Consider the following 72089-nt stretch of genomic DNA (forward strand, 5'->3'; position numbering starts at 1 on the left):
AATTCTGGATAATGGCTGTTTTTGAAAATTTTAAATTTTTATGATTTTTGGGATGTTACAGACTAAGTTACCACCAAGAAAGATTGAGTAGCCATATGTAGAGTGTCTAGTTTAGAAAAATCTTGAGGATTTATGGCACCGACAAATGGGAATGATGCTTCATCAAAACGTGCATGTCGAGCAATATATACACGATATGATGATGGGTTCAGAGATTTAAAACCTTTATATTGAGAATTATTGCTGATAAAAATGCAAGCAATGCTCCTTGGGGCTAATTTGTGAGCTGAATAATAACGAAGGTAAGGGTAGACTTGACATCCAAATGTGCGAAAATTCCCATAATTTGGTATTTGTGAGTATAGTAGTTGAAACGGTGACTTATTATCAATAAGTTTGGAAGGTAATCAATTGATAATAAATACAGTCAAGCTAAAAGCATCCACCCAATAAGATACAAGAACATGAGCATGAAATAACATAGCTAAGCCAGTTTCAACAATGTGTCTATTCTTGCGTTCTATACCTCCATTTTTTTTAGGCGTGTAAGGGTAAGATAGGCGATGAAATCTACCATTGTCTTCAAAGATAGTACGAGCAATATTGTTGAAAAACTCAATGCCACCATCAATTTGAAACACTTTAATTTTCCTAAAGAACTGGGTTTGAACAAGTTTAATAAAAGTAGTTAAAACTGCATAAAAACCAAACTTGGTTTTTAAGGGATAAAACCATGTAAATCATGAATGATAACATAATATAGACAACCACCCGAAGAGACTGGTGCAGGACCCCATAAGTCACAATAAATTAAGTCTAAATGATAAAAAGACTGTTTAGAATTTAATTCAAAAGAAAATCATTGCCCTTTTGAAAGCTGACAAGGTTTGCAAAGAATAGGTTTTGGTAAAACTTAAGTAACATGTAAAACACCTAACTTGTTCAAAAATAGAAATAACATCATAAGAATTATGTCCTAATCGATTATGCTATAATTTAAAATAAGCTTTCCTAGAAACACCAGAGACCGCAACCAAGGCCATTGGACCGTCCCTAAGCACATATAGTTCATCTTCACATGGTCATTGTTATTGTTTTTTTTTGCTTTCCCTGTCCTGAATCGTAAAAAATGATTGAGAGAAAATAAGGTCAATCAGATGATCAATAGTAAGTTTACTAATAGACAAAAGATTTTTGGTAAGATTAGGAGTGACCAAAACATCACTCAATAAAATTTTGTTTGAGACTATGGAGCTACCCATGAGGGAAATAGGTAGTTTAGCACCATTACCAAAGGTTACATGCATATTAACCGAGTATGGAGACGATTGAGAGACGTTTTCTGGTGAGGAAGTCATGTGAGCAGTGGCTCCAGAATCAACATACCAATCTGGATTTCCTTAAGTGACATAACGCTGAGAATAAAGTGTTTGAGCCAAATTTACATCTGTAACAAGAGCAGTAGAGGCATAGGTATGCAAACTAGGACAAGAAGAGGCAAAGTGACTGTTTGTACGACATAGTTGACAATGTGGAAGATCGCAACCCCCACGACCTCTGCCACCATTTAAATTTCCACAAGTACCACCTGCACTAGAGTAGTTTTGTTACCGGCCCCAGGTATTGTTGGATCGAGACTGTTGGGACAGAAAAGCAGTATGTTGAGTGGGAGATCCATGTAGAGATTGAAGGAACATATCATGACTTTCAACTTGAGATAACAAGACATGAAAAATGGTGAGGGTTTGGATGTCCGAATTGTAGTGAAGAATGTTTAAAAAAATAATCCTAAACCGCAAAGAAACCAATAGAGTTTATCCATCTCATCAACTGGCTGTCATATAACAGTAAGCTTATCATATATATATTTGAATTGGCGACCATAAGCAAAAACTAAAGATGTACCTTTAGACAGATTCCTAAGAGAATCACGCAAAGAGTGAATTCTTTTAACAGAAGGGTTGTTGTAAACCGATTCCAGTGCAGCCCAAATATCTCAAGCTGTTGTGAGGCCTAGAATTTCAATAGTTGCTTCTTCTGTATGAGAAGAGTTGAGAAGGATGACAACCTTCTGATTAAGATCATTCCATGTAGAATAGGCAGGATTTGCAACGATTTTATATTTAACACTGATAGTAGTAGGTGGAGCAACAACAATGTCATTGATATAATCTGTGAGTTTCTGATAAGAGAAAAGAGGAAGCACTTAATTTTGCCATAACGAGTAATCGTTTAGCACACCTTGATAAGAATCATATGAAAAAGAGTGTTCATGGGAAAAGTTCCATCTTGTGATGTCGACATGGAGAGGAACCAGGAAGATGATCACCGCTGTTTAGGGTTAGAAAAGAGAAGACAAAACTGAGGGAGGTAAAAAGAAAGTTGTTAGGCTGATACCATATAGAATATTGAGAAAATTACCCCACACATATATCATTGTGTGATGTTATGTATTTATAAATATATGAAATACAATATTACAAAAATATACTCCTATAATAAAGGAGTTGATAAATACAAATATACAATAGATTAGTAAACACGTTATTATCTAATATGCTGAAACTCTTACTTGCGGGGGCATTAACATTAATTATTTCTCCAACTCTCTTTGTGATGTTGGATTAGAATATGTGGACCATATGCTAATTAACTTCTCTAGAACTAAGGTTTATAGAGAATGGGTGTTCAAATGGTGTGATATCTCAACCCATCAATTATCTGGTGTTTTTTGAATTCCTTGATTACGCAACAAATTGGGGTAACTGACCCCGAAAGCAAAAGTTTATCACTACCATTTTTGTGTTTATTATCGAATATCGTGAAGGCGAGGAACAACAAGGTGTTCAATAAGATGAATACTTCCCCCCATGAGAATTATTGATAATGTCATTTCCATGTCTTATGTTTGTTGTAATTACAAGAATAAATTAGGCTATCGTAGTTAGGTTGATTGGAGCTATTCACCATCCACTCATCTAATTAAATAATTTGTAATTTGTACCCCTTTTCTTTAGTTTGCAATTTAGTTTCTTGCAAATCATGAGGCTTATTTTAATATATTTTTTCGTTTTCCAAAAAAAGAGTGTTCACGTCCCACCTAAGATATAAGATGAAATTAGGAGTAGTTTTGGAATATATTAGATTTGTTATTAAAAAAATTCTAATCATTATATATATATATATATATATACATATATATATATATATATATATATATATATATATATATATATATATATATATATATATATATTAGATAGGAAATAAGTATGTTTATGTAGGGTTAGGATAAAAAAATAGATTACATGTAACGACCCAATTTTTCAAAAGAAATTTTCATTTTTAATTAACCAAAACACGTCCCATCAATCATGTAATCCCAAATACAATTGTTTTCAAATTCATACCGACAACAATTTTTATTTTAAAACATCAGAGTGTCCCATGATAACTACTGAGAGAGAGTGCATGCCGTGCCATCAAACCTTGCCCTTGCCCTTGAGCTCAGATGTACCTGAAACAAATCCACAAACTGTAAGCTAGCGCTTAGTGAGTTCCCCAGAGCATACCCCACACACAATCCACATATCACATATAATATTAGGTATAGAAGCTACATATATATCACATAAGCCATGCATACAACAAATAGGGATGCCATGCGCTCGTCCCCAGGGTCTTACTCCAGGATGCCATGGGCTCCCCACATGGTCTTACACCTAAGTGACATGGGTTCTCCCATGGTATTCAATAGGAAAGCCATGGGCTCTCCACATGGTCTTACATCCAAGTGTCATGGGCTCTCCCATGGTCTTCCATACAAACATACCATATATACCACTAGCATACTTGCTAGCTCATAACAACTAACATGCCACATAATACAACTTCAGCTATGATACCACATATCATAAAATGGGTCGTCCTTGGTGTCGTAGACCCATTGGTATGGTGAGAAAACTCACCTCTCGGATGCTGAACTGACCAACTAGAATCAGATATGTCCCACGTGCTGCTCCAACTCAACTACATATAACCATTATGTGATTAACTTGTCATAATCCCATAATTACCCTCAAAGTCAACCCTGGTCAACGTCATGGTCAACAGTCAAGGTGAACAGTCCATGCGGACCTCAACTCGCCGAGTGCATCCAACAACTCGTCGAGTTAGCTGTATGACTTGTCAACTAGCCGAGTTACCTTTGTAACTCGTTGAGTTCCTCCCGAGTCCATTCCACTGAATCCCGTATAAACTCCTCGAGTCACCCTAGTGACTCGTCGAGTTCATCAAATTTCCAAAAAACTAATGTCCGCTCAAACCAAAACCCTAATCCTTCACTGCACTCATCTAGAAACTCAGAAACGGGCAAACCCTACCCCGACTCATCGAGTCAGCTAAGGGACTCGATGCGTTCCTTCAGTCCTTTCCAAGTTTGGTCTTTTTTAGTGGGATCTAAGGTTCCACACTCCAGATCCAAACTCCCTTAGTGCAGATACCACATAAAGTTGCAAACTTTACGTATATGCAAGGCCCTTCAAGGCCATATCCTCAAAACTAGGCTTTTTACAAGGTTTTGTGCATGGAAAGGGGATAGGTTGCATAAAGTGAGCAACTTTATGTCATTGGGGACCTAGAAAGGTCCAGATCTGGAACCATATCCTTGTGATAAGTCCAGATCCGATTTTGACTCTATTTTGCACCAAAAATGGCCATTTAGTTCCAAGAAAAGGGATCTAATCAAATAGAGATCAAGGTGACGACTTTATACCTCAAGATGATGGCCAATACAGAGTAGATGTCGGATCTACTGCTCCTCTCCTTGCTTCTTCCTCTTCAAGCTCTATAATCCTTCACAAATACCCCCAAAATCACTCACAAAAGCTCTTACTCTTACTCAAGAAGGTGAAAGTTCGAACTAGGGTATTCTCTGGATAGAAGGGTGATAAGGGAGGCCACAAGAGGCGGATTATGTTCCTTAAATAGGGTGCAAACCCTAAAAATTAGGGTTTCTCTTTACAGCTCCTACTCGTCGAGTTGGGGCCTTCCGACTCGTCGAGTATGACCCAAGTCCTGCGTTCTCATTGATGGGTTATGAGAACTACATCATTCCTATGGTGTACATGCAAACCCTATAGCTTTAGATCTAGTTTGTCTAATGAACATGCAATAATCACCCAAAGCTTAAAAAACCTAGATCTAGCAAATTAATATCGAAATTAACATGTAAGAACAGATCTAGATGAATACCTCTTATAGAATGGCTTGAATCTCGTGTCCTTGAAGCTTAGAGTCACAAATGTCACTCCTCTAATGCTTTACAAACACCAAGAGCAAGAGGATGACTTATGAGAAGGATGAGGAGCACCAAAATCATCCTAGGGTTCTTCCAAAAGAGTTAGCCACGCTTTTGGGGCCATATGGGTCTTTATGTAGTGAGGCTATTAGGGTTATCAAACAAGGAAACCCTAATTTGACTGCTTAGGCTCCAAGTAGCCCATGAACTCCTTTAGAACACCCCTTGGACGAATTCCTTATGGGCTTCCCATAGAATTCGTCCAACCTATGTTCCAAGGTGATCCATAGCCCAATTGCAATTATCTTATAATTACAATTCCAGTCCCCTAAGTTTAATTAATGTCTTTTAGTCACAAAACTAATTCTTAATTAATTCTTGACTAATATTAATTAAACAATATGATTTCTCCTTTAATATATTAATCATATAATATATTAATAATTCATAATTAATCCTCTTTCTCCATAAATCATCCTATCAATTTGCTTTGGTGAAGGAAACCCAAAAGGACCATGCACAACCGGGTCAAATACTTACCAAATATAGTTACGGGCTTAGACGCTAATCCAACAGTCTCCCACTTGGATAAGTCTAGTAACTATAAATGCAAGTATTATCTGATTAGCAATCATAGCTCTCAAAGACACTGTCGAACTCTGATCTTATCAGTAACCTGTCCTTTAGATAAGGGATCAAATATTCCTCCATTCTAGATATCGTATGAACTGAGACATGGATTTTAATCATACTCTCTGTTTACGTGTTGTTTCCTGATTTCCGATTTATGACGACTGACAACAGACTACAATTGAACACATCAACTTAGTCTCGGCTTGGCCAAGCGCTTAGGGTGTCATCACTAAATCATCGAGGGGCCCACAGATATCGCTTTTATCCCACATTGGGTAAAAGGAACGGTTAAACTTCGACTCAATGCTCGCTTGTACCTACTCATCAAATCACACACAACAATATGTTTTATAACACCAAGTTACTGGTGCGTTTACATATTATCAATACGCAACCGACTTGTAAATTACAACTCACATGTCTCGGTTTTAAGAATATAAGATATTATCGTCTCACCAATCACTCGTGATAAAATCCATGAAGCGATCCAAGTTGGCGTGGGTTTAATCCAATGCTCAAATCTTAATTCATAAGCACTCATGAACGTTGTAGCAAACTTTTGCTATGTCTAATACACTTTAGACAATCTACAAGCCAAAGCATGACAATCTTCTTTCATACCTACTTGCAAAGTATGAGCGACTGTGGAGGGTTTGAATAATCTTATTATTCGGGAAGTTAAAACATGCAAAGTGAAACACAAGAATAATACTAATCCTATATGGCCCCAAACGTTTGAGTATAAATAAAACACCTTTTATTTAATCACCATATTGATTACTCATTATTTGTTGTTTCGGGTAATCAACTTCTTACTTGAATTATAACAAAAGTTGTCCCATGCACCAAGCATGCACACTATGTTTACCTATGGTATTTACTTTGTGAAATAGATCAAATGAACACATTTTTAATGATGCTCATTTCACAATTCCTAATCATTAGTGTAAGAATACAAAATTCTCGCCACTACTAGAATATGTTAGATTCTAACATTTTATGCAACGGTCCTTTCGTATTATCACAGCGCCAAAGTCACCAAGACTTTGCCAATGAAATTACAAAGTGCTATATTGGAGATTGTTACAAGACCATTCCATAGTCATGAAGTCTCACATTCAAAGTACATTCCTTTGAACATCCTTCTTACATAGAAGTTTCTAATCTAGACATAAATTCTTAACGTCCAACTCCCAATATGGAAACAGGTCCATATTTGCCATATAACAACTCATTGTGAATAGAGTCTTATCTATTCATAATAATGTCGATATGGTCCATTCATTACTATACTTCCAACTGCTCACAAGCGACCAATCCTTAGCGAACCTTAGATTGTCGTTGACAGTTGTTGAATTTATTTTAGTCAAACCGGTTCTAGTCCCTTTTCCCTCTTAATGCCCTAGGCATTTGGAAAATTCTAGAACGGTCAAATATTACAGCATATGCAATCGATCCTATACCCGAAGCGTATGGGATACGATTCATAATGAAAAACGTGATACTTTACCAGTTTCTTGCTATAATATTGCCATAATATTTCTATTTGCCGTGTTCTCAAAATTTGAACTATGAAAAGGGATGCCGTAATCATAATCGAACTTTGAGAATGCAATTAATAAATATATCCTTGACTAAATTCAATTAAAATTTCTCGATCTAAGCTTTTAGATTGGAAACGAAGTATAACATTCTCTCCCTTAATTATAGCAAAAACAACTTTTCAACCCCTGGAAGTTTGCAAAGTGAAACTTTTGTTTTTCTATAATTAATATTGCCAACTTGCAATACTTAAAACAATAATCATGCTCCCACTAACATGATGATTATATCCATTCCAGCATAACATTTATACTCCCACTAGCTTTGACACGTATTCAGAAAACAGTTGGACTTCTAGAAGACAATACTTATTGACCTCCAAAGTTCATATTTTCAATACGACGTGCTTCGATAAGCCTTTATCTAAGCTTCTCAAACTCACACACCTTTCCTTAGACAGCTCACATGTGTGTCTAAACTAATTCAGAACTTATATTACTAAGTCCCAAATGTTCAGACTAATTGCCAAATCTCACAATTCGAACGATGAAGAGGGATGTCGTAATCATAATCGAATTTGAGAATGCAATTTACATAATTGCTATCTCCTTAAAATCTCTCTTAGTGAAAGCATTTCCTCACAATCATTTTCATGAAGGAGAGAAACCTTATGACACTTAGATCTTATGGTGCATGTGTTCCTATCCATGCGAATTTGTCATAACCATAATCATAAGATAATGTTCATGACAAATCCAAACTCTTATGGACAAAACTTGTTCATACTTAATTTCTTGCCATCAAGGGTCCCACCATTGCTTCCAAGTTATTTAGCAGCTCACTTATGCCAGTCAATGTACTTTCATTGAACAAGGTGTGTGCCCTTATGCAGTCAATTGAGAACTCGTAGAACTCATATGCATAAGTAACTTTACTGGAATGGCATAGAAATAAAAATTTTGTCAACACGATAGGTTACAAACCTCAAGTCGTGTGCTAGTGTTAATAGATTTACTCTTGATTAGTTCTTGAAACTATTCAAGATCTTTAGATTCCCACTGACCTCTTGACATATTAGATTCTCTTATCAAGAAACATTTCTTGATAAAACAAATATCCAAGGATTAGTCTGTGTCTTTATCAAGTCAAACCACTACACACAATTGGTCTTAGTTGGTCTTTGTCTTATCCAAGATATCACAATTTACCAATTTCAAATGCGCAAGAGTAAGAAAACAATTTTCTACTTCACATTTGATGAGTGTGTTAGATCTTCTTAAGATGTGTCATTCAATTCACAATCTTGGAGTATGACTCTAAGACTTGATTTTGGAACGAAGTATGACTTATCCTTTTGATTTAACCATTTCAACAATTTCTGATTCCTCTTCTTAGCCATACTAGTGCACTAAGATGTCCTTAGAGGATCAATTGTGATATGGCTATTAATCATTAAGACGATCATAAAACACGATACAAAAGTACTCTCCTTTATTCTTAGATTGGAGAAACTTTTATCTTTCTGCCTTCATTGATTCTACTTATTCGTTCCGCAATTCATTGAAAATTTTCAATGATTCAGAATTACACTTAATCTTGTAAGTATAACCACATTTACTAGACTTTTAGTAAGTCATGAAGAATAATGTTATTATTATTTATAGTGGACTTGACTAGTGCAGAACATTGTGTACTAGTTCCTTTAGTCCTTCTCTTGACTCACATACTTATGTGAACAAAGAATTAGTCTTAATTACCTAAGTACCAAGATTTCCATACATCACACTATATAAGTCGTATGATTCCAAGTTTCTGTCCAATTGAAACTTGGGCGATGGGAATCTTTCCTTACTTTGAAAATTATGACATTACCATGAATAACATAACTAAGAATCACATCCATTTCAACATTGCTAATAATAGAAATACACAAACATCAATTTTTCATACATGTCATTGCAAGGATAAATAAATAAGACAAAATCAAAATTTATTTTATTGTGGAAAAAATTTGTCCTTACAACGCAAGTCAAATGAAAAACTATGCTATTACATTTCTTAGCAATTTATCTTAACTCTAAAGTCGCGGCTTAAAAATTCCGATCTTCGAATCCATGCGATCAAAATCCATTTCTTCGCTATTAGACTCAGCTCACTTTTTCCTTTAAGCTTCCTCTCTTTTCTTCAATTCTACAAAATATAAAAAATGTAATCTTATCACATAATGCATCAAGAATAAAAAATAAGAACTTATAGAGTTAGTTAATGGATTTTACCTGAAGTAGAGCCATACGTCTTGACTCTCCCATCTCTTAGATCTCTCAGGTAGACAGGACAGCTTCGTCTCCAATGCCCCTTCTCTTGGCAATAAAAGCAAATTGACTCTTTTGGAACAGCACACGGAACTACCTCAGACCTTGCCTTTCTCTTATGATCAAACTTTTCGACCATGGCATGCCTTTCGTTTCCATTGCCTATGTCCATGGAGGTTTGGAAGGCAGATCCACCAATCAACTTTGCTTCTCCAGTGCGCCAAATCATTGCTGATTCAGCAGCAACAAGCAAATAGGTGAGATCGATGAGGGTCACGTCGTGGTCTATCATATAGTACTCTCTTACGAACTCACTATTTGAGTCAGCAAGCGATTGAAGAACCCAGTCAACAGCTAGCTTCTCACAGACAACGACTCCCAATATTCTTAACCTATCAATGTGGGACTTCATCTCTAAGACGTGTGCACACACTCACTTTCCCTCTTCATGTTTACTTTCCAAAAGGGCTTGGGTGAGCTTGAACTTTTCAAGCCTTTGAACTTGTGGGTTAGGGAGAACAATAGGAGGAGGTGGAGGAAGTGAAGCATGATCTCTTGTTCCTCAATCGAATCGTGGAATATCATCTTCATGTGGAAAGCTTGTTCCAAGGGATTTAGGAAGACCATAGTTGTCATACTTTGACATCTACAAAACGGGAGAAAATTCAAGTTAGTTGATTGATTGAGTCCTTAATAAAACACCCAAATGAGATATTAAGGCTAGGACCCAACACAATATTCTACAACTTGGAAGAGGGATGCCGTAATCCAAATTGCAGAACAATTGAAGGTAGGTGAATGACGATTCACTAATTTTCCACCATGAAAAACGAAAAAGAGATCAAGTTTTAAATGTATTGAAAACTCCTAGATCCTTTGAGATTCATTAAACTTTTCAATGGCATGTTTAAATCTCGATATGCCCCTCGTTTTGTGACTGGGATGCTGAGGATCACAAAACAGGGTGTGAATAACCATGCAAATATACATGGTGCCCCCAATGTTACAGTCACCAAATCGACGTGCCGGTTAACCACACACGCTCCATCGATATATGACAAACATCGAGTCACCCTTTGCCACCTTTGCTTAGAGCCCATTTAGTGTGCCGATTAACCACACACACTCCACTAACGTCTTAGCAAGGGTACAAAGTGTAATTTCATGGAATTGCATCAAATTCACTTTTGCCTAAAGTAACTAAGATTAGGAATTTTGTAAAAACATTTAGTTACTTTATAATTCATTATACTTTTAATGGAAAGTTGTGTCCTATCCTACCCGTTCGACTAACGACCCTCCACTAGTCAAGAGTGCGGTGGGTAAGAGTGGATACCCAATGACAGTCATTTAACATGCCGCTTCCTTAAACACCCCTTATAGACCAGCTTCGTGAATGAGGCCTACTAATGGTAAGACTGACTTTTTACTCATACATATATAATATTAGACTTTTAATTTTATATAGTATAAGGGTGTATTTTACACTTTTAAAATACTAGGTGGTTTAATTTAATAAATTATACGTTTAATTTTGTTAAATGTAAACCATTACTTTATGGATTTATTAACTCTCTTTTAATTACACACTTAATTGATTAAATAAAACCATAAGGGTGTAATTTGAACTTTTCAAAATACTAGGGCTTTAGAATTTAATATTTCAAAATTAAACTTTTAATCAAAATTTTAAATTCCAAAACTTGAGGACAAATTTTGAAACTTTTCAAAATTTCAGGGATTACAATTTAAATATTCCAAAATTAAACTTTTAATCAAAAATTTAAATTCCAAAACTTGAGGATAAGTTTTGAAACTTTTCAAAACTTCCTAGATCAAATTACAAATAATTCAATTAACCAAATAATTAGTGATTATCTAAATTTGACTTAATTAAATTTCCTTACAATATAATACAAATCAAAACTACAAATAATTAATCTTTATCTTATAAAACAAGTAATTATCTTAATTTTGACAATTATCTACTATTTAGATTAGGATAATCAATACCATAATGGAAAAATCGGATTGTATCTGGAAAAAAATTTTATGGTAATTATCCAAATCAAAACATGGCAAAAATTTCGAGATTAGCTGTCAGAACTGAGCTCACGTCGTGAGCACTGTGCTCACGTCGTGAGCCTAGTTAGAACCAAAAAAAAAACGAATTTTTTTTCATCTTTGAATGATCAAATATAGCATCAAATACATTAGATAAACAACCTAGGCTCTGATACCACTGATGGGTTATGAGCACTACATCATTCCTATGGTGTACATGCAAACCCTAAAGCTTTGGATCTAGTTTGTCTAATGAACATGCAATAATCACCCAAAGCTTATAAAACCTACATCTAGCATATTAATATCGAAATTAACATGTAAGAATAGATCTAGATGAATACCTCTTATAGAATGGCTTGAATCTCGTGTCCTTGAAGTTTAGAGTCACAAATGTCACTCCTCTAATCTTTTACAAACACCAAGAGCAAGAGGATGACTTATGAGAAGGATGAGGAGCACCAAAATCGTCCTAGGGTTCTTCCAAAAGAGTTATCCACGCTTTTGGGGCCACATGGGGTCTTTATATAGTGAGGCTATTAGGGTTATCAAATAAGGAAACCCTAATTTGACTGCTTAGGCTCCAAGCAGCCCATGGACTCCTTGAGAACACCCCTTGGATGAATTCCTTATGGGCTTCCCATAGAATTCGTCCAACCTATGTTCCAAGGTGATCCATAGCCCAATTGCAATTATCTTATAATTACAATTCCAGTCCCCTAAGTTTGATTAACGTCTTTTAGTCACAAAACTAATTCTTAATTAATTCTTGACTAATATTAATTAAACATTATGATTTCTCCTTTAATATATTAATCATATAATATATTAATAAATCATAATTAATCCTCTTTCTCCATAAATCATCCTATCTAGTTGCTTTGGTGAAGGCAACCCAAAAGGACCATGAACAACCGAGTCAAATACTTACCAAATATAGTTACAGGTTTAGACACTAATCCAACACTCATAATAGTCTCTACTCGCTGAGTTGAAGCACCCGAACTCGCCGAGTCCATGCATAAAACCGTAAAAATTATATAAATTAATCAATACCTGGAACAGGTGTTACAAGTCTCCCCCACTTGAACTAGACTTCGTCCTCGAAGTCTACTGGCCTAAACAAATCCGGGTAGTGGTCGCACATCTCGTCCTCCGACTCCCAAGTCCACTCGGAGCCTCTGCGGTGCTGCCACTTCACCTTTACCAGCTTCACTTCCTTATTCTGAAGATCTTTGGTCTTCCTATCTAAGATTGCAACATGCCTCTCAATGTAGTTCAGGCTCTCATCCACCTGAATATCATCCAGAGAAACGACTGCGGCCTCGTCGGTGACACACTTCCGAAGCTGTAACACATGGAAAGTGTTGTGAATCTGGCTAAGCTCATCCGACAAATCCAAGCGATATGCCACCTTGCCCACTTGAGCCATAATCTTGAACGGGCCTATATATCGGGGTCCTACCTTGCCCCTCTTCCGGAACCTGATGATTCCCTTCCATGGTGACACCTTTAGTAACACCAAGTCCCCCACCTGGAACTCAAGATCCGATCGCCGCCGGTCAGCATAACTTTTCTGACGGCTCTACGCGACCCGCAGCCGGTCACGCACCTGTTGAATCAGCTGGGTAGTCTTGAGTACTACATCAGTACTCCCCATGACTCGGTATCCAACCTCGCCCAAACAAACCGGGGTCCTGCATCTCCTACCATACAACATCTCAAATGGAGGTCGGTCGATACTGCCATGGTAACTGTTATTGTATGAAAACTCTGCCAGTGCAAGGTACGTATCCCAACTTCCTCCAAAATCCAGTACACATCCTCGAAGCATATCCTCAAGTGACTAGATCGTCCTCTCACTATGGCCATCTGTTTGGGGGTGGTACGCCGTGCTAAAATGAAGCTGAGTGCCCAGTTCCTCGTGGAACTTCTTCCAGAACCTAGATGTAAACCGAACATCCCTGTCAGAGCCTACCGACACTGGCACCCCATTTCTAGCCACCACCTCTCGCACATAGATATCCGCTAACTTCTCAACGGATATACTCTCAGAGATCGGAATAAAGTGGACACTCTTTGTCAATCAATCCACAATCACCCATATGACGCCCACACCCCTCGCCGTCCTCGGTAACTTCGTGATGAAGTCCATAGTGATCTCTTCCCACTTCCACCTAGGAATGGGTAGTGGCTGAACCTTGCCATGAGGTCGCTGATGCTCGACCTTGACCTTCCTGCAGGTCCAGCACCGCTCCACAAACCAGGCAATTTCCCGCTTCATGTAGGACCACGAGTAACTCAATCTCAAATCTCTATACATTTTCGAAGCCCAGGGATGTATATAGAACTTGTACTTGTGTGCCTCCTCCAATACCTTCTGTCTCACTCCTCCAGTCACCGGTACCCACACCCGACCACACTGTGTCAGAAGACCATGGCTATCCTTAACAAACAAAGGATATTGTCCCCGAATCCGTTCTATCTTCCAATTCTCCTTCTTCACCCCCTCGACCTGGGCCTCTTTAATCATATCCAATAATGGAGAAATCACGGTCATCCTCAAACAAACGTTCCCAATCGAGGAACCTTCCGCCTTGCAGCTCAAAGCATCGACCACTACGTTGGCCTTCCCTGGATGGTATAGGATCTCACAATCATAGTCCTTCAGCACGTCCAACCACCTCCTTTGTCGCATGTTGAGGTTCTGGTGATCCATCAAATACTTCAAACTCTTGTGATCAGTATAGATGGTGCACCGCACTCCATACAAGTAGTGCCTCCAGATCTTGAGGGCAAACACCACTGCCCCCAATTCTAGGTCGTGAGTGGGGTAATTCGCCTCATGAGGCTTCAACTGCCTCGAGGCGTAAGCTATCACATGCCCCCTCTGCATCAGTACCACACCTAACCCTAAGATCGATGCATCACAGTACACCACCAAATCATCTAACCCCTCAGGTAGTACTAGAATCAGAGCCTCGCATAACCTCTGTCTCAGGGTCTCAAAAGCCAACTGTTGATCCGTGCCCCACCGAAATGTCACATTCTTCTTGGCCATGCGAGTTAAAGGCACAACAATCTTGGAGAAATCCTGAATGAATCTCCGATAATCACCCGCTAGACCTAATAAGCTACGGATCTCGAAAGCATTGTTTGGTACTTCCCACCGCATCACTGCCTCAACCTTGGCTGGATCAATCGAAATACCCTCCTGGTTGATGATGTGCCCTAAAACTTTACCTCTCGCAACCAAAAATCACACTTGGAGAACTTGGCATACAACCTCTTTGTTGGGTTATGAGCATTCTAACACTCCTAAGTGTACATGCAACCCTAAATACCTTGGATCTATGTTTTCTCTATTATACATACAATTATGAACATCCAAGGTATTATCCTAATCTAGCATACAAAATAATAAATATAACAAGATAGAATACATACCTCTTTGATGTAGAATGTCTTCATGAAGCTTGAGTGCCTAGTGCCCCAAGTGTGACACCTCAAATGGTTCACACAACACCAAATACACTTGGAATAACTTGAGAGAAACTTGAACACTCCTTGAAAACGTCTAGCCCTCACACTCACACATTAGTGCACGATTTCTTGAGCCATGAGATTCTTTTATATGGTGGCTATTAGGGTTACACCATGTAACTCATAACTTTACCCATTCCTTATGCTCCATGGATTTTAACCTCCATGGAGTATCCATGGGTCACCCCATGGACTTAGTCCAACATAAGGAATCTTGGATCACAAGCCCACATATATAAGAATGAATGATTTACACAATCAACCCATATATTTAATTAGTCTCCTTTTGATCACTTAATTAATTCCAAATTAATTCTTGATCAATACTAATTAAATAACCTTATTAATATATTAGAACTTATAATATATTAACCAACCTTAAGTGTTATTTCTCTCATTATAGTCTATCCAAATGCATGATGCCATGCAACCCAAATGGACCATGCCGGGTCGGGTCAAGTCTTACCAATTATAGTTATGGACTTAGACATTATTCCAACAGTCTCCCACTTGGATAAGTCTAAAACTATTATTGCGTATGACTTCAGGAACCAATCAGCAATCGTAGCTCTCAAAAGCTTTTGTCGAACTCTGACCTTGTCGATGAACTCTGACCTTTGTCAATGACTTGTCCATTAGATAAGGGATCATATATTCCTCCATTCTAGATATCATATGGACTGAGACATGGATTATCAATCATTCTCTCTGTCCATTTGTTGTTTCCCGATTTCCGATTCATGATGACTGACTGGTTAAACAAATCAAATCAGTCCTGGCTTGGCCAAGCACTCACATGTATCATCCTTAAATCATCGAGGGGCCCACAGATATCGCTTTTATCCCGAAGGTAAAAGGAATGGATAAACTTCGACTCATATGGCTTGTTCTACTACTTGTTGAATCATACACAAAGGCACGTTTTATAACATTGAGTTACCAATGCATTTTCGTGCAATCAATGTATAACCAACTCATAGTAACAACTCATATCTCTAGGTTTGAAGAATATAAGATATTATCGTCTCATGATCACTCGTGATAAAATCCATGAAGTGATTCAAATGAGCGCGGGTTGAATCTAATACTCAGAACTTATGAGCACTCATGAGTGTTGTAGCACCACTTTGTCCACCAACTTGGACCTCTACAAACCAACCCATGACAGTCTTGATTCATATCTACTTCCAACATATGACCGACTGTGGATGGTTTGAATAACTTAATCATTCAGGAAGAGCGACTTAGTTATTCTGGAAGTCAAAACATGCAAAGTGAAACACAAGAATAAATGAATCAAATATGGTATCAAACCCTATGAATATAAATAAACACTTTTATCTATCACCATACTGATTACTCATTATTCATTGTTTCGGTTTTATCAACTTTATACTTGAATTTAAAACAATAGTTGTCCCATGCTCCAAGCATGTACACTATGTTTTCTAAACACTAGTCATGCCATACACCAAGTATGCATACTATGTTTGTCTATGATCTTTACTTTGTAAAATAGATCAATTGAACATCACTCCAATGATCCTCTTTTCACAGTCCCAAATCCTTACTGCAAATGCAAGAATTCCAAATTCATGCCATTTACCGAAATCTGTTAGATTCTAAACTTATATGCATTGATCCTCTTAATGATTATGCACGAAGTCAGAAAGACTTGACAACAATCATTACAGAGCATTCCAAAGGAGATCAGCTCCTTGGAAACATCCTTCTTTCATTAAGTTTCTTAATCTTACACAGATTGAATAATTTCTAACTTTGAAACATTTCCATATTCCATTTTGCCTATCACTTCTGAACAAGAGTTGTCTCCTTACAGATTATGTCAATATGGTCCTTCCAGAATTAACATTATACTTCCAACTGTCCTTGAGCAACCAATCTTTGGTAAACCTTAGATTGTCCTCGACAATTGCTTAATCATTTTAGTCATATCCAATTCTAGACCTTTTCCCTTCATAATGCCCCAGGCATTTGGAAAATTTTAGAAAGGATGAATATAGCACATGTAATCGATCCTATATCTGAAGCATATGGGACACGATTCATGATGTCTCACATAAAGACTAAACCAGTCTTTTGCTATAATATTTCCATTTCAATTTGCCAAGTTCTCAAAATTCAGATTATGAAAAGGGATGCCGTAATCATAATCGAATTTTAGAACGCAACTAATGGACCCATATATAGAATTTCCTTATGTTGAGCCATTCCAACATGAAATTCATATATATATCCTTGATTAAATACGATTAAAATCTCAATCTAAGCTTTTAGAATTGAAATGAAGTATAATTTCCTCTCCCTTAATTATAGCAAAACAACTTTTTCAACCCCTGCAACCTCACGAATTGAAACTTTTGTTTTCTATAATTAACATTGCTAACTTGCAACCTTTGTCATAATTATCATGCTCCCACTAACATGATGATTATTAGCATAACACTTATGCTCCCACTAGCTTTGACATGTACTCAGAAATCAGCTGACTTTCTTACCAAAGTTCAGATTTCTGATACTAGATTGTTTTGATAAAACTTTATCAAAATCATACACCTCTCTTAGATAGCTCACATGTGTGTCTAAACAATTTTAGAACTATGAAAAGGGATGCCGTAATCATAGTCTCAACTGTTTAGACCTTTGCCACTTCTCACAAGTCCATGTTAGTGTGCCGGTAAACCACACACTCTCGACTAACGACTTTGAGAATGCAAATATCACAATTGCTATCTAGCTAAAATCTACTTAATGAAAGTGTTTCCTCACCATCATTTTCATGAATCGGAGAGAAACCTTATGACACTTAGATTTAATAGTGTATGTGTTCTTATCCATGTGAATTTGTCAAAACCATAATCACAAGACAAGGTTAGTGACAAATCCAAACTCATATTGATTAAACTTGTGCAATCTTAAATTCTTGCCATTTGGCAGCTCAGGTGCCTGCCATTGCTTCCAAGTAGTTGTGCACCCAATTAAGAACTCTCAGAACTCCTATGCAAAGCCAACTTGAATAGGCACAAAAATTTCAACACGATAGGTTATAAACCTCAAGTCGTGTGCTAGTGAAGGACTTTAGGTTTTATTCTTGATTAAGTCTTGAAACTTTCAAGAGCTTTAAAACTCCCACTGTCCTCTTGACATATAAGACTCCCTTGTCAAATATTCAAGAGATAGTGCGGATTCTTTATCAAGACTAACACTTTACACAATTGGCCTAAGTTGGTCTCTGTTTTATCCAAAACATCACAACTTACCAATTTCAAATGTACAAGAGTAGATAACCTTTTACTCTTACATTTGACTAGTGTTAACAAACCCTCTTTAAGATATGTCACTCAAGTTACAATCTTGGAGTATGACTCTAAGAATTTTTTTGGAACGAAGTATGACTCATATTTTTGATTTAACCATTTCAACAATTCATGACTCCTCTTCTTAGTCATAAGAATGCACTAAGATGACTTTAGAGGACCAATTGTGATATGGTATCTTAATCATTAAGATGATCATAAACATGATACTAAAGTACTCTCTCATCTTTTCAGATTTGAGAAACTTTTATCTTTCTGCCATACTTTGATTCTTCTTATTTGTTCTGTCTCACATTGAAACTTCTCCAATGCTACAGACTTATACTTAAACTTATAAGTATAACCATATTTACTGAACTTAAGTAAATCATGACGAATAGTCTTCTTGATCTTTTGTGGTGGACTTGACCAGTGCACAAGAATGTGTACTCGATCCCTTAGTCCTTTCCTTATTCACATAAGGAATTAGTCTTAATTTTCCAAGCTGAAAGTTCTCATTCATCATACTATACAACTTGCATGATTCCAAGTTTCGGTCCAATTGAACCTTGGGTGATGAGAATCTTTCCTTATTTGGTAATATTAGACACTACCACAACCGAAAGAATCAAATCCATTTTTCCAATATTGCTATCAATGGAATCTTATAAGCAACAACTTTTCACAAATGCCATTGTAAGGATACTTAAAATAAATAAAATCAAAACCTTTTTCTTTTATTTTAAAACTTTGCGGAAAAACTTATCCTTACAATCCATATGAAAACCTTGTTGTTATCTATTCCTAAGCAATATAAATATCATAACTCTTAAGTAATAGCCCAAAATTCTGATCACCGAACCATGCGATTGAAATCCATATTCGCGATCAGAATCAGCATGCACTTAATAGAGTTAGACAATGGACTTTACCTGAAGTAGAGCCAAACTTATTGACTTTACCATCCTTAGGTAAATTTGGCAGCTTCGTAACCAATGCCCCTTCCTTTGGCAATAGTTACCTATTGACCCTTGATAATGGGACTATCTCAGACTTCGACTCTCTCTTTACCATTGGGTCAACCGAGTTGACTATGGCCGATCCCTTTCCATTGGGAAGAGAGAGCTTTACTGGATATCCAATGTCATCATTGTCAATGTCCATAGCGTTTTAGGAAGTTGATCTTAGCAAATAGATAAGATCATTAAGGGTCTTGTCTTAGTCTGTTTCATAGGATTCCCAAAAGAACTCACTATGTGACTTAGAAAGTAGTTGAGCCACCAACTTTCTCAAGACTTTGACACCTAACTCTCCCGGCTTGTCAATATGTGACTACATCTCCAAGATGTGATCACATCTAGACCTTGCCTTGCCAATAGGGCTTGAGTGACCTTAAACTTTTTAGGAACTTGTGGGTTAGGGAGAATAATTGGAGGAGGTGAAAGAAGAATGATATCCATGGGACATCATCTTCATTTAGGAAAGCTTGTTTCAAGAGATTTGGGAATATCATAAATGTCTAGACCAAACATCTTTTTGGGAGATATTCAAGATAGTTGATTTAAAGTCCTTAATATGACACCCAATATGAAATATTAAGGCTAGGACCCAACAAACTATTTTATAACTTAGAAGAGGGATGCCGTAATCCAAGCTATAAAATATTTGAAGGTAGGTGAATGACGATTCACCAATTTCCACCATGAAAAACGAAATAATTTATTAGGTTTTAATTGGATTTGAAAGTCCTAGATCTTTGAGATTCATTGAACTGTTCAAAGGCATGTTTCAATCTCGAGTGTGCCCTTCAGGTTTTGTGACTGGGATGCCGAGGATCACAAAACAAGGTGTGAATAACCATGCAAATATACTTGGTACCCTTAATATTTACCCCTTAATCAGTGTGTCGGTTAACCACACACGCTCCACCGATACTATGATAAATATTAAGTTACCCTTTGCCTACCTTGTTAAGTCCAGGTTAGTGTGCCGGTTAACCACACACGCTCCACTAACGACTTAAGCAAAGTGCAAAGTGTAATTTCATGGGTTAGCACCAAATTCACATTTTCTTAAGTAACTAAGATTGGGTATTAATAAGAGTTTAGTTACTTAGTATTTATCATTAATACTTTTAATGAAAAGAGAATTATAGTCCTTGTCCTACCCGTTCGGCTAACGACCCTCCACCAATCAAGGAAGCGGTGGGTGAGAGTGGACACCCATTAAACTGCCATTTTATAGGCAGTAACCTTATACACCCCCTTATAGACCGGCTTCGTGAATGAGGCCTACTAACGGTAAGACTGACTTTAAATATTATTAACTTATAATATTATAAAGTATAAGGGTTGAATTTGAACTTTTTAAAATTCTAAGGGCTAACTTGGAATTAAAGTATTCATAAGTGAAAACTTTTCAAATTCCAAAACTTGAAGGCAAGTTTTGAAACTATTCAAAACTAATTAATTCCATAACTTATGAGTTTAAAGTAGTTTTAATTAAAAAAAACTCTTCAAGTTCCATAACTTGAGGACAAGTTATGGAAGACTTTAAACTAATTAATAAATTTTTTTTTTATTGTAACTTATGGAACTAATTAAGGTTACACTTTTTTTTTTAATTTAATGAAGAGACTCTTGAACCTCCATAACTTGAGGACAAGTTATGGAGTCATAAAACCATTTAATTAGAACTAGACTCTTCATTTTGTAACCTTTGCCAACTTTTATGAGTTTTATGATTCTTAAATGTGACTTTTCATATAACTTGAGGACAAGTTACAAAAACACACTTTGGAATCAACTCTTAGATTAAAATGGATTGAAAACAACTATTTCACACAACTTTTCTATTAATCTAAGAACCTCATAAGAACAAGATAATTCAAATCATCAATCTTCAAGAAATTAGCATGAACATACAAACTAATACAAATCTTGAAATTATGACAATTATCTTAGAAATTGGATTAGCATGAACATTACCACATCAGAAACAAGTTTATAAGTCCAAAAACATCTTAGGGTAATGTTCCTAGTCCAATTCCAGCCAAAACAATCGAATATATGCATCCAACTCGATTTTTCAGCTACTTTTGCAAGTATAACAAGAAAACAAGCCTAGGCTCTGATACCACTGTTGGGTTATGAGCATTCTAACACTCCTAAATGTACATGCAACCCTAAATACCTTGGATCTATGTTTTCTCTATTATACATACAATTATGAACATCCAAGGTATTATCCTAATCTAGCATACAAAATAATAAATATAACAAGATAGAATACATACCTCTTTGATGTAGAATGTCTTCATGAAGCTTGAGTGCCTAGTGCCCCAAGTGTGACACCTCAAATGGTTCACACAACACCAAATACACTTGGAATAACTTGAGAGAAACTTGAACACTCCTTGAAATCGTCTAGCCTTCACACTCACACATTAGTGCACGATTTCTTGAGCCATGGGATTCTTTTATATGGTGGCTATTAGGGTTACACCATGTAACTCATAACTTTACCCATTCCTTATGCTCCATGGATTTTAACCTCCATGGAGTATCCATGGGTCACCCCATGGACTTAGTCCAACATAAGGAATCTTGGATCACAAGCCCACATATATAAGAATGAATGATTTACACAATCAACCCATATATTTAATTAGTCTCCTTTTGATCACTTAATTAATTCCAAATTAATTCTTGATCAATACTAATTAAATAACCTTATTAATATATTAGAACTTATAATATATTAACCAACCTTAAGTGTTATTTCTCTCATTATAGTCTATCCAAATGCATGATGCCATGCAACCCAAATGGACCATGCCGGGTCGGGTCAAGTCTTACCAATTATAGTTATGGACTTAGACATTAATCCAACACTCTCTGCCCTCAGGGTCTCTAGCACCTCTCTCAGATGCTGCTCATGCTGCTCCTTGGTCTTAGAAAAGACCAGGATATCATTAATGAAGACAATCACCAACCGATCCAGCATTGGTCTACACACCCTGTTCATGAGATCCATGAACGCTGTTGGGGCATTGGTGAGCCCAAATGGCATCACCACAAACTCATAGTGCCCATACCGAGTCCTGAAATATGTCTTCGGTATATCCTCATCCTGAATCCTCATCTGATGGTATCCCGACCATAGATCAATCTTGGAAAACCAAGACGCACCCTGCAACTGATCGAACAAATCATCGATCCTCAGTAATGGATAACGGTTCTTCACTGTTAGTTTGTTCAGCTGTCGATGATCAATGCACATCCTGTGTGATCCATCCTTCTTTTTTACGAACATGACCAAAGCTCCCCACGGGGAACTGCTCGGTCGGATAAACCCTCGGTCTAGTAGCTCCTGAAGCTGCATAGATATCTCTTGCATCTCGGTCGGTGCAGCACCCGTCACTAAATCAATGCGAAACTCCACTTGCCTCTCTGTAGGCACTCTTGGAAACTCCTCATGAAAGACATCCCAAAAATCCTGTACTAACGGCACACTACCCACATCTGTCGTGGTCTCAACCCTCGTATCCGAGATATAAGCCATAAATCTCGTACATCCCTGCTGCAGAAATCTCCTAGCCCTCGCAGCCGAACAAAGGGTTGGCCCCTGCGAGGTCCTCTCACCATGTATAACTAGTTCTCCCCCACTTGGGGTTCGAACTCTCACCAACTGGCGCACGCAATCGATCATGGCCCCATTGGCCCCCAACCAGTCCATCCCAACAATCAACTTCAGTCCTCGCAACAGTATTGGGACTAGATCAACACGAAACCTCTCCCCAAGCACATTCAGGACACAGTCCTGATACACCCTCGCAACACTCACATTGCGGTCATCTGCAATCTCTACCTCGAGCGGGGAATCCAAAGTTCCCGTCGCATCCCAGAACTTCTTGGTAATCGCAAGAGACAAGAACGATCGGGTAGCTCCCGAATCAAACAAAACATGAGCCGACATACCATTGACCAAAAAGGTCCCTATACAAGCACAATGTACACATAAGCAATACAAATAAACATAGAGCAGAGAAGAACAAACGTGTACCAGCCACAACGTCTGGCGCTGCCCGAGCCTCTTTGGTAGTCAACTGAAATGCACGGCTCTTCACCGCTGGAGCATCCGCCTTAGCAGGGCGGCCATCTGTGATCCTCAGTGTGGCGGGCTCTGGCACCACCGCTGCTCCACCCCTCCCTGCAACTTTAGACAATCGACGCGCTTGTGGCTGGTCTGGTTGAAGTGAAAACAAATCAAGCGCTTCGTGGGGCAATCCTTGATCACGTGGCCCGACTGGCCACATGCATAGCATCCCGAGCCTGTCGCCCGACAAGCCCCACTGTGCGGTTTACCACACTTGGCACACTGGCCACGAGCCTGCTGGCCCCTGCTGGAAGGATCCGAGGTCTTAGGCTTTTTAGCCTGACCTACTACTGTCTATGCCTGCTCAGGCTTCTGCTTGGTGCAGAAGTCCAACTCTATTTCCCGTTCACGTTCTCCACCATCTCGTTCAAGGTTTTGCACCCTGTAAAGATCACAAATTCCTGGATATCATCCCTCAGAATGGAATGATATCTCGTCCGCCTCATATCCTCATCTGTAGCGTACTGTGGGATCAACAAAGCTCGTTCCCGAAACTTGACGGTAATCTCCGCCACAGTCTCGGTGGTCTGCTGAAGGTCATGAAACTACCTCACAAGCCATTGCACCTCAATAGGTGGTGCAAACTCAGCATCGAATCGTCGAACAAACTCGGCCCATGTCATCTCAGCCATACTGGCTGCTCCCACTTGGCTGGTCACCTCTCCCCACCAATCTCGGGCTCTGTCTCTCAGCATACATGAAGCAAAACCCACCTTTGCCGCATCAGGGCAAGAACTCGTGTGCTGGGCGTTCTCAATATCCGCCACCCAACGTCGGCTAACAATGGGGTCCCTGACCCCAAAAAACTCCGGCGCCCCGCACACTTTGAACTCCCAGAACGAGGGAGTTCGGGCCCCGACCTGGCCCGCAACAATCTCGACTCTGAATGACCTGAGCCTCTCCTCCATAATCTCCATCATACCCTCATTGACTGTCCCAAAGATCACTGGGGTAACGTCAAGGATGCCCTTCGACACTTCGGCTACAATGATCTCGTGCAACCTCTCATCAATGGGCTCAGTACCGTTGCCCGATCCGGATCCAGATCCCGATCCTGATCCTGATCCCCCTGTCCTAAATCGTGTCACCACCATGCTGAACTGAAACGTCATAAATCATAATTATCAGGATATCTATATATAGGGGATCTTCCCACACTGGTCCTCCTTAGAGCTGCCAGATCTAACATTGGTTCGGGTACAGGTCCTGTGGTTTCAGTAATACAGGCCCAATATTACCTTTCACACCTACCTGTACCTTTCCTAAGGCTCTACCTGATAACCCCAATTCGTTCCAAATTAAATCATATCCTACAGACTATCGCATATCTCAAATCCTAGGTTGTCCTAAGATTTTCTCTACTCACATCAATCAGACCAATCATAACAGGTTGCCTTTATGCATGCAAATTATACATAAAAAAGGATCAAATAGACTTAAGAGATTCTACCCTAGGACCACAACCAAACAATGAACAGGATATAAGGCCAAATCAATCATTCTAAGGCTATAAGATCCTAACCGTATACAATTTTAAAAGCATACACATAGCAAGATCCATACGTATATCAAAGCTCGAATATCAGTATAACATGACTAATCATATTGGGTAACTACTTACTTGGCCCGGCCGATCACGCGTGTTGCACTCTCATCTTTTCCATTTTTTAAAAGTTATAACTTTTATTTTATTTTGAAAACAATTTTACCATTTCCTTAGTTTGAGTCCTGACACACCCGAGAGTGTGCCTGAATCCCTCAAACCAAGGCTCTGATACCAACTTGTAATGACCCAATTTTTCAAAAGAATTTTTTCATTTTTAACTAACCAAAACATGTTCCATCAATCATGTAATCCCAAATACAATTGTTTTCAAATTCATAACGACAACAATTTTTATTTTAAAACATCAGAGTGTCCCATGATAACTACTGAGAGAGAGTACACGCCGCGCCATCAAGCCTTACCCTTTCCATTGGGCTCAGATGTACCTAAAACAAATCCACAAACTGTAAGCTAACGCTTAGTGAGTTCCCCAGAGCATACCCCACACACAATCCTCATATCACATATCATATTAGCTATAGAAGCTACATATATATCACATAAGCCATGCATACAAAAAATAGGGATGCCATGGGCTTGTCGCCAGGGTCTTACTACAGGATGCCATGGGCTCCCCACATGGTCTTACACCTAAGTGTCATGGGCTCTCCCATGGTCTTCAATAGGAAAGCCATGGGCTCTCCACAGGGTCTTACATCCAAGTGTCATGGGCTCTCCTATGGTCTTCTATACAAACATACCACATATACCACTAGCATACTTCGTAGCTCATAACAACTAGCATGCTACACAATACAACTTCAGCTAGGATACCACATATCATAAAATGGGCCGGCCTTGGTGTCGTAGACCCATTGGTATGGTGAGAAAACTCACCTCTCGGATGCTGAACTGACAATCTAGAATCAGATATGTCCCACGTGCTGCTCCAACTCAACTGACTATAATCATTATGTGATTAACTTGTCATAATCCCATAATTACCCTCAAAGTCAACCCTTGTCAAAGTCAAGGTCAACAGTTCATGCTGACCTTAACTCGCCGAGTGCATCTAGCAACTCGTCGAGTTAGCTGTATGACTTGTCAACTCGTCGAGTTACCTTTCTAACTCGTCGACTTCCTACCGAGTCCATTCCACTGAATCCCACATCAACTCGCCGAGTCACCCTAGTGACTCGTCGAGCTCATCAAATTTCCAGAAAACTAATGCCCGCTCAGACCAAAACCCTAATCCTTCACTGTACTCATCCAGAAACTCAGAAACGAGCAAACCCTACCCCGACTCGTCAAGTCAGCTAAGGGACCCGACGAGTTCCTTCAGTCCTTTCCAAGTTCAGTATTTTTCAGTGGGATCTAAGGTTCCACACTCCAGATCCAAACTCCCTTAGTGCAAATACCACGTAAAGTTGCAAACTTTACGTGCATGTAAGGCCCTTCAAGGCCATATCCTCAAAACTAGGCTTCTTACAAGGTTTTTGTGCATGGAAAGGGGCTAGGCTGCATAAAGTGAGCAACCTTATGTCATTGGGGACCTAGAGAGGTCGAGATATGGAACCATATCCTTGTGATAAGTCCAGATCCGAGTTTGACTCCATTTTGCACCAAAAATGGTCATTTACTTCCAAGAAAAGGGATCTAATCAACTAGAGATCAAGGTGATAAGTTTATACCTCAAAATGATGGCTAATATAGAGTAGATGTCGGATCTACTGCTCCTCTCCTTGCTTCTTCCTTTTCAAGCTCTAGAATCCTTCACTAGTACCCGAAAATCACTTACAAAAGCTATTACTCTCACTCAAGAAGGTGCAAGGTCGAACTAGGGTTTTCACCGGCTAGAAGGGTGATAAGGGAGGCCACAAGAGGCGTATATGTTCCTTAAATAGGGTGCAAACCCTAAAAATTAGGGTTTCTCTTTACAACTTCTACTCGTCGAGTCGAGGCCTTCCGACTCGTCGAGTAGGACCCAAGTCCCGCGTCCTCATAATAGTCTCTACTCGACGATTTGGAGCACCCCAACTCTCCGAGACCATGCACAAAACCCTAAAAATTATATAAATTAATCAATACCTGGAACAGGTGTTACATTACATCTATTGTGTTAATATATAACACGATCATATTCATTGGATCTATGAAAAATACAATCATTCTTGAAAAAAACACAATACTATAAATGAAATATACATTTATTATTACTTATTTTTTTTAATGTCCACAAAAGGGTAAAATTGACAATTTAGATTGCATCAAATTAGGAAGTCATCATATATTTAGGGATAAAATATATTTCACAATTAATGTCCTTTATTATTCTTCACCATTCCCAAAATAACTTTAAATTCTTGAAATAATACACAATATATTGGAAAAAATAGAAAATAAATTTCAATTATACACATGACATGCTCATGAATATAATAAAATGAAAGAAGGAAAACATGAAAATACATGTGACATTTTGATAAAAATGAAAAAATATTACAACTATAAATTTGTCATTCCTGAAAAAATACGAATAATAAAGACATTCTTGAAAGAATACATTCATTCTTGCAAGAATAACCTTCTTTCCTTTTTCTTCAAAATCGCACAATCATCCCATTTTCTCTACCTACGTTACATCCTCAAAGAAAATCAATATAACCATCAATCCCCATTTGTTATGACTCTGCATCAAACACTAGTTTAAAAAAACCTTTGAACCTTTCTTCTTTCCTTTTTTGATTACCTTAACAATAACAATTACCACAAGTCACTAATTATTGCTTCCGTGGAGTTAATTTTTAACTACAAAATCAAGAAAACCATATTACAACTTATTCAAGTAATATTATCATTTATGTAATTACATCTTCTCTACCAACCCGGGATTGAGCCAAATTACCGAAAAGGTGTAAATGTAACATTTCCATTTATGTATTTACATCTTCTTTAGGAACCCGAGAGTTAGCCAACACATTTTCTATTTACAAGGCTAGAACTCAAACTAGGTTGAAACATTATCAAGACTCATTGTAAAAACCACATATCAAATATTAATCAAATTTTAAAAATTAAAAGAAACTTTCATCCTAAGCATATGTGTAACATCCATAAAATTCGAGCCAATTTAAAACTTTTTAAAGCATTTTAAAACCATTCAGTTATTACAATTCATTTTCAAAATAGTTTAAACATCAGAGTTCCCAGAAATCATAATCATAAATCGAGGAAGTGTACAGTCACGCCTTCGCCTTCCCGCGGTCATCCGTTGTACCTGAAATAATAATCGATAAATGTGAGATCGAAGGCTTAGTGAGTTACCCACAAAATACCCATACACACAACAATACACATATAATAACGAATAACATACTATGGGTCCAATCAACCATCAGGTTGGAATACCCCAGACCCTCAACCATTAGGTTGGAATGCCAATACACTATAGGTCCAATCATCCTCGGGATGGAATACCCCAGGCCCACAACCGTCGGGTTGGAATGCCCACATACTACGATTCCAATCGTCCATCGGGATGGAATACTCTCGACCCACAACTATCGGGTTGGAATGCCCACATACTACGAGTCCAATCATCCATCGGGATGAAATACTATCAGCCCACAACCATCGGGTTGGAATGCCCCCATACTATGAGTCCAATCATCCATCGTGATGGAATACTCCCGGCCCACAACCATCGGGTTGGAATGCCCACATACTATGAGTCTAATCATCAATCGGGATGGAATACTCTCGGCCCACAACCATCGGGTTGGAATTCCCACAATCAATCAAACATGTGCACCTATATCAGATAATCATATAACGGTCTATAGAGACAACATACTAGGGTCCACTCGTCCTCGTGATGGAATACCCTCAACTACCATAACAAGCATGTGCACATATAACATGTAATCACCTAACAGTATACAGACAGTCAGACCATCTACAGGTCTCTAAGCATCACCACATCCTATCTACCAGGATACCGATCTAACAGATCATACTAGCATACAACCATCCTATCTACCAGGATACCGAACTAACATATCACAATAGTAACAATTCCAAATAACAAATCAAAGGGCCGGCCTTGGTGCCTTAGACCCTTGAGTAAAGTGAGGATAACTCACCTGGCAATGCCGACTGTAGTGATAAAATCCAACTCCCGAATCGCTTTCACGAACTCGACCACCTATAACCTCCATAGGACCAAGTCCATCAGAATCCCAAATTACCAAAATACCCTTAAAAGTCCAACTGGTCAACCCTTGGTCAAAGTCAAAGTCAACGGTTAAGGTCAACAGTCCATGTTGACCCGACTCGTCGAGTGCAGCTTACTGACTCATCAAGTTCCTCCTAAACTCAGAAAACCATAAAAACCCTAATTAACTCGCTGAGTTTCCAACCAACTCGTCGAGTCCATGCGTATCCAAATGTCAGGAAGAACCCTAACCGACTCGTCGAGTCTTCTTATTGACTCACCGAGTCCATACAAAGCCAATATGGGCAATTCTTCAACCGACTCGTCGAGTTGGCCATGCAACTCGTCGAGTCCCTTCAGTCCATCACTCATTCAAACGATTTTAAGCTGCTCCAAAGCTCCAAACAGTAGATCTAAGCTCCTAGGGTGTTGTTATCACGTAAAGTTGCTAACTTTACGTGCATGCAAGATTATATGAAGCTGAAACACTCATAATTAACATTAGGGGTAGGTTTTGGACATGAAGGAGGGCTAAAGCTTCATAAAGCTTGAGGATTTATGTCCATAAGCCCTTGGGAAGTCAAGATCTGAAACTATGCCCTTGTAACAAGCTCAAACCCGGATGTGACCCCATCTTGCCCTAGAAATTACCATTTCTTTTGCAAAAAGGGAGATCTAAGCAATGCAATGTAAAGGTGGTAGCTTTATACCTCAATCTTGCTGCCACAACACTGGAAATGCTGGATCTACAAGCTCTTCCTTGTTCCAAGCTCTTTACTCCTCAAGAAATGCTCCAATACACTCTCTTTTGGTCTTACACACTCAAGAATGGAGGATAGCTAGCTATTAGGGTTTCTCTGGACATGAAGGTGACAAGGGAGGCTGAGGAGGAAAGTTAAGGACCTTTAAATAGGGTGTAAACCCTAAAATTAGGGTTTTCACTCTCCAGCTCCTACTCATCGAGTTGGGTCCTCCAACTCGTCGATTAGGGACTAAAACCCACGCGGCTGATTTAGTCTGTACTCGAGGAGTTGGGCCTTCCAACTCGTCGATTCGCCCTTGAAACATGACTCTAGAAGCTTTAAACTTATATTGGGAAATCGGGGTGTTACAACTCTCCCCCACTTAAACTACGCTTCGTCCTCGAAGCCTGCTACGGTGAAAAATTCAGGATAATGCTCCTGCATCTTGGACTGCGGCTCCCAAGTCTACTCGGATCCTTTCCGATGTTGTCACTGGTCTCCCTACATAGCTCCAGTTCTCTCAATCCTGAATATCACTCAGCAATACAACCATCTTCTCATCCATTATGCATCTTTTCATAGCTACTAGACGTGAAAAGTGATGTGAATCAAACCGAACCCTTACGGAAGGTCTATCCTATATGTTACCTTGCAAACCCCAAAAAAATCCTGATGATCCAAAATATCGGGTACCCATCATCCCCCTTCCTTCCTGAAGCGAATCCTCTTATGCTAACAGGATATTACATCCTTCAGCTCCCGAAACAACGCACATGAACAACCAGCTAACAAGTACGAACACTCATACCTGGCCCAATCAGCCTCGGGCTGGAATACCAGGCATGCCTACGACTTGTCCGGTCATCTCTAGGATGGAATACCCTCGTATCACGCACATGTTTGGCCCAATCAACCCTCGGGTTGGAATACCAAACATATCAGGTCCAATCAATCATAGGGTCCGGTCATCCTCGGGATGGAATACCCTAGATTGGAATACCTCTATGAACATAGCTCAGGTCTACTCATAACTTGAGATCTAAGGGTATATCCTTGAGTCTCATCCACAATCCTCTGATTCGTCACAACCGAGTACAACTCACCCGAATCTCAACAATACACCCATTCCGAATGCGATCCAATAAGAGTCATAACCATCATAATATCTATGCCCACAACCTATGACTGGAATACCCTTACATGGTCCTCAGCATAGGTCTGGATTGCATCTAAGCCCACAGCATGAGTCTGGTATACCCCTCTCCGACCCTCAGCTCATGAATGGAATGCTTCCGATAACCTATCGACACTGCTGTTGTCACTTCAGTTGCCCAACACTCCATCTTGGAGATACTCACCACCTCCATTGCCCAAGAAGGCCTAATCAATGTCCTTCACAACATCAACCAGTGCCACAGTATTGAACCCTCACCATACACTATCCACTTGTAGAACAAGTTGTTACCCTAAGATTTTCCAAGCTCTCCTCCATAACCACCGACAGTTCCTAAGATCATTCTATAGGTGCTAACCAGTAATCACAAATAACATCCGGTTCTATAGGTTATTATCACAAAGCAGCGTGCTCAATACCAAAACATAGATCTAACAAAATACATACAGAGTCGTCAGCATGACTGGACCGCCTTTCCGGGCCTACAGCCTATCTGGACCACTCTCACAACCTTCAGCATGTCTGGACCGCCTCTCCGGGCCTTCAGCCTGTTTGGACCGTTCTCTAAGCCTTCGGCCTAACTAATACACCGTGCGGGCCTTCAGTCTATCCGGACCGCTCTAATTTTGTTGTGCATAAATCTGGACCTATCTTGGTGCCCTTTCCCATATAGCCAGTTCTCCTCTGCTTGGGGTTTCGAACTCCTAATCCAATCCATAGACTATATTCCCGGCCTAACTTAGGACCTCATGTTGATCGTCCACCCTCTGTGGTCTGATCTCTGACCCGTGTATCCACCACATACACTAAATAGCCCGCACACCCATGCTGAATGTACTGCCGAGGCCTGGCAGCTAAACAAAACCCTCAATGGCTGATGCTCCATCTGAGAATTGCCAATTCTCCCCCCACTTGGGACACTAACCACTACCCACTGGTGGCGAAGCTGATATGCGACTTAACTGTCCTAACCGGGTATTACCATACTTAACCTTAGAGGAGTTAACCCACGTAAGACAATCCTCCCGGTACGAAGTAACCGAACTTCAAGAGAATCTGAATTCTCGCTAATGACCTCTGAATTTCTGAATTACAACTGCTCGTCTTAGACTGGCGATTCTCTATCCTAACTTCTTATCCTCGAATGCACCTCTCGATCCTAACAAACTAAAATCCACTGACAATAAATTCCACCTACATCTCCTATGTCCTAATAACTTATGCAGAAAGAAAATGAAAAGCTCATAATACAATCATAAATAAATAGATAGGAGAAAGAAATATCAGTCGCCACATCAGGTACAGTCCGGGCCTCCTCGGCTCCAAGCTGACTCCCACCAGTAATCCTCAGTGTAGCCGGTGCTGGAGCCTGCATCGGCCTAACAGCTAGCAGGGGACACTGGGCCTTCATATGGCCCACCTGCTCACAATGGTAACAGAGTCTGACACCAGCCCCTGGAGTCTGTTGCCTACAATCCTTCGCGATGTGACCCTCCTTGCCACACTTGTGGCATCATGAAGAAGATCGGAAAACCCCATCATGCACCTTGCCGCACTTCCCACAAGTGCGACCCCTCTGACTACCCTATCTGTAATCAGTGGCCCTAAACCGTTTCGGCACAGGCTGTGACTGTGTCGGGGCCTGCCTCTGCTCTCTCATCTGAAGCTCAATATCCAACTCACGCCGCCTGGCGGCCTCCTGTAAATCTAGTAAGGTATCACATCTCTGCGTGGACATGAACTGTCTGATGTCCGTCTTGAGCATGCTCAGAAAACGAGTCATCTGAGCCTGCTCGGATGCAAACTTCAAGAAAAACATCGCCCTCTCAGTAAACATATGGGTGATCTCCGTCACCGACTCCGAATCCCGTTGCAGATGCAAAAACTCCTGCGCCAGTCTCTCCCGCTCAACCCGCGGAACGTAATGGATACGGAACATATCCCGAAATCGATCCCAAGTAACCACAACTCGCTGCTCATCCGAATATGATCCAGTCATCAATCTCCACCAGTCCTTTGCTCCAGACCTCAACAGGTTCAGAGCACACCTGACCTTCTGGTCAGCGGGGCATGAACATGTGAAGAAGCACCCGTCCACGTCAGACAGCCACCTCATGGCTTTGATGGGGTCCTGAGTCCCATCAAAATTAGGGGGCTTCGTGTCGTCGAATTCCAGATACTAAAAAACCCGTCCGGCTCCCAATCATGCCGCAGATACAGCTGTTGTGGCTATTGCGGCAGCCGCCTCGATGAGGACTGCATACCGATCATTAAAGTACTCCACCATAGCGGTCTTGATAGACCCAAACATCTCCGGTAACTGAGCTCAGAACATAGCAGCAACCTCATCATGCAGGATCTCCCGGATCCTGTCATCCATCTCGTCTGGCCTCATCTGGCTAATAGTCGTGGGCGCTGTCGGCGCCTCCTGTCCGCCCTCTCATGATCCTGACCCGGATCCAGTCACGAATCGTCGTGTAACCACCATGCTGAAAACATACCGAAAAGATATCAGATATTCCACCTAGAAATCTGGGAACCAACTCCCAACCAAAACCCTAGGGGTTGTGACTTCCTTGCTACGCGTATGGGTCCTATGCTTTCAGTAGTACGGGCCCATACTACCTTCCACACCTACCCATATTTGTCTCAAGTATCATCACAATGCCAACATACATAAACATAGCAAGCGCTCAATCCTCACTCCTAGAGGAAGACTAAATATCTCATAACCGGCGGACTCATCCAAACAACCCATCCATCCATGAAACTTCCACCAACCCTGCAGCACTAGTGTATGCTAGTCATACATAACGCTGGACCCTATAGACTTTCGAATACCTGATCCTACCCTAAGCCCTTCATCAGACAAGAACATGAAATAAGGCCAAACTAAACATTCTCAGGCTATAAGATCTTAATTATGTATGGTCGTGATGCATACACTAAGCAACTACAGTAATGATGTCAATTTCATATAAGGAAAACCCTAGGCTATCAGGCATCATATAATCAGGCAATTCTATCATGCAATTCCTGAAGATCCCTAGCCTAGTACTAGCATGATGTTCTAACATATCACATAATTAAATAACTGTATGGTATTTTGGGGTCTACTTACTGGCTCTGACTGATCGTACACTCTGTATCCTCCTTTTCTCATTTTGAAAACCATTTTAACATCATTTTGAAAAATATTTTCCTTAGTTTGAGACTGGATTCACACGAGTGTTCCTCCAATTCACTCAAACCAAGGCTCTGATACCAACTTGTAACATCCATAAAATTCGAGCCAATTTAAAACTTTTTAAAACATTTTAAAACCATTCAGTTATTACAATTCGTTTTCAAAATAGTTTAAACATCAGAGTTCCTAGAAATCATAATCATAAATCGAGGAAGTGTACGGTCACGCCTTCGCCTTCCCACGGTCATCCGCTGTACCTGAAACAATAATCGATAAATGTGAGATCGAAGGCTTAGTGAGTTACCCCCAAAATACTCATACACACAACAATACACATATAATAACGAATAGCATACTATGGGTCCAATCAACCATCGGTTTGGAATACCCCAGGCCCTCAACCATTAGGTTGGAATGCCAATACACTATAGGTCCAATCATCCTCGGGATGGAATACCCAAGGCCCACAACCGTCGGGTTGGAATGCCCACATACTACGAGTCCAATGATCCATCGAGATGGAATACTCTCGGCCCACAACCATCGGGTTAGAATGCCCACATACTACGAGTCCAATCATCCATCGGGATAGAATACTCTTGGCCCACAACCATCTGGTTGGAATGCCCCCATACTATGACTCCAATCATCCATCGGGATGGAATACTCCCGGCCCACAACCATCTGGTTGGAATGCCCACATACTATGAGTCCGGTCATCCATCGGGATGGAGTACTCTCGGCCCACAACCATCGGGTTGGAATGCCCACAATCAATCAAACATGTACACCTATATAAGATAATCATATAACGATCTATAGAGACAACATACTAGGGTTCACTCATCCTCGGGATGGAATACCCTCAACTACCATAACAAGCATGTGCACATATAGCAGGTAATCCCCTAACAGTATACAGACAATCAGATCATCTACAGGTCTCTAAGCATCACCACATCCTATGTACCAGGATACCGATCTAACAGATCATACTAGCATATAACCATCCTCTCTACCAGGATAACGAGCTAACATATCACAACAGTAACAATTCCAAATAACAAATCAAAGGTTCGACCTTGGTGCCTTAGACCCTTGAGTAAAGTGAGGATAACTCACCTTGCAATGCCGACTGTAGTGATAAAATCCAACTCCCGAATCACTGTCACGAACTTGACCACCTATAACCTCCATAGGACCAAGTCCATCAGAATCCCAAATTACCAAAATAACCGTAAAAATACAACTGGTCAACCCTTGGTCAAAGTCAAAGTCAACGGTTAAGGTCAACAGTCCATGTTGACCCGACTCGTCGAGTGCAGCTTACTGACTTATCGAGTTCCTCCTAAACTCAAAAAACCATAAAAACCCTAATTGACTCGCCGAGTTTCCAACCAACTCGTCGAGTCCATGCATATCCAAATGTCGGGAAGAATCCTAACCGACTCGTCGAGTCTTCTTACTGACTCGCCGAGTCCATGCAAAGCCAATATGGGTAATTCTTCAACCGACTCGTCGAGTTGGCCATGCACTCGTCGAGTCCCTTCAGTCCATCACTCATTCAGACGATTTTAAGCTGCTCCAAAGCTCCAAACAATAGATCTAAGCTCCTAGCGTGTTGTTATCACGTAAAGTTGCTAACTTTACGTGAATGCAAGGTTCTATGAAGCTAAAACACTAATAACTTACATTAGGGGAAGGTTTTGGACATGAAGGAGGGCTAAAGCTTCATAAAGCTTGAGGCTTTATGTCCATAAGGCCTTGGGAAGTCAAGATCTGAAACTATGTCCTTGTGACAAGTTCAAACCCGGATGTGACCCCATCTTGCCCTAAAAATTACCATTTCTTTTGCAAAAAGGGAGATCTAAGCAATGCAATGTAAAGGTGGTAGCTTTATACCTCAATCTTGCTGCCACAACACTGGAAAAGGATGGATCTACAAGCTCTTCCTTATTCCAAGCTCTTAACTCCACAAGAAATGATCCAATACACTCTCTTTTGGTCTCACACACTCAAGAATGGAGGATAGCTAGCTATCAGGGTTTCTCTGGACCTGAAGGTTACAAGGGAGGCTAAGGAGGAAAGTTAAGGACCTTTAAATAGGGTGCAAACCCTAAAATTAGGGTTTTCACTCTCCAGCTCCTACTCGTCGAGTTGGGTCCTCCAACTCGTCGAGCAGGGTCTAAAACCCTCGCGGCTGATTTGGTCTCTACTCGACAAGTTGGGCCTTCCAACTCGTCGATTCGCCCCTGAAACATGAATCTAGAAGCATTAAATTTATATCGGGAAATCGGGGTGTTACAATATGAACCTAAATCCATACACAAGAAAATATTAATAAATAAGCATATGGATATGAACCATATCAAATGTTAAATCATGAATAAAATCATATTCATAATCAAACATCATAATCAAACATCATAATCAAACATCAAATAATCAGATCAAACTTTAAAATAAAAAACGTTTAGGGAGGGGTTTGGGTTTATATGGGTCAAATATACAGAAAAGGGGAGGGGTTTACACATATTAGGTTTTTCTAGGGAGCATTGATGGTGGGAGAGAGTACACTTGGTGTTGATGGTTGTGGTGCGGTGGTGTACTGGTAGGGGAGATAGTTGGTCAACAGTTGTTTAGGGTTAAAGCGAACATAAAACTTGTCGATGGAGTTTTTGTTAGCTCTTGTCTTCTTTTCTTGAATCGAAAAACATGTTTCTGAATCGAATAATCTGTAAGAAAACGTTACTAATAGACGCAGTGGATGAGGCTCGAGTTGGACTCGATTCCCTTAAACAGATTCGCCGTCTGTTCCAAGGGTACAACAACCGTAACAGTGTGTACTGCCGGATATGGCTACTTGCCTAAAAAAGTCACCAGAAGTAGTTGCAGAGAAAAGGAGGAAGAAGATGAGTATTTTCATAGTGTGTCGAATGAGGCAGTACGGGTGTATTTTTATACAACAAGAAATCAATTATTACTAATGATATGATTGTGCCAATAAATGTCATTAATTTCACAATGAATGTGCAATAAATGCATCAGTTATAAAAACTAAAACCAAGGACCAAAGCTGTAAAGTTTAGCAAAAATAAGGGTTGTGCGAGCTCGAGTTTTCGGAGCTACATTGGTGTCCGCAGGTCGCGCCCATGCACAAGTTTGGTGAATTTGGCCTACAAAATCCAAGATTCGCACCCCCCTGCGCGTGGGTAGGAGTTGGAGTAAAACCATACACACAAGCTTATAAGCCTATCATACATTCAAACTTATAAACTCACTTGAGTTTGGTCTTTCTACCAATGTTGGAATCATTCCTACACTTGCCAACTTTTATTCTTAAATACCCAACTTTGAGTATCGATATCTAATTCACATATACTCCATTTTGGACATATGAAATATCGTTTCGAAGTTCTCACAGAATAGAACACAAACCCACTTGGAGTTAATTATATATATATATATATATATATATATATATATATATATATATATATATACAACATATGTATATATTTATTTATGTCCAAAGTTAGTAAAAATATATAAATATTCAAACTAAAGTTTCCAACAATCCCCCACATGAATGAAGATCGATCTTTACACATTAAAAATTCAAACCAAAATTTCAACAGTTGAATCCTGCATAGGATAAGTAGGTATTACCCTTTGAACCCTCCCTTAAGAATTACACTTAATCTCCTAGCCGTCAGTAGATCTCGATGTCTTTGAACTGAGCTTCCATTTGTGTAGATGACAATATAATTCTCACAGGACTCTCCCTGACAAAGTCATATCCTAATAGACGTGTTCGTTTTTAGTTATGAACACTAACCTTGTTTGCAAGAGTGTAACACCTCAAATTTCAAACCAAATTTTTTATTTTTAAATTACTCAAAATATTGTTCATAAACCCAACCATCAGAAAATCACAAGTATCAAATACAAATCATCATCACAAATATCAGAGTGCCACAAAATGCTCAGTAACAAAATCTCCCAACGAGTGTGTACAATCAGACCTTAGCCTTCTCGCGATCCTCAAAAGTACCTGAAACACATTTAATCAACAACTATAATCACAAATCTTAGTCAGTTCCCCAAGATATCTCGTACAACACAACACATAAACATATATGGGTTATTAGCAACCCTGGAGACTACACGAAGTCTCAGTGGGCAAACAGCACGTCTTGTGGGTTATCAGTAACCTTGGAGACTACCTGAAGTCTCAGTCACACATAAACAACATAACAATAATAACAGTTAGACTCAGCTGGTCATCACAAATACAACTATTCTACCATACAGGTAAGAATAAACGAGGAGGCTCACCTGATATTGGTGACAGATAAATCTCACACCGAACTGCCGGAACTAGACTCCGCCTAATAAACACAACAAGTAACCCTATTCAATTAAGGCTATAACCCGATTCATAGGTCCAATCCCACATCTACGTCTCTGAGGGGCAAAAAGACCATTTTGCCCTTCCATGGTCCAAAACCCTAAATCTTTTGATCAAAGTCAAAAGTCAGCAAAAGTCAACAAGTTCACATTCTCGTCCGTGCGCGGGGCATACACCTTCCTATGTGGGGCGTACAACTTGAGTCGGAAATCAACGAGGATGGGCCGCATAGCCAGGAGTACACCCGACATACTCTGGCTGGTTCATAATTAACAACTTTTATGTCTTAATCCTTTAAGACACTTATCCCAACTTCAGATTTGACAATTATAGAATGTCTTAACCTATAAAGTCACCGACTTTAAGCCTTTGCATGGCTAGATAGGTCTCAATACACAAAACTCTAACTTCTACAACATTCTAAGTCGCTTAACTCATGCATGGGCAAAAGGAAACGTTCAAGAAACTATTTTTTATGAATCTAAGGACTCTAATACATCTAAAAGGACAACTAATATGCTCTGGAGTACCCTATACTCACAAAGGTCCAAGCTTTAGGACAAAAGCTCATAAAAACCCATCTAAAGAGATCTAGAAAGAACATCAACAAGGTATGGACTTTATACCTTCAAGATATGCACAAGATGAATGAGTTTCAGGATCTACAAGCTTGCAAGAAACACCACCTTCTTTAAGCACCTTCTTCCTCAACAAGAATGCACAAAATCACCAAAAAGACACCAAGATCCTCACTATCAAGGGTAGGGTTCAATATTTGGGGTTTAGAGGGTAAGGAGGCTGTCTCTAGAAGGCCTAAAGGATAATGTGGATTAAATAGGGAGAAACCCCTAAATTTAGGGTTTAGAGTCTGAGCTAGTACGCCTTACGTACTACATGTACGCCTAGCGTACTACCATGAGCTCCGTGTTCCAGGTCTCGATCTTGTACGTTGCGTGTACATCACGTACGCCCAACGTACGGGCTGAAGTGCAAGGCTTTTAACATAAAGGGCCAAATATGTAAACTTTAATTAAGCCAAGGATAAAAATGGAAATACCTGAAAAACGAATGTTAGAAAGAGCTTTAGGAATTGTGCCCCCAGAATTCCCTTCGAAGCGACCCCACTTCTCTCTTACATATGCGATTCCAAAAATATTAAAAACCATATGTTTAGCCTCATTTGTCACTACATATAGGAATGGACTAGGAAGTAATGTTGACTCCCCCCACAATGACCTACTTCACTCATACAACTAGGTTGTCCTTTTGAACCCAGATCTTGGGGTCTCTAGTCTTCTGGGTAAGTTTTCCTTCGTATGAATTTATTCATTCAAGGGCTTTAGTCCCATTCCTCTTGACGACTTATAAACAACATCTCTACTCAAGCCTTTTGTAAGCGGCTCCGCACTGTTATCCATTGACTTTACCCAATCAACCGTGATAACCCCCATAGAGATTAGTTGTCGTATTGTTTTATGTCTACGTCTAATGTGCCTTGATTTCCCATTATACATTGTACTTTGAGCTCTACCAATAGCTGATTGGTTATCACAATGTATACATATGGTCATTATCGGCTTAGGCCATTCGAGAATGTCCTCTACAAATTGGCGTAGCCACTACGCCTCTTCAACACAAATATCTAAGGCGATAAATTCAGATTCCATCGTAGATCTGGATATAACTGTTTGCTTGGACGATTTCCAAGCTATAGCAGCACCTCCAAGTGTAAAAACATATCCACTTGTAGATATGGAATCTTTTATGTCAGATATCCAATTTGCATCAGTGTATCCTTCAATAACTGATGGATGTCTGCCATAGTGCAGTCCATATTCTCGTGTGTATCTCACATACCTTAGTAGCCTAGTAATACTCTTCTAGTGTTTAAAACTGGGTTTACTAGTATATCTACTTAGTCTGCTCACAACATATGCTAAGTCAGATTTGGTACAACTCATTAGATACATCATACTGCCAATAATTCTTGAATATTCCACTTGATTAACACTATCACCTCTATTTTTATGTAGATGTTGACTAGTGTCAGTTGGAGTTCTAGCTATGCTAGTACCTCCCTTAGCAAAATTTTCAAGAATCTTATCTACATAGTGTGTTTGACTTAAAATCAAACCATTCTGGGTTCTTGTGATCTTGACCCCAAGAATCATCCGCTAAACCCATATCTTCTTGTTGAATTTGCATTTCAACATATCATTCGTGGATCTTATCATCTTGTCATCACTACCAATGATAAGCATATCATCAACATATAAACACAAGATGACATACCATGAGTGGTGTTTTTCACATAGATACACTTATCACACTCATTGATTCTAAAATCACTTTCCATCATGACTTGATCAAACTTTTGATGCCATTGTTTTGGAGCTTGTTTTATTCCATATAGATACTTGACAAGTTTACAAACCTTGTTCTCCTGTCCCGAGGCAATGAATCCCTCAAGTTGCTCCATATATGTATGATCCTATCTCTATATAATTGTATCCTAAATAACTATTTGATTTGAAAAAGAATTTCCTTTATAAGATTATATTTCCGAACAAAGGTAATTTTATACACAATTTATAGAATCCATTAAATTTGGTGATAATTCCACTTATGTTTTTATGTGTCCGTATGTAAATAAGGTGGTTTGATTTTTATACACTTATCTAATTTAAACGAAATAATTAAGGTAAAAGTCCATATTTACCTTCAAAATGAACACCCAAACACCCAGTAAGGGTATAAGTGAAACTTTCTTATAAAATACATTTATATTATATTTTTAACATTATATTTCATAACTACAGCCACACCCCAAAACACACACACATTAAATTTGATCATCATTGTTTCTTCACCATGCTTAATTTAAAAGTATTTTGCTAAAAGTTTGCGAATTTCACTCTTTCTTAATTCTCGGCTATAATTTGACAAACTCAACTATTTTCAAACCCAACATTCCAAAAAATAATCAAAAAACCATTTTAGAAAAAAATAAGCATTGAGTTTGTAGAGGGGCCTCTCATTTGACATGCCCTTTACGAAAATCGACATGTCTTCTACAGTCTTGACATCAATTCAAATACATGTGGATATTTTTTTGGTATTTTTTCATGAGTTTGTGGTACCTTTTCCGCGACTTGAGTTCAGAATACTAACACTAAGTTCACAGATCACATGACATTGAGTTTACAAATGTCAGCTCGAATCTTTACAAACTCGTTCTTCGTAATTGCCTTCTGCATACTAGATCTTTAGAGAATAAATTCGCTGAGAAACTTTTGTTGACTAAAAAGCTCAAATCTAAAATCTAGTCCATTAAATATACGTCGAGTCATTAGAGGGCATACCATGTCCGCATAACTGCTAAGCCCTCTACAGACTCGATGATCATTTTTGGAAAAAATGGTTTTAATTTTTAATTTTTATTTTTTGGAAAGTTGGTGTTCGAAAGTGATTTAATTAGTCAAATCATCTACATAACTACATATATTATCTATAAAGTATTTAAAAATGATGCATATGATATTGATTGTTTAGAAAAATACTAAAATATATATTAGTCAATTTTTTTTCTTTAGGCCCACCTTCTCCATCTTTTGGTTCATCTCATACTTCTCCACGGCCTCATGATTTGGTTACCGAATATGCATATCTATGTATGTTGTCCTATGTCGGTCCTTATCTTAGGCCTCCTGGTATGCTTATAACGAAAACATAAATGGTCTATGTGGCCACATACAATAATTGTGAACATCATCCTATATCCTTAGTGGTGGCTAGTGGTGAGAAAAATCATGGTCAATTGTGGTGGGGAGGACAAACCATCACATCCAATGTGTTTTTTTCTCTCTCCATGTCTCTTTATATCTCTCTACCTCTCTCTGCATTTTAATAAATTATAATATGTATTTTTTTTATTTTAATACAAAAAAATAAGAGTGATATAGTGGTAGGTATCCTAACATTTTAGTGGTTGAATGTGGTGATGAGTTGGCACTCACCACTATAATGGTTAGTGGTGAGTATAACGGATAACCTTAGGAGGGTTATAAGAGCATGTTGGATGTTATGTTATTTAAAAAAAAACAAATGATGTCATAAATATAGAAAGCTCACTAGTCTACTAGTCTACATTGTTTTGTAAATACATTAGTATTATTATAAGGGTCTTGCCAAACTCCACCGCCTCTGCTGTTCTTTTGTAAATTTTAACATCCATATATCATTCAAGTAAAAATTTAAAATTGTGATATTTAAGTTGGTGTTGTGTGCTGTGGTATTTTCTTAAAGCACTCTACATTATACTTATTTTTTTTCCATCATTTGTCATGTTTATTATGAAGTTGTACAATATAATTCGGATTGTAGAGTACTATTATTAGAATTTCAATTAGTATGTGGTTTATATGTTTGCCTATTAGCTTACTAAATTTGTGATGCCATGCTATAAATCATTTATTTGGGTGATTTTATACTTTAAAGTTGTACATATTTTTACTTTTATCGTTCACAAGATTTACTAATCATACAAAAACCAAAATCTCTTGGTGCCTTTTATTAACACCATTCGGTATTTGGTTTTTTATAACTCTTGAGTGATTGTTTGTAACACTTTGATCGATCCTTCTTATTGTCAGAAATCTTTGAGATTTACAAATAATATAAAAAAATACATATGAAGTTGGTGAGCATTTAATTGCAAAAATTAAATTCTCTATTTTGTTTCATAGTTTAGGTGAGGACACGGAAACATAAAAATGGAGCATCATCGATTCACACACGCGGCCCCAACATACAGAGTGGCTCCCAAAACATGGGGCAATACGATCCCGATACATGTCAATATTCAAATGATGCATGACAAAAAAAAGTTTTATAAATAAAATATCAGTTATATTAACTATATTGTTGAAAAATATTATTTTAAAATAAAATGATTTTAGTATGAAAGAAGCTTTTACCACGACACCGAAATATGTATTGTTTTATATATATTTAAATGTTTAGGCGGTTGAAACACATTTTTATAATTTAAATCAGTTACATAAAGTGATAATATTGTATGGAAAACTAGTATAAAAATACTAAAACGTTATTGTACAAACTAATAAAAACAATACATTGTTGAATAGATTAGTACCGACCCTAAATATATGCGGGGCGTGGGATGCACAAAATTTTAATTTGTATTTCTTCTGTGACTTCTGTCATTAATCTGTCATAATTCGTCATTACTTTGTCACTTTTGTCGTTAATTCTTCGCTAATTTGTCTCTATCTTTTGCTAATTCGAACTTTTAAGGGTCTATTTTTAATTTTCGCAAAGGGTTTTCAAAATCAACAGTCTTGAAATAGATAAAAATATATAGCTAATGTAATAGTATGAATTAGCTAGTTTTCGGTTACAAAATTGTGTATCTTTGGCCCTTAATATTTTTTTTAAGTGAAAAACTATTTTATTGAAAAATTAGAAACAAAGTAAAATATTTTTTTCCATAAATAATATTTTCTAAATGTTAAAAATTGCATCATATATATCATTTTAATGCTATTATAAAATTAGTATATGCAAAATTGCAAATAGAAGCTAATAATGGTTTAATTAAACGGTGTAGTGTTTGACTAGTCTGGTTCGGTAGGCGTTGCATTCTTGTTTCTTCCCACTTTCGTTACCTTACCCCCATAAAAACCCCTTAAATCAAGATGTATTCCCCCAACTACACCTACCAATTCTCAGTGTGTAGAGAGAGAGAAGGCTCAACAAACCTCTCTGCATTTCGATTTTCGATTTTCGATTTTCTATCTCTAATCAACGTCTCGAAACTATCAATTCATCGTTGTTTAATCGGTTCAATTTTGGGGTGTAACAATGCAATCGGATTCCGTAAAAGTGTCGCCGTTTGAATTCATGTCTGCAGTTTTTAATGGGAAAGTAATGGATGCATTGAACGCATCGGCGGAATCGGGAGAATTGACGATTCCGCCGTCGTTGAAGATGCTGGTGGAGAATCGTGAGTTGCTGACGTTGTTTACAACGTCGGTTGCTGTGTTGATTGGATGCTTCGTCGTTTTGGTGTGGCGGAGATCGTCTACGAAGAAACCAGTTCAGGAATTGGAGCCTATGAAGATCGTTGTGCCGAAGAGAGAGAAGGAACCAGAGTTTGATGATGGCAAGAAGAAAGTTACGATTTTCTTCGGAACCCAAACTGGAACTGCTGAAGGTTTCGCTAAGGTGAAACACCATTACTATTTACTGATGCATAATTGCATAATTGCATATTTTTCAACCATAAATTTTTGTATTTTATAACATTATATTTTTTTTACAGGCACTTTTAGAGGAAGCCAAAGTTCGATACGAGAAGGCTTCTTTTAAAGCAGTTGATTTGGTAAGTTTCGGATTCTAGAATAAGAAAATATTTAATATCTGATTCATGAAATGCTAATTGAACGTTGAACGCCAATAATTATATCAATTGTAGGATGATTATGCTGCTGATGATGAAGAGTATGAAGAGAGATTTAAGAAAGAGTCTATCGCCTTTTTCTTTTTAGCTACGTAAGTGTTCATATCCCACTTCTAAAAATCACAAAAACCATAAATAGGTATTACAAATTTGTGAATTACCTTCTAATTGAATCTGATATCATGATATGATAAATGATTGTGTAGATATGGAGATGGTGAGCCAACAGATAATGCTGCAAGATTTTATAAATGGTTTACAGAGGTAAATGCTTTGTTTCTACTAATTACTAAATCAACATGATAGATTGATAATCTCCAAATAAAATACTTGTATTAAAACTAATTTTTTTTTAATCATGTAGGGTGATGCAAAAGGAGAATGGCTTAATAAACTTCAATATGGAGTGTTTGGCCTTGGTAACAGACAATATGAGCATTTCAACAAGGTAATAATTCATATAAGTATGTAACTTTTCCTTCTTGTTATGTAATATGTAATCCATTATACTTACATATTTCTTCTTAATGTTATATAGATTGCAAAAGTGGTTGATGACACTCTTGTAGAACAGGGTATGTTGAGTTCAATTCCCTAAATTTATTCCACAATTTGTGAAATTTCTCTTTTAATCTAAATATATTTTCATTACTTTTTTTCAGGTGCAAAACGCCTTGTTCCTGTTGGCTTAGGAGATGATGATCAATGTATTGAAGATGATTTCACTGCATGGTATTAAATTTTCTTTAATCTAGTTTCAACTTACTAATTGAATCTTTTGGATGAATTTACAGTAACTTTTTTAAAAAATTTACAGGAAAGAATTAGTTTGGCCTGAATTGGATCAAATATTACGCGATGAAGATGATTCAACTGTTGCAACTCCTTACACTGCTGCTGTTTTGGAATATCGTGTTGTATATCATGAAAAAATCGACTCATATTCAGAAGATCTAACTCATACAAATGGTCATTCAATTCATGATGCTCAACATCCATGCAGGTAGATATCAATATCAATATCAATATCATATATCATCATATCAAGAAATATTCATTGGCTTGAATCTTTTTTTTTAAGATCCAATGTGGCATTCAAAAAGGAGCTACACACCCCTGAATCCGATCGATCTTGTACTCATTTGGAATTTGACATATCTGACACTGGATTATCGTAAGTTACTTACTTATTTACACGATTGATAACACTTTAATGGATTTCTTTTAGATGTTGATAGTTATTTATTTTGTTTTTTTTAGATATGAGACAGGGGATCATGTTGGTGTCTACTGTGAGAATTTAAATGAAGTGGTGGAGGAAGCCATTAAATTATTAGGTTTACCACAAGACACTTATTTCTCAATCCACACTGATAAAGAAGATGGAACTCCAATTGGTGGGGCCTCCTTGCCACCTCCTTTTCCTCCATGCACTTTGAGAAACGCATTAGCTCGTTATGCAGATGTTTTAAGTTCCCCCAAAAAGGTAATTAAAATTAACATTTTCGAATCCGAAACTGAAAAACCTTTAAAAAAAATTTATTTATTTTAATTAATTAATTATTTATTTATTTCAGTCTGCTTTGATTGCTTTGGCTGCTCATGCTTCTGATCCTAGTGAAGCGGAACGATTAAAATTTCTCGCATCGCCAGCTGGCAAGGTACGGATTTCTTATTTTTCTTAATAAACATTTAATTTTTTTGAATATCAAAAATTAAAAATTAATTTAATTTAATTATTGTTATATTCAGGATGAATATGCTCAGTGGATAGTTTCAAGCCAAAGAAGTCTTCTTGAAGTTATGGAAGCATTCCCATCTGCTAAACCTTCCCTCGGTGTCTTCTTTGCTGCTGTTGCCCCTCGCTTACAGCCTCGTTACTACTCCATTTCTTCTTCTCCAAAGTAAATAAAAAATTACTTTTCTACTTTTCTTTTATTTATTTATTTATTTTAAGTTAATAATTTATATCCAATTTCGTTATTTCTTCAGAATTGCACAAAACAGAATTCACGTTACTTGCGCATTAGTTCACGAGAAAACACCAGCAGGCAGAATCCACAAAGGCGTCTGTTCCACGTGGATGAAGGTAACTAATTTAATATTATTAATTAATAATTAATAATTACATCAATGCCATCGAAATACAAAGCAACGTTTTTAATTAACTTTTTGATTTATTTTTCAGAACGCTGTGCCTTTGACCGAAAGTCAAAATTGTAGCTGGGCGCCTATATTTGTTAGAACATCAAATTTCAGACTTCCTTCGGACCCGAAAGTTCCTATTATCATGATTGGCCCAGGAACTGGACTTGCTCCTTTCCGAGGCTTCCTTCAAGAACGATCATCTTTAAAGGAATCCGGTGTAGACCTCGGATCCTCTGTTTTATTCTTCGGATGCAGAAATCGCAAAGTGGTATGTTTAAAAAAAAATTATATTTAATATGTTTTAGTAAATTTGAAATTGATTTTTCTTTTTCTTTTAGGATTTTATATACGAGGATGAATTGAACAACTTCGTTGACACCGGTGCGCTCTCCGAGCTTATTGTTGCTTTCTCGCGTGAGGGCCCCACTAAGGAATACGTGCAACACAAAATGAGCCAAAAGGTAGGTGTAGGACCCACTAAATATATTTAAATTTTATTTTAATTTGTTACCTTTTTATTTGTTAATGTTAGATTTTTGTTTCAACAGGCTTCGGATATCTGGAACTTGCTTTGCGAAGGAGCGTATTTATACGTATGTGGTGATGCTAAAGGCATGGCTAGAGATGTACATAGAACCCTTCACACAATTGTTCAAGAACAGGTGAGTTAACTTTTTTAATAAAGCTAAATTTAATATATAAAAAAATTGACTTATGGACATTTTTTTTATGTATTTAATGCTTTTTTGGGTCCATGTATATTTATGTGGCTCAAAATTGAAAAAAATGCTACACCCCTTATTTGACTTTTGGATGTCGTATTCTATCATTTATTATTATTGTTTTGGGGTGAGAGATATGATTGCGTGTCACTTTCTTGACCAATTATGGAAAAATCAGCTATTTAATTTAAGGTTTAAGTTTAACTAATAAAAGTGTCATAATTTTAATAATTTCAGGGATCTCTAGACTCTTCTAAGGCAGAATTGTATGTGAAGAATCTACAAACATCAGGAAGATATCTTCGTGATGTTTGGTAATGAGGAAAAGGATACAAATAATTTATAATTCTTATTTTATTTTTTCTTTTTTTCTAGTTCTTTCTGCCTACTCATTTTTTTTGATGGTGTAATGTAATTTGTAAGATGTGAGATGTAATTTGGGAAGAGGGTGGTGATGCATTATTTATAGGTATCCAAATTGTATGTCTTGTGTAAAATGTAAGATGTAAACATGTGTCTTTATGAACTCGAAACACTTGAAATTGTTACCTAATAACTCGATTAATAAAAGTTGTTAAGCATATATTATGTTCTATCATAAGCATCCAAAACGAATCCAATAGAAAGTATGCTATCAAGAGGAAACGTGACAACATTGCTATAACCCTTAATAGATAGATACACTCTAATAACAACAAAGTGACTAAGTGGTACATTTTTACTGTTTGATAATTAAATAAAGGCCCATTTCTAACTTCTAAGGCTGAAAACTAGAAAAAAAAAACTACCAATACATACGATTTTCAAACTCTACAAAGAAGCGACACCACTAAGGGTGCTACAACAAACAGATCTACCCTTGTGTTGTCTGGGATAAAATGATCATCTTTAGATTTATGTATTTGTGATGCTAATGTGATACAATAATCCAAACAGAACAACACAAGCCTGCAAGGCTATTGGACTTGAAGTCTAGGAAGAATAGGTCATTGAGTTGAAGTAGTTTTCTTTGTTTTTAAGATTACTTGCGTACTCCAAAAGTTCCATGCCCATATTAGTTCTAGTTCTGCATGCATATTTACTTGACTGTAATGCATCCTTCAAGATTAGAAATGACGTAAAAAGAAAATTGTTCCAACTCTATCTATTTTCTTAGGAGATCGTCAATCTTGAATTTGGCTCTATCATTTGGTGTTTTCATCTCCCTTACCAGGCCTCCAAAACAAGAAAACAAACCCGATGAACCCCACTCCATGCAAGACCAACTTCAAGCTCTCATCCACCATACCACCGCCACCAACACACGACTCGACAAACTCACCACAGACATGGCTACTCTCGCCAATCTCGTCACCAATACGTCAACCAACTGCCGCCATTGTGAGGTAACAACTAGAACCTCCGACATATCCTATCACAACCATCAACGCTGTTACCGTCCTTGCAAATAACATCACTGGAACCCCCACCGCCACTTCCGCCATCTTCACCGGTTCACCTGTTAACACCTCCATTATCCAAGCAATTACCACCACCACTATCAACCCAATCTTAACCACCATTTCCGCCACCGATAACACCATGAACCTCACGAACGCCACCACTACTATCGTTGTGACATTCCCAAATTTTCAGAACCAATTAAAACTTTTTCTTTATGCATTAAAAATGAGTTGTCTTTGTTGCGGAAAATCCCAGTTAATTGAAACTTTTTGAGATAACGAAATATTATTTCATAACATTAAAATACCAAGGATGTCATAATTCATATTCGACATAGGTTACATCGTAAATGTTGAAAGTATTCTAATATTAACAAACTTATCATTTTCTTGTTTTGTGACAAATAAGGGTATATTTGGTTAAGTTATTATTTTGTAGGGGCTGTTTCTATATATATAGTTTTGCAGGTGAAGAAATGCACGCGGGTTGAGAGTCCGACCCAGGTTCATGGGTTATCCATGGGTATTATATGCCCCTGGTATTTAATGTTCAAATGAAGCTCATTTATCATTAACACTCTAGATATTTTGTGTAATATTCTCTCATCTGTATAACGTCGTCTTCAAGAGAGGGTTTCTTATTAGGGTTTCTGTAAAACTCGATATTGTTTACTCTTTGATTACTTGATTCATCAGAGCATATGAGTGTGATTGTAGTGAGATTTTTGTTTGTATTTGTATGATGAAAACCAACTGTTTCATGATAAATGAAATGTTGATGTTGGGAATGAGTTGTGTTCTTGAGCATGTTCTTTGAGTTTATACTTTGTAAGAGTAAATATTAAAATGTCATGAAATACTATTACTGACTCATCTCTTATTTCACTCAGCATCCTAATTAGTTTCCACCGGCCTTAGTTCCGTCACATATAAATTGAGTGGGTCAGGTTTGGGAAAACCTGGTGAGATGTATAAGGTTTTCAAGCTCATAATATTTTAATGATAATAAATCATAATAACATTCCTGCCAAAAACAACCATTATATATATATATATATATATATATATATATATATATATATATATATATATATACACTAGATGTAAAACATGTGTATTACACGGGTTTATAAAAAATAAAATATTAAAATGTAAATAATAAGTATTTTTTAAAATAAAATTTTGAAATAAGGAATGAAAATTTTGAAATAAGAAACATATTAATTGCAATTTAGTATAATATTTATTACATTTGATAGTTTACATATATAAGTATAAGTATTATTTGGCTTTTTAATTTTAAAAATTGAAAAAAACCATAAATTGACATATGAATATTATTTATTTAAACATATCACAAAATGACACATGTCAAAATTCATTAGAGATTAACATGTGGCAAAATTGTCTTCATTTATTATAGTAGATATAATCTGATGTAAATATCCATAAGACAATTTACCCAGCCCAACCGATTCTCACAAATCCTAAATCAACGATCATATGGAAGAGTGACCTTACCTGATGAATCGTTTGAGAAACTGTTTGATTACACAGTTAGGGGAGTCCTTGGCCACTGTAAGTCATATTAAAGACAACCAATGTGTCACACCCCCAAACCAAGGATGGCGGAAACGTTCAGGGGTGGAGGACTTCATGTATAGTATCACAACAACGAGTATAATAGTGCGCATAGTAAATACAACCATCATAAATATAATTGAAAAAGTTACACCATAGTATGAGATTACATGTTTCAAAATCAATTACATTATGATGACAAAAATGTTTAATTTGACGTCTGGCGTCCCATCCTCAAAAGCAGTTGATTACCTGTTTCACGGGAGTTAACATCACTTAAAGTTTACAGGAGATACTACTTTAAAAAGGAAAACAGAAAGGAGTTTTATCTATTTAAAATTGTATTCTTCGTTTAAATTACGAACACACACTCATGCATTTGGTCTTGGGAGTTAAGACTACATAATATTTGTTAAGGAAAATATTGGATTTTTCTTGTGTGCACATTCCATTTTACAAATAAAGGTTTTTCCAACACTTCACCCAAAAGCTTATGAACTCACCAACTTAATTGTTGACACTCTTTCAAAACTACTTGTATTCTCAGGAATATATATATATATATATATATATATATATATATATATATATATATATATACACACACACACTAGATGTAAAACATGTGTATTACACGGGTTTATAAAAAATAAAATATTAAAATGTAAATAATAAGTATTTTTTAAAATAAAATTTTGAAATAAGGAATGAAAATTTTGAAATAAGAAACATATTAATTGCAATTTAGTATAATATTTATTACATTTGATAGTTTACATATATAAGTATAAGTATTATTTGGCTTTTTAATTTTAAAAATTGAAAAAAACCATAAATTGACATATGAATATTATTTATTTAAAACATATCACAAAATGACACGTGTCAAAATTCATTAGAGATTAACATGTGACAAAATTGTCTTCATTTATTATAGTAGATATAATCTGATGTAAATATCCATAAGACAATTTACCCAGCCCAATCGATTCTCACAAATCCTAAATCAACGATCATATGGAAGAGTGACCTTACCTGATGAATCGTTTGAGAAACTATTTGACTACACAGTTAGGGGAGTCCTTGGCCACTGTAAGTCATATTAAAGACAACCAATGTGTCACACCCCCAAACCAAGGATGGCGGAAACGTTCAGGGGTGGAGGACTTCATGTATAGTATCACAACAACGAGTATAATAGTGCGCATAGTAAATACAACCATCATAAATGTAATTGAAAAAGTTACACCATAGTATGAGATTACATGTTTCAAAATCAATTACATTATGATGACAAAAATGTTTAATGTGACGTCTGGTGTCCCATCCTCAAAAGCAGTTGATTACCTGTTTCACGGGTTTCCTGAGAATACAAGTAGTTTTGAAAGAGTGTCAATAATTAAGTTGGTGAGTTCATAAGCTTTTGGGTGAAGTGTTGGAAAAACCTTTATTTGTATAATGGAATGTGCATACAAGAAAAATCCAATATTTTCCTTATCAAATATTATGTAGTCTTAACTCCCAAGACCAAATGCATGAGTGTGTGTTCGTAATTTAAACGAAGAATACAATTTTAAATAGATAAAACTCCTTTCTGTTTTCCTTTTTAAAGTAGTATCTCCTGTAAACTTTAAGTGATGTTAACTCCCTATGTGAGTCGCTATAACCATACTACAACCGGATGACCTGTTACAACATTTTTCAGACGTTAAAATTTGTTATGACATTTGTCACCCGTAGACCTGCAGGTCCCGCTATAGCTAGCAGCAAGGTGTTGGGTGTCAATCCCAATATAGATCTATACACAATTATCACGCTCTCCCTACGAGAGATTCTGGTTATAACTTGCAGGAATTTTAATCCGTACTCTAAGAGTACATTTGGAGAATTGTCTCACAACTTACGTTAACGAGTTTACGTGTAGCATGCTTAGAATGCATAACTATGCTTCTTATGTTTTATCTTGTATGTTTGAAATGTGAAAGGACTCTTAAAATTTAGGAAGTAAATTTCTGTTATTTAACCATAACTTAATAGAAAAAATGTGTAAATTATAAAGTCATCAAAGACAAACACTTGCTCAACATGTTACAAAGTGTTATGTAAATTGTAAGCTGTGAACTAGTTTTTACCTTTCTATACTGCTTTAGAAAAAAAAATCATAGAAAAATCATACCAAGTCGAAAACTGAATCCGTAAACTTTGAGAGTTTAGAAAATGTGTCTAGTTTATTCATGATTTTTAGTATAATTTTTAGAAGTGTCTAACTTATGTGAAAATGTTCATATTCACAGACTGATCCGAATTCGTTTCGGAAATGATAGGCAGTTTTATAAAATTCACCATAAATTGTAGAAAAAATCGTATGGAGGTGTGCAAGTAGTCATTAGAAAGGTATAAACCTAAAATACTTGCATATGAAACAGTTTTGATATATATTAAGTTTAAGTTGGTCAAAACAGTCCGTGAATAGGACTCAACTTTTCTATGAAAAGTTGAAGTATGAGTTTGAGTTATATTAAGGTGTGTTAACTTGTATACCCCACTAAAACTTGAAGAAAACATGAAAATGTAGGGGTATGAACTCACCTTGAGTGATTTCCTTAGATGTATGATGAAGAGAAAGGGTTTCTAAGTCAAGAACACTTGATAGAAGCTTGGAGAGTTGAAGATCTAAGAACAATTATGGTGACATTGGTTATGAGAGATTCATAAAATGAGTGAAGGAGTAAAGAATGTTCAATGTAGGATGAGAATACTTACTGAATGAGGGTGAGAAGTTCAAAGGCAGCCTTGGAGTCTCGAGTTCTTAGTGAGGGAAATGAGAGAGAAGTGTTTGTTTCTTGGTGAGAGTGTGAGTAAAGTGGAAGGAGAGATGAGAGTTTCCAACTTTTGATCAAGTTACCAGCTGGAGGAGAGATGTGAGAGGACAAATAGTTGACTAGGTAGGGGTGAATAGTGACTGGGGGTTGTCCTAAGTGGGTATGGGGGATAGCTTGTGTCACACTCTAAGGGAAATCAACACTCTAACACAATATCTCACCCAATAGATATTGTCCTTGGTTTACGATCCTTTCCCAAAATATGGTTTAAAATATGATAATATAGGGTCTTATATATAAAAATATAAGTTTGGAGTGTTTAAAATTATAAACATAAAAGTCTGAGGAAATTTCCGGAGCAAAAATCACTTAAAAACACTAAAAAGTCCGAAATTGGTAAAAATCCGGAGTGAAATGGTGAAATCCGGAGTCACCACAGAATTTCCAGAGCTCCTTTAAGCATTCCGGAGCTAATGCCAAATTTCCGGAGGAGAGGCTTAGGCTGCGAGGTTCCGAAGCGGGTGAACAGTGGATTCCGGAGGCGTTGGGCGAGGTCCGAAGCTTCCTTCTCGGATCCGAGGTCAGGAGCGAAATGTGTCCGGTTCAGTTGGAGGTCCGATCCGCCCCACATGTTCCGGAGTCAGAAGGATGTTTCGAAGCAGGAGGGTAGTCCGAACTAAGGGGGTTCCGGACCAAGGGTTTCCGGACTAAGAGGGTTCCGGACCAAGAGGGTCCTTTTGGGCTGTTTTCGACTGAGGAAGGTACATAGAGAGATTTGGGAGAGATTTCACATACTTGGAGAGATTTCTCATACTTAGAGAGATTTGTGAGAGATTTCACATACTTTGAGAGATTTCTCATACTTAGAGAGATTTGGGAGAGATTTCACATACTTGGAGAGATTTCTCATACTTAGAGAGATTTGGGAGAGATTTCTCATACTTAGAGAGATTTGGGAGAGATTTCACATACTTGGAGAGATTTCTCATACTTAGAGAGATTTGGGAGAGATTTCTCATACTTAGAGAGATTTGGGAGAGATTTCACATACTTGGAGAGATTTCTCATACTTAGAAAGATTTGGGAGAGATTTCTCATACTTAGAGATTTGGGAGAGATTTCTCATACTTAAAGAGATTTGGGAGAGATTTCTCATACTTAGAGAGATTTGGGAGAGATTTCACATACTTGGAGAGATTTGGGAGAGATTTTGTCGGGGGCCTTTATTAATGTTTTTCTTCGCAGAACAAAGGTCGTAGGCTTAATTACAACCCATTTTGAGTGTTATACGCCCCCCGAAGGGTATGTAATAGTGTTTTATAGAGTTGTTACTTCCCTCTAACTGATTAGGGTTTAGGATTTTGGACATTTGAAACTTTCAAGTGTAACTTTGCATTAAAATTTAGAGTTACACATTAGTAAATATAAGGTAATCCCTAACATATTAGAACTAGTTGAGTTGACCAGATTGACTCGTTGACTTTCTTGACTTTGACTTGACCAAAAAGTGACGGTTGTCACATCATCCCCCCGTCAGAAGGAATTTCGTCCTGAAATTAGCGTTTTGACTGGGACTTCAAGAGTTGGGGAAAAGATGCGGGTATTTTTGTTTCATCTGATCTTCGCGTTCCCAGGTGAACTCGGGTCCTCGCTTAGCATTCCAACGGATCTTCACAATAGGAATACAACTTTGTTTCGTTCTCTTGATTTCTCGATCCATGATTTCTACCGGTTCTTCTACGAAGTGGAGACTCTCGTTGACCTCGATTTCTTCGAGAGGGATCACAAGAGTCTCGTCAGACAGACACTTCTTTAAGTTTGACACGTGGAAAGTCGGGTGCACGTTGTTAAGTTCTTGAGGTAGTCGAAGTTTGTATGCCACTGGGCCAATCCTGGCAAGGATTTCGAATGGCCCGATGTACCTTGGGTTTAGTTTACCACGTTTACCAAAACGTATCGTCCCTTTCCATGGTGAGACCTTTAGTAGCACCCGATCCCCAACCTGGAATTCCAAGGGTTTGCGTCGCTTGTCGGCGTAGCTCTTTTGTCGATCTCGAGATGCTTTCAGTCTTTCTCGAATTTGAACAATCTTTTCCGTAGTTTCCCTTATGATTTCAGGGCCCGTGAGGGTGCTGTTAGGGACTTGCCCTTTTGCTAATTGTATGTCTCCCACTTCAGCCCAGCACAGTGGTGATCTGCACTTGCGGCCATAAAGAGCTTCAAATGGCGCGACCTTGATGCTAGTATGATAGCTGTTGTTGTACGAGAATTCGACAAGCGGTAAGTGGGTATCCCACGCTTTACCGAAGTCAATAACACAAGATCTTAGCATATCTTCCAAGGTTTGAATAGTTCTTTCGCTCTGCCCGTCGGTTTGTGGATGGTAGGCCGTACTCATGTTCAGCCGGGTCCCTAGAGCTTTCTGTAAGGACTGCCAGAACCGTGAAGTGAATCTACTATCTCTGTCAGAGATAATGGATATCGGCACACCATGTAGTCGTACAATCTCTTTGATGTACGTCCTAGTCAACTTTTCCATCTTGTCGGTCTCCTTTATTGGCAGGAAGTGCGCGGATTTGGTCAATCTATCGACGATTACCCAAATGGTATCAAGACCACCCGTTGTCTTAGGCAGTTTGGTTATGAAATCCATGGTTATTCGTTCCCACTTCCATTCGGGTATCTCAGGTTGCTGTAGTAGACCCGAAGGCTTTTGGTACTCTACCTTAACCTTGGCGCAAGTTAGACACTTGCTCACGTAGGTAGCGATTTCGGCTTTCATGTTCGGCCACCAGTAGAGTTTCTTTAGGTCCAGGTACATCTTGTCCGAGCCGGGATGTACGGAGTATCGAGTTTTGTGTGCTTCGTTCAGGACGACGTCCCTGAAGCCGCCGAATTTCGGTTTCCAAATTCAGTTCATGAGATAACGAGCTCCATCGCCCTTGACTTCTAGATTCTTATCCATTCCTCTTAAAGCCTCACCTGCCACGTTCTCAGGCTTCAAAGCTTCCAGCTGAGACTCCTTGATTTACATGGTCAGGTGCGAATGGATTGTCATGGTTAATGACTTTATTCGGCGACCCGAGTATTCTTTTCAACTTAAGGCATCAGCTACCACGTTGGCCTTACCTAGGTGATAACGAATCTCACACTCGTAATCATTCAGTAATTCTACCCATCGTCTCTGCCTCATGTTGAGCTCTTTTTGATTGAGGATGCGCTGAAGGATTTTGTGATCGGTAAAGATAGTGCACTTTGTTCCGTAAAGGTAGTGCCTCCAGATTTTTAGGGCGAATACTACTGCTCTCAATTCGAGGTCATGTGTGGCGTAATTGACCTCGTGCGTTTTTAATTGCCTTGATGCGTAGGCAATGACCTTCCCTCGTTGCATCAACACACATCCAAGGCCCTGGTTTGATGCGTCACAGTAGACCACAAATTCTTCGGTTCCCTCGGGCAGGGATAAAATCGGGGCGCTACATAGGGCCTGTTTTAAGGTTTGGAAGACGGTTTCTTGTTTCTCTCCCCAGCTGAAAGTTACACTCTTTTGGGTTAGGGTGGTAAGTGGTTTGGCAATTTTGGAGAAGTTTTGGATGAACCTTCGGTAGTAGCCAGCGAGGCTTAAGAATTGGCGGATTTCTGTGGGCGTCCTTGGTGCTGACCAATTCTCGATTGCCTTGATTTTGGAGGGATCCACGTGTATCCCTTTCTCGCTAACCACATGACCGAGGAAGTCCACTTCTCGGATCCAAAATTCACACTTTGAAAATTTTGCATATATTTTCTCTGCCCTTAGTGTCTCCAATACCCGTCGTAGATGTTGTCGATGCTCTTCCTTACTCCTTGAATAGACTAGGATGTCGTCTATGAAGACAATCACGAACTTGTCTAGGTAAGGCCGACACACCCAGTTCATTAGATCCATGAACACTGCGGGTGCGTTTGTTAACCCAAAGGGCATTACTACAAACTCGTAGTGACCGTACCGAGTTCTGAACGCCATTTTGGGAACATCCTCCTCCTGAACACGTAGTTGATGGTATCCCGATCTCAGATCGATCTTTGAGAAGTAAGATGCTCCTTGGAGTTGATCAAATAGGTCGTCGATTCGAGGTAAAGGGTATCGGTTTTTGACGGTAAGCTTATTTAGCTCGCGGTAGTCGATGCACATGAGAAACGATCCATCCTTCTTTTTCACAAAGAGAACTGGTGCTCCCCAAGGCGAGAAGTTGGGTCTAATGAATCCCTTGCTCAGCAGTTCGTTTAGTTGGCTGGATAGTTCCTGCATCTCGGTTGGCGCTAGACGGTAGGGCGCTTTGGCTACTGGGGTAGCTCCGGGGATCAGGTCGATTCGGAATTCGACTTGTCGTGCGGGAGGGACTCCGGGAAGGTCTTCCGGGAATACGTCAGAGAAATTACAGACCTCCGGAATGTCCTTGATGTTTTCCACCTCTTGTTTCCTATCCACAACGTGGGCTAAGAAGGCGTGGTATTCCTTGCGGAGATACTTTTGGGCTTTGACGCAAGAGATGATTTGTAGATTTGCACTGGGTTTGTCGCCGTAGATGACAAGAGTTTCGCCACTCGGCAGATTAAGGCGTACGGCCCTTTCGTAGCACAGAATGTCAGCACGATTTGAACTTAACCAGTCCATGCCAATGATGACGTCAAAACTTTTTATTGAGACTGGCAATAGATCAATTTTGGATGAGTAGTTGTCTAGAGTGAGGGTACACCCTGAGTATATGTCATTAGTGCTTTCTGTTTTTCCATTAGCCATTTCTACCACGTATGTATCTTTTAGTGATTGAGGATTTTGTTTTAATAATTGTTTGAATTTGTGGCTAACGAAACTCCTCTCCGCTCCACTATCGAATAATATGCATGCATATGAGTTATTGAGGAGAAACATACCGGTAACCACCGCGGGATCCTCCTTAGCTTCTCCTTGTCCTATGGCCAAAATCCTTCTGACACCGCCGGCGTTTGCATTTCCAGCCTTTGGGCAATCCCTCTTGTAGTGCCCAGTCTCCCCGCAACCGTAACAGGCTCGGCTTGCTCCGGCGTTGGTGGCTGGTTTGGCTTGTTGGACAGACGCCCTGCCGAAACGGGCGGTATGCCCCTTTTTGTTACAGCTTTTGCAGTGCATTTCTCGACAGGGACCGTTGTGGTGAAAGTTGCATTTGTTGCACTTGGGAAGGGTCCCAGCATATTGTCTCAGAGGTGCTGGAGTGGAAGGAGTAGTGGCAGCATGGATGGCAACAGTTTGCTGCTTCTTTGTGGGGCCCTGTGCTGGTTGCTTCTTTTTATTATCCCGGAATTTCCTCTTGTTGTTTCCTCGTCGCGCTTGATCGGAGGTGGTTGTCACTGTGGTATGGCTGGCCCGATGATCAATGAGTTGTTGTGCCAACTCCTTGGCACTCTTGAAAGTAGTTGGTCGTGAGGCCAACACACTATCTTAAATCTTCCAAGATAATCCCCAGAGATATCGCTCCACCTTCTTGCTTTCCAGAATGACCATCGCCGGGCAGAGGAGTGCTAGATCATTGAATCGGGCGGTGTAAGCTGTGAGGTCAGAGCCCGTCATCTTGAGACTCCAAAGTTCTGATGGGTTTTGAGCATTCTAACACTTCCTAAGTGTACATGCAACCCTAATAACCTTGGATCTATGTTTGTCTAATTATCATGCAAAGTTGAATTCCAAGGTTATATTCCTATCTAGCATACATGGGGAACAAATTTTAACTTGCATGAAAGATAGAAAAACTTACCTTGTTGTTGCTTATGATCCTTGAAACCTTGTGAGCCTAGCACCCCAAGTGTGATGCCTCAAATGCTTCACACAACACCAAATGCTTTTGGAATGACTTTAGAGAGAATACACACTTCTAAAATCGGCCTAGCCCTCTTGTTTCTTATGTGTAGCCTATTTTGGTGGATAATGGGTTTCTTATATAGTGTTGACACATCTAGGGTTACACCATGTAAACCCTAATGTGTCATGACTCTTCATTTCCATGACCCATGGGTTTGTAACTCCCATGGAGCATCCATGAAGCATCCTATGGGTGGAACCCAACTTGATAATCCATGGAGCCTCTTAGCCCACTATATAAGATATGAAAGATTTACATAATCTACCCATATATTTAATTAGTTATCTTTTGATCACTTAATTAATTCTAAATTAATTCTTGATCAAACTAATTAAATAATATTATTAATATATTAGAACTTATAATATATTAATAAACCATAAGTGTTATTTCTCTCATTTTAGTTTATCCAATTGCATGGTGCCATGCAACCCAAATGGACCATACCGGGTCGGGTCAAGTACAAACCAGAAATAGTTATGGACTTAGACACCTTATCCAACAGTCTCCCACTTGGATAAGTCTAATAACTATAACTGCAATACTTCAGGAACCGATCGGCAATCGTAGCTCTTTCAAGGTCTCTCGGAACTGAGAAGATGATGATACGCCATTTAAGATAAGTGATCATATAATCCTCTGTTCTAGATATCAACCGGTCAAATACATGGAACAGTGTCTTACTTTGTGTCCAACAGTTTGTTTCCCGATTTCCGATTTGTTTGACATAGAACTCAATTGAACACATCAACTTAGTTCTGACCGGGCCCGGTACATAGGTCAAAAAAAAATCATCGAGGGGCCCAGATATCAGCTTCTAATCCAAGAAGGAACAGATAAACTTCGACTCATATGTTTGTTCTACTACTCATTGAATTATACACAAGAGCACGTTTTATAACATCGAGTTACCAATGCGTTTTCGTACAATCAATGCATAACCAACTCATAAGTAACAAATCATATATCTAGGTTTGAAGACTTATATGATATTACCATCTCACGATCACTCGAGATAAATTCCATGAAGTGATTCCAGTGAGCGTGGGTTGAGTCCAATGCTCAGAACTTATGAGCACTCATGAGTGTTGTAGCCATGTCCAACCACTTAGACCTCTGCAACCAATCATGACAGTCTTGATTCATACCTACTTCCGACATATGACCGACTGTGGAGGTTCGAATAATATGATATACCAAACATAATTATTCTGGAAGTCAAAACATGCAAAAGAAATATAGTAAACGATCGACAAGAGATAGCAACACTTTACTCATAAATAAAACACCTTTTATTCATCATCTAATGTCAATTACACTTTACAAATTTCAAGGTTATCTAACTACTAAATCTAATATCATCCTTCAGCCCTATGCTCCGAGCATGCTGGAGATGCTTAACCTGAGTCAGTCCTTTCGTGAGGGGATCTGCTGGATTCTCATCCGATGATACCCTCTTTGCCACGAGGAGTCCTTCTTCTATTCGATGTCTGATGAAATGGTATTTTCTGTCGATGTGTCTGGATCTCCCGTGATCCCTTGGTTCCTTGGCTAAGGCAACTGCACTTTCACTATCACAGAAAATTTCCATTGGCTCTTTAATAGCTGGTACAACTCCAAGGTCTCCAATGAAGTTCTTCAGCCATATCGCCTCCTTTGCTGCCTCGCTAGCTGCTATATACTCTGATTCGCAAGTTGAATCAGCCACTGTCTCTTGCTTGGAACTCTTCCAAGAAATTGCTCCTCCATTTAAGGTAAATACCCAGCCTGACTGAGAGCGGAAATTATCCCTATCAGTCTGAAAGCTAGCATCACTATACCCTACAACTCTCAAGTCTTCACTCCCACCGAGGGTAAGGACCCAGTCCTTAGTCCTCCGTAGGTACTTGAGGATATTCTTTACCGCAGTCCAGTGTGCCTTGTCAGGGTTACCCTGATACCTGCTAACCATGCTCAAAGAAAAGGCTACATCAGGTCGAGTACACGTCATAACATACATGATCGATCCTACAGCCGAAGCATAAGGTATTCGACTCATTTCTGCTATCTCAGCCTCAGTACTAGGGCTTTGTGTCTTACTCAATCTGGCGTTACTCTGGATGGGTAACTCTCCTTTCTTGGAGTCCTGCATGCCGAATCTCTTCAGCACCTTATCCAAGTAGGTACTCTGACTAAGTCCAATTAGTCTTTTACTCCGGTCTCTCAAGATCCTTATCCCTAGAATATAGGCAGCTTCTCCTAGGTCCTTCATAGAGAAACACTTCCCAAGCCAGGACTTAACTTCCTGCAGAGTTGGGATGTCATTTCCTATGAGTAGTATGTCATCCACATACAATACCAAAAAGCTAACTATACTCCCACTAGCCTTGACATATACACAAGATTCATCTTCACTCCTAGAAAAGCTAAATTCCTTGTCTTTCTCATCAAAGCAAAGATTCCATCTGCGAGGTGCTTGCTTTAACCCATAAATGGATTTCTCAAGCTTACACACTCTATTAGGGTACTCTGTGTTGACAAAACCCTCTGGCTGACTCATGTAAACATCCTCAGCCAACTTTCCATTAAGGAAAGCGGTTTTGACATCCATTTGCCATATTTCATAGTCATGAAATGCGGCTATGGCTAACAGAACCCTAATAGACTTAATCTTGGCCACTGGAGAAAAGGTCTCATCATAATCAACTCCCGGAGTTTGTGAGAAACCCTTTGCAACCAGTCGTGTCTTATAAGTGTGTACATTACCATCCATGTCGGTCTTCTTCTTGAAGATCCATTTGCACTCTATAGTCTTACGACCTGGTACATTCTCAACCAAGTTCCAAACTTGATTGTCATACATGGACTGTATCTCGCTGTCCATTGCCTCTTTCCACTTGGCTGACTCAGGGCCTGCCATGGCTTCCGTGTAACTGTTAGGTTCATCCAGACCTATCAGTGTCTCATCACTGATAAGTGTATCACCTTCCGCAGTAATATGGAATCCATAGTAATGCTCAGGTGCATTCCTAACCCTTGTGGAACGCCCCAGAGGTACAGACTTGTCAATTGGCTCAATAGGAGTTTCCTCCTCAAGTTGAGTGCTAGGGTTTGAAGTTCCTTCACCACTTGACTCTTGAATTTCTTCAAGGTCAACTTGCCTCCCACTGTCTCCTTGGCTTATGAACTCTCTCTCTCGAAAGAAAGCCCTCCTAGCTACAAAGACCACATTCTCACTAGGTCTGTAGAAGAGGTAACCAAAGGATTTCTGTGGGTAGCCGATGAAAATACACCTCTCACTTCGAGGTTCGAGCTTATCATGAGTCTCACGTCTCACGAAAGCCTCCCAACCCCAAATCTTAATGTGGTCTAGTTTGGGTACTTTACCAGTCCACATCTCATGAGGAGTTTTGGCAACTTTCTTTGTGGGAACTAGATTAAGGATATGGGCGGCAGTCTCTAAGGCATACCCCCAAAATGAGATTGGTAGCGAAGCTCGACTCATCATGGAACGAACCATATCCAACAAGGTTCGATTACGCCTCTCAGCTACACCATTTAACTGCGGTGTCCTAGGAGGTGTCAATTGTGAGACAATCCCACATTCCCTAAGAAAGTCGAGGAACTCTGAACTAAGATACTCACCACCTCGATCGGATCGAAGCATCTTAATGTTCCTGCCCAATTGATTCTCGACTTCCTGTTTAAACTCTTTAAACCTCTCAAAATTCTCTGACTTATGCTTGATTAAGTAGACATATCCATATCTACTGTAATCATCAGTAAAAGTCAAATAATAACGATTAGCATCCCTTGTGGCATGTTTGAAGGGCCCACACACATCTGTGTGTATAAGATCCAACAAACCTTCACCCCTCTCACAAGAACCTGTGAAGGGTGACTTTGTCATTTTTCCAAGTAAGCATGATTCGCAACTATCATCTGACTTTAGGTCAAATGACTCCAATACTCCATCCTTTTGGAGTTGGCCTATGCGTTTCTTGCTTATATGTCCAAGACGACAATGCCATAATGATGCTTTATCCAAGTTATTATCATTAACAGAATCAATACACAATACATTATTTCCTAAGTTATCAACCACAGATACAGTTTCATACACACCATCACAAGGTAATGCTTTAAAATAAAGAACATTATTAAAGAAAGCATTAATCGAACCAACTTCATTATCAAATGAAAAGGTGAAACCTTGTTTATACAATGCATGAAAGGAAATAATATTTCTTGCCATTTCTGGCGAATAACAACATTTATTCAAATCTAAACTAAACCCACTACTTAGCGATAAAGTATAAACTCCAATCTTGGTGACAGGTAAAGCTTTCCTATTCCCCATGATTAAGTTTATTCTTCCATGGTCCACATTCTCACTTCTTCTTAGTCCCTGCAAATCAGAACATATATGAATACCACAACCGGTATCAAGGACCCAAGAGTTAGAATGGGGTGAGTTATTAGATAAGATAGTGTAAATACCTGCATGGCTGGGTTTAACTTTCCCATCCTTCACATCTTGCTGGTACTTTGGGCAGTTCCGCTTCCAATGTGACTTTTCATAGCAATAGAAGCATTCAGCCTCTTTAGGGTCAGAAGAAGGAGTGACAAAACCTTTCTTGGTTCCACTTGAAGAAGAGCCATCAAGGGTCCTAGCCTTGGTACCCTTCGAAGAGCTCTTCCTCTTCTTCCCTCTACCTTTCCCGATTGCCAAAACCGGGGCGGAGTTTGGAGTAGGAGTGTTAACAACCAACTTACCCTTAAGACCTGTTTCTGCGGTCTTGAGGAGTCCCTGAAGTTTACTGAGTGTGACCTCTTCCTTATTCATGTGATATGTCATGTGGAATTGATCATAGCACGATGGTAAGGAGTGCAAAATGATATCTATTGCAAGCTCCTCAGGGAAGTTCACATTAAGCTTCAGCAACCGATCCACATACCTTTGCATTTTCTGCATGTGGCTCGTGACGGATTCCCCGTCCTTCATCAGGGTTGTTATGATAGAGCATATGATTTCATACCTCTCTTGTCGTGCACTTTGATGGTATCTTTCCATCAGATCTTGGTGTATTTCAAAAGGGTAGAAGTCCTCATAGGACTTTTGGAGTTCCGCTGTCATGGTGGCCAACATGATGCATGCCACTTTTGTAGCATCCCTTTCATGTGCCCGGAAGTCAGCGATCTCCTGGGGAGTTGCAGTGGTCTTATCAATCTCCTTAAGCTCCTTGTCAAGGACATATTCTTTGTCCTCGTAGCGGGTAATCATCCTGATGTTTCTGATCCATTCATTGAAGTTGGATCCATCAAAAGTGACTTTCCCACACAAGTTCATAAGGGTAAAGGAGCCATTAGGATTAGAGCCAGAAGCAGCATTGTTTGAAGACATCTGAAAGAAGAGAACAAGATTAGTTTAGATATTAAGAGAGTCCTTAATAAAACACCCAAATGTAATATTAAGGCTAGAATCCAATCATAATATATTATAACTTAGAAGAGGTATGCCGTAATCCAAGCTATAACATATTTGAAAGGTAGGTGAATGACGATTCACCAATTTCCACCATGAAAAACGAAATATAGATATTAGGTTTTTAATTGGTTCTTAGATATTCCTAGATTCTTTTGAGATTCAATGAACTTTTCAAAGGCATGTTTCAATCTTGAGTATGCCCTCCAAGTTTTGTGACTGGGATACCGAGGATCACAAAACGAGGTGTGAAGTAACCATGCAAATCACTTGGTACCCTCAAGGTTTATCACTCAATCGATGTGCCGGTAAACCACACACACTCCACCGATGCTATGGTAAACCTTAAGTCACCCTTTACCTACCTTGTTGAGTCCAAGTTAGTGTGCCGGTTAACCACACACGCTCCACCAACGACTTAAACAAAGTGTAAAGTGTAATTTCACGGATTAGCACCTTATTCACATTTTCCTAAAGTAACTAAGATTGGGAATTTAATAAAAGCATTTAGTTACTTTATAATATTTATCATACTTTTAATGAGAATTTATAAGTCCTTGTCTTACCCGTTCGGCTAACGACCCTCCACCGATCAAGGAAGCGGTGGGTGAGAGTGGACACCCATTAAGTTACCATTTTATAGGCAACAACCTTATACCCCCCCCTTATAGATCGGCTTCGTGAATGAGGCGTACTAGCGGTAAGACGACTTGACGTTATACATACATATATTAGTAACTTATAATATTATAAAGTATAAGGGTTGAATTTTAACTTTTAAAATTATAAGGGTTGGAACTAAAGTTTTAATCAAGACTTTACATGTTCCAAAACTTGAGGGCAAGTTTTGTAAACTTCCAAAACTTTTCATTTCTTATAACTTATGAATTAATTGAGTAATAAAAATGAAGACTCTTCATTTTTATAACTCTTGTGTTCTTTTAATGGCTTTAATAAAAGTGAGACTTTTGGTTTTCCATAACTTGAGGACAAGTTATGGACTCCATTAAAACACATTATGATCATGAATTAAACTACCATGAAGGTTACAAACAATTCCTATGATCATCTAATCTTCATAAGTTCAAGAACATGAATATGAACACTTTCAAGAATCAAAAATGACACTTAAAAAAAACTTGTAATTTTAATAATTGCCATTGTAAATGGATTAGCATAAACATTACACCATCTAAAACAAGCTTTAAAACATCAAAACAGTTTAGGGTAATGTTTCTAGTCCATTTCCAGCAACAAATGTGCAAACTTTCATACGAGCAGAAAACAGAAAAAACGATTTTTTTTCAAGCTGTTTGCACACAAAAAAAAACAACAAACAAACCTAGGCTCTGATACCACTGATGGGTTTTGAGCATTCTAACACTTCCTAAGTGTACATGCAACCCTAATAACCTTGGATCTATGTTTGTCTAATTATCATGCAAAGTTGAATTCCAAGGTTATATTCCTATCTAGCATACATGGGGAACAAATTTTAACTTGCATGAAAGATAGAATAACTTACCTTGTTGTTGCTTATGATCCTTGAAATCTTGTGAGCCTAGCACCCCAAGTGTGATGCCTCAAATGCTTCACACAACACCAAATGCTTTTGGAATGACTTTAGAGAGAATACACACTTCTAAAATCGGCCTAGCCCTCTTGTTTCTTATGTGTAGCCTATTTTGGTGGAGAATGGGTTTCTTATATAGTGTTGACACATCTAGGGTTACACCATGTAAACCCTAATGTGTCATGACTCTTCATTTCCATGACCCATGAGTTTGTAACTCCCATGGAGCATCCATGGAGCATCCTATGGGTGGAACCCAACTTGATAATCCATGGAGCCTCTTAGCCCACTATATAAGATATGGAAGATTTACATAATCTACCCATATATTTAATTAGTTATCTTTTGATCACTTAATTAATTCTAAATTAATTCTTGATCAAACTAATTAAATAATATTATTAATATATTAGAACTTATAATATATTAATAAACCATAAGTGTTATTTCTCTCATTTTAGTTTATCCAATTACATGGTGCCATGCAACCCAAATGGACCATGCCGGGTCGGGTCAAGTACATACCAGAAATAGTTATGGACTTAGACACCTTATCCAACAAGTTCATGTTCTAATTTCTGCACTTCACCCCTTGGGCAATACTCCTTCAGCATCATGGTTTTCAAATCTTCCCAACTTATTGAATTCGCCACGGCGAGAGTTAGGGATTTTACGTGGCCATTCCACCAAGTAAGGGCCCTGCCGGTGAAAGTGCGAGCTGCGAATTTGACTTTGTTTGCCTCGGGGCACGCACAGATTTCGAAGACAGATTCAGTCCTCTCGAAGCACTGCATCAAATCGATGACTCCCCCGCTTCCATTGAACGAATCGAGTTTGCCATTAGTAAAGTCCTTGAAGGAACACTCTCTCGAACGCCCTTGGCTATCTCCTTGAGTGGAGTTATTAGTACCGCTGCCGGTCCTTCTGGCACCGTCGGTGCTGATTTGGGACATAGCAGCTGCCACCGCAGCCGTGACTGCGGCTTGGAACATTACATGGTCATACTGGGGAGGCGGCGGTGGTGGATTTGTTTGCGTTTCGTCGGTACGTCTAGCAGATCTACGAGGCGGCATTTTTCTGTTATAGAATTTCAAAGACGAAATGAGTATAAGTCTTTTAGAAATGGTTATTAGTCGGGAGACGCAAAACTAGGTTGTTAGTTTTCCCAATTTTTTGAATGTTGCAAACAATTCATAGCAGAAGTCTATATAAATAAACTTATGAATTTAGTAGTAATGATTCAAATGAAATCTTGTAATCTTTGTTCCATGCCTGGCCCACTCATAAGACCACCTAATGTATACTAGTTGTGTATAACTAAGATCCAACAGACCGTCGAACTTAATGAGTCTGCCCTGAGCCCACAACCAAACAAGGAACAGGATCCAAGGCGGACTCGCCATTTCTAAGTCGATCGCCTCTTGATTACACATAACCTCGGGGTATATATCAAATAATCTCAGAGTTACCATAAGCAAATCGTTTGTTAATGCCATGTTATGTACTTTGAGGTGAAATCCCAATAAAATAAAAGGCATGCCAATTTTCATTGATATAATTTAGTACATGATTTTAGGAAAATTTGACCTTATAGAAGGTCTACATTACATCAACGTAACAGAGAATTTTGACATCACGTAGACCCTTTGACTAGTGTAATCACTTAGACGCAGGGTCAAACCTACTTACAGGAAAGAGTAGTCCCAACACTTACTCGTAAACCTAGTTTATAACAAAATGTGAGTAGTGCAAGCACTACTCGCGGTGGGTGGCATCAGCTGGTCCATCGTGGCCTTGACACGAGGTCGAGGCTCCCTGAAGCTCCGCAATCCGGCGTTCGGCCGCGATCACTCTCTCTTCGAGAGCCGCGTGCCTTATCTGGTACTCCCTTACTTCCGCCCGAGTGGTGGTAAGGTCCTCGATGAGTTGGTCCATGGGGTAGAAGTCTCTTTCCAAGTCCCGTGTACGAGCATCGGATGCATCCACCACAGCGTTGAGGTTCCGAACTTGATTCGCCATCTCCCTATTCTGGTCCCCAAGGTTCGTGATCTGCTGGATCACGACTGGGAGGGCTCTGTCAGTCGGTCCCCCATGACTGAGGTCGTAGTAACCCCGCTGCGCACCAAAAGGTGATCGTTGTCGTTGTTGACGTATCCATCTCTCGATCACTGTTGCCCAACGGGGCTTGGGCCCGTTGTAGCCAAAACGGTTCACAGGTACCCTGGCGATGTAAGGAGGGTTGATGATTTCCTCCTCCGGCTCCTCCTCTTCTTCTTCGTCCTCCAATTCCTCTTCTTCTTCGTCCTCTTCGGGGTCTTCTTCGGGTTCCTCCTCGAATACTTCCTCGGGATCCTCTTCTGGTTCTGCTTCCAACCAACCACCGTTCCCCTGGTTCGGAAAGTAGGGGTCTCCGGGCAAATGAAATCCTGCCATGTCGTCTGTACGAGAAAAAGGGGGGGGGGAAAGGTGTAAGAGGCACATAATGGATCTAGAAATATTGTGCTTAGTTAACAAAAATACTCCTATAGTATTTCAACGGTTGTGTTTGATTCTTAATGTGTTTCTTGTATGGGTGTTGGTAAGTTGATAGACTTGTTGTCCACTATGAGTATCCCTTGGCCTATACTAGTCACTTCTCGGACGAATATAGTTGATCAGGCTATATTCCTCCCAGACTTGATTGCATAATCCAAGGCATATTCACATTGCACAACTCCTCTATTTTTAACTTTTTCATTTTTCCTTAGACGTGACACTATATTGGTAAGTATGTATGCACGTATACTATCTCATAAAAATAACGCTTTTATTATTTTAGTAGCATACTAGTAGGGGAAACTTTTAAATCATAGAGTCTTAGTCCCTTTGTGTTCATAGTTTGTATATCTTATATGGTTTGATATACTATGTTCACTATAAACAATGCTCTGATACCAATCTGTCACATCCCCAAACCAAGGATGGCGGAAACGTTCAGGGGTGGAGGACTTCATGTAAAGTATCACAACAACGAGTATAATAGTGCGCATAGTAAATACAACCATAATTAATATAATTGAAAAAGTTACACCATAGTATGATATTACATGTTTCAAAATCAATTACATTATGATGACAAAAATGTTTAATTTGACGTCTGGCGTCCCATCCTCAAAAGCAGTTGATTACCTGTTTCACGGGTTTCCTGAGAATACAAGTACTTTTGAAAGAGTGTCAACAATTAAGTTGGTGAGTTCATAAGCTTTTGGGCGAAGTGTTGGAAAAACCTTTATTTGTAAATGGAATGTGCACACAAGAAAAATCCAATATTTTCCTTATCAAATATTATGTAGTCTTAACTCCCAAGACCAAATGCATGAGTGTGTGTTCGTAATTTAAACGAAGAATACAATTTTAAATAGATAAAACACCTTTCTGTTTTCCTTTTTAAAGTAGTATCTCCTGTAAACTTTAAGTGATGTTAACTCCCTATGTGAGTCGCTATAACCATACTACAACCGGATGACCTGTTACAACGTTTTTCAGACGTTAAAATTTGTTATGACATTTGTCACCCGTAGACCTACAGGTCCCGCTGTAGCTAGCAGCAAGGTGTGGGGTGTCAATCCCAATATAGATCTATACACAATTATCACGCTCTCCCTACGAGAGATTCTGGTTATAACTTGCAGGAATTTTAATCCATACTCTAAGAGTACATTTGGAGAATTGTCTCACAACTTACGTTAACGAGTTTACGTGTAGCATGCTTAGAATGCCTAACTATGCTTCTTATGTTTTATCTTGTATGTTTAAAATGTGAAAGGACTCTTACAATTTAGGAAGTAAATTTCTGTTATTTAACCATAACTTAACAGAAAACATGTGTAAATAATAAAGTCATCAAAGACAAACACTTTGCTCAACATGTTACAAACTGTTATGTAAATTGTAAGCTGTGAACTAGTTTTTAACCTTTCTATACTTCTTTAGAAAAAAAATCATAGAAAAATCATACCAAGTCGAAAACTGAATCCGTAAACTTTGAGAGTTTAGAAAATGTGTCTAGTTTGTTCATCATTTTTAGTATGATTTTTAGAAGTGTCTAACTTATGTGAAAATGTTCATATTCATAGACTGGTCCGAATTCGTTTCGGAAATGATAGACAGTTTTATAAAATTCACCATAAGATGTAGAAAAATCGTATGGAGGTGTGCAAGTAGTCTTTAGAAAGGTATAAACCTGAAATACTTGCATATGAAACAGTTTTGATATATATTAAGTTTAAGTTGGTCAAAACAGTCCGTGCATAGGACTCAACTTTTCTGTGAAAAACCGAAGTATGAGTTTGAGTTATATTAAGGTGTGTTAACTTGTATACCCCCCCTAAAACTTGAAGAAAACATGAAAATGTAGGGGTATGAACTCACCTTGAGTGATTTCCTTAGATGTATGATGAAGAGAAAGGGTTTCTAAGTCAAGAACACTTGATAGAAGCTTGGAGAGTTGAAGATCTAAGAACAATTATGGTGACATTGGTTATGAGAGATTCATAAGTTGAGTGAAGGAGTAAAGAATGTTCAATGTAGGATGAGAATACTTACTGAATGAGGGTGAGAAGTTCAAAGGCAGCCTTGGAGTCTCGAGTTCTTAGAGAGGGAAATGAGAGAGAAGTGTTTGTTTCTTGGTGAGAGTGTGAGTAAAGTGGAAGGAGAGATGGGAGTTTCCAACTTTTGATCAAGTTACCAGCTGGAGGAGAGATGTGAGAGGACAAATAGTTGACTAGGTAGGGGTGAATAGTGACTGGGGGTTGTCCTAAGTGGGTATGGGGGATAGCTTGTGTCACACTCTAAGGGAAA

At 38.7% G+C, this 72089-nt stretch overlaps 1 protein-coding gene across 1 annotated transcript; it reads left to right on the forward strand.

Annotated features, from left to right (window-relative positions):
* The first annotated feature begins 44849 nt into the window (after positions 1–44849).
* Positions 44850–49085, forward strand: LOC145114746 (NADPH--cytochrome P450 reductase 2). Its single transcript, XM_079050834.1, has 17 exons — positions 44850–45387; positions 45485–45544; positions 45638–45714; positions 45829–45886; positions 45987–46070; positions 46161–46197; positions 46285–46354; positions 46440–46625; positions 46704–46796; positions 46883–47108; positions 47200–47283; positions 47375–47526; positions 47615–47711; positions 47811–48038; positions 48109–48231; positions 48319–48432; positions 48730–49085. Exons 1-17 carry the CDS (start codon positions 45025–45027, stop codon positions 48808–48810), a joined length of 2133 nt encoding a protein of 710 aa, XP_078906960.1. The 5' UTR covers positions 44850–45024; the 3' UTR covers positions 48811–49085.
* Positions 49086–72089: the final 23004 nt, after the last annotated feature.

This window comes from Lactuca virosa, chromosome 5, assembly GCF_052849685.1.
Source record: "Lactuca virosa cultivar CGN04683 chromosome 5, Lactuca_virosa_CGN04683_v6, whole genome shotgun sequence".
NCBI classification, from domain to species: domain Eukaryota; kingdom Viridiplantae; phylum Streptophyta; class Magnoliopsida; order Asterales; family Asteraceae; genus Lactuca; species Lactuca virosa.

What these genes read in the sequence shown, in the direction of transcription:
- LOC145114746 (XM_079050834.1), top strand. Translation starts at nt 45,025, where the DNA reads ATGCAATCGGATTCCGTAAAAGTGTCGCCGTTTGAATTCATGTCTGCA. An exon ending in GATGCTCAACATCCATGCAG is followed by an intron (nt 46,626 to 46,703) that starts GTAGATATCAAT and finishes TTTTTTTTTAAG; the next exon opens with ATCCAATGTGGCATTCAAAA. An exon ending in GATGCAGAAATCGCAAAGTG is followed by an intron (nt 48,039 to 48,108) that starts GTATGTTTAAAA and finishes TTTTTCTTTTAG; the next exon opens with GATTTTATATACGAGGATGA.